Here is a 60,948-nt window from a genome sequence, read left to right on the forward strand (position 1 = left end):
AAATTAATTCAATTTACAAGCATACACCATGAGGCAACTAAGCCACGCGATACTGATGTAGGATGACCAGTTCCTTTCCCCTTCCATGGCATACTCGTACATCGCCGACTAGCTACATATTACAGTAATCAAACTTCAAATTCATACAAACAATTGTTCTTTCTCTGACATATATCGTCAAGTTAGGTGTACTGATAATAGACATACATATCAGCCAGAACCTCAATCAGAGGTATTTTGTAGGTATAATACCTGAACATATCTATGATTGAGGTTCTGGTTGATACATCTATTAATGGCAGTACATCTCACTTGACGAGATGTATCAAAGGAAGAACAATAACTGAAAAGTTTGGTCTCAAAACGCGGTAAGTCCATTTTTATGTAAGCATTGGGCTAGTTTTTTTTAATCCACCAGCCTACGGACTGAGCAAGTTTTCAAGTAAATGCACAAGAACACACAAGTCATAATAAGTCAAAAGATTATTATGATAATGACTGGTGATATGAGAGGACGATGATGAATGTCAAGATAATTGATGATAATGATGATTGATGATAGAGACGACAATGATATTGGTGGTAAAGCTACAATGATTATAATGACTGTGAAATGTGAAGATGATCGTATGATGACAATGACAAAGATAATGTAGGTGATTATTATGTCAGTATCGTGATATTGAAACTTTCGTCTTTCCCCTTCCTTTTCTCTCTTTCATTCTTTATTTCTTTCTTTTTCGACGCTCTTTCTCTCTTCTGCCCCACTTTTACTTTCAATTTTTTCTTCCAGGCACAGAAAGCATAACATTATGAGCAGTCAAGTAGTTCGAACATCGTTGCACAGATAGCAGCACAAAACGTGCAATTATTATGGCCATCTTTGAACAGGAAGCGGAACTTCAGGTTAATAAATAAATTTCCATATTATTTTCATGCCTGTATTTCTCCAGTATTGCAATATCCCCATTTCATTTGTCTCTTAATAACACCCATAGCCTACTTAAAAAAGTCACGTTAAAATATATTTTTTTATTAATTTACTTGTATCTGTACACCAATACTGTATCATAAATTGAAACTTTACACATGAGATTTGAAAAATTTATTTATTACAATCAATATATTACAAACATTAGGTCAATAGCTTGCCAACACTGCCATGAACCCTGAATCTGTAGATACACGTGTGAAGTTTATGGCCATGGTTTGAGTGCACCTTCAGTTCAACAAACAAGAATGGCTTGTTGCTTCTCTCCTGTTGAATTAAGAGATAATGTTAAAACTTTCAGTACTGATTTTTAGAACATCATGATAAGAGATTTCCAAACAACATCTGCATATGTTTCTTATAGTAGTAATTTTTATTTACGAAAGAAATTGATCTTTAATATTTTGTTGCTGTTCAGTCAACTGTCCGAAGACAGGTTGAACCCTTGTGACACCAATAAGACATCACTCAGTAGGCAACTAATTCAGGAGATAATGGGATAGGGTAATCAGAAAAATAAAATTGCTATCGTCCAAAAACAGTATGCAATACACATGTGTTAACAGAATCTCGGAAATAGAAAAAAAAATCGGGCCTAGGCTGTATCGGAGTAAGAGATGTAAGTACATCACTGATAGAATTGCTGTTAAGGTAAACGTCATCAGTGACAATCAACATCTCTTCTTTCCAGATTGCTTAGGCTATACGCCCGCTTCCATTTGAGCTCTATATGCCTCGACATTATGAATTTGATCTCTTCACTCAAATTCACTCGCGAGTTTTTCCAATTAAATTTGTCGAATACTGACTGTTAGCCAATTGGAATTGAAGCCTTGTTCTTTACGAATCGTTTGACACCACTGTGAATGTTCTATTGCTCAGCATTCTCGAGTTACATTGCCAACATTGAACAAGTGTACATATAAATGCACGTTTAACACGAGTTTATCTATAAATGCACGTTTAACTTGAGTTTAGTATAGCAATTCCTTTGTTTTTTAGAACTTTGGACATGTATTTAGTCCACACCTGTGGAGTAACGGTTAGCGCGTCTGGCCGCGAAACCAGGTGGCACGGGTTCGATTCCCAATTGGGTCAAGTTACCTGGTTGAGGTTTTATCCGGGGTTTTCTCTCAACCCAATATGAACAAATGGGTAACTATCGGTGCTGGACCCGGACTCATTTCACCGGCATTATCACCATCTCATTCAGATGCTAAATAACCTAAGATGTCGATAAAGCGTCGTAAAATAACCTACTAAAATAAAAATAAATAAACATGTATAAATTTATATTAGGAGATTGTCAAAATGACCATGACTAGACCATGATAAGATTCCAGTTCGCGCCATAGCCTATCTTTCTCGTTAACCACGTGTATCGCCGTAGCTAACGAGAAAGACAAGCTATGATGCAAATCGGAGTCACATGGTTATCTTGGACTAGTCATGGACATCTTGACAATCGTCTAATAGGGCCTATAAATATTCAAAGTTCTAAAACACAAAAGAATTGCTATATTAAACTCATGTTGAACGTACATTTATATTTGGCCATGTTAAGAATGTGACGTCTTTCTCGTCACTATATGACGTCACCCGCTCCAACTCAAGCAGGGGCGGATGCAAGGGGGGGAGGATTAAGGGAATATATCCCCTCCCGAAATTTTGAGAAAAAAATACGAAACAAGAAACAAAAATAATATTAATTTTAATTCGCGAATGCACGTAGGAATTAGAGAGTTTTCCACGTGAATTATCTTTGCTAAAGTGTTAAATTCCAAGAACTGCAGGAAGACAAACACAGCGTTCTTACTTCAAGACAGAGAGTCATGAAGAGTATTTTAGGCTTTTAATTTTCCTACTCTTCTTAGACTATTTCATTAGTCAGCTCAAGGACAGGTTTTTAAATCATAAGGGAATCCTAAAGTCCATACAAACTTTTCTGCCTAAAAACATAGTGCGAGCATCAAATGAAGATTTAGAAACTGCTGTTTAGGCTATAGTAAATCAGTGGCCCAATGATGATGATGCATCACCAGAGTCTTTCTTCAATGAACTGAAGATGTGGAGAAGAAATTTCCTTGATCAGAAAAATCTTCACCTAATACCTACTGATTTTATATCATCTTTGAACAGGTGCAATGAAATTATTTTTCCCTGCACTTGCAAGGCGCTAAAACTTTTCTGCACGTTGCCTGTAACTACAGCAACACCAGAACGGTCATTCTCAACATTGCGGTATTTGAAGACTTACTTGAGGAGCACGATGAGAGCAGACAGATTAAATGCACTGGCCTTGATGTATATACATAAAAATGTAGAAGTAAAAGCTCATGAAGTACTGGATGAAATGTCTAAGAAGCCTCGTCGCCTTCTTCTGTAAATGTCATTCTGTTATTGTTTTTGTATTGAAGTCATTGTAAATGTTAAAATTAAAAAATTATGGTTTATTTAACCACGCTCGCAATTGCCGAGATTATATCAGCGTCGCCTGTGTGCCGGAATTTTTTTCCCTCAGGACTTCTTTTACATGCCAGTAAATCGACTGATATGAGGCTTGTCGCATTTAAACACACTTAAATGCCATCGAGCTGGGTTGGGGTAGAACCCGCAACTTCGAGCACAGAAGGCTATACCGACTACGCTACTCAGGCCAACTTGTAAATGTTTGTGACTCGGAAACAAATTGTGAGTATATAAACTTATTTCTCATTACTCCATTTTTACTATCTCCTCAAATCCCTCCCCGAAAAAAAATCCTGCGTCCGCCCCTGAACTCAAGGTCACGTTGAATACATTGATCCTTTGTCGACAGCCGTTTACTTCATTGAAATATATCTTGTAGTTTAGAAATTACTGTGCTCCAACCACGAGAAAGTCTCTGCCGGGTGAAACGGAGCGGGGTAATGCTGTGAATGAGTGTTGATGTCATAAGATGTCATAAGGTCACACACGTGGTACTCTTATCTCTATTGGCTAGCTCTCACAGCACAAATCATAACATTGATACAGACATATTGATACTACTCTAGTTACAAAATTAGATCACAGTTAATCTCCTGGTCTTTTAATCTGTTCATAGAGGAAATAACATATGCAGGAGAGCGCATGGTTTTTAAACTGACGTTATAACGGTAATATTGTTTATCTACTTCGCTCCAATAGATGACGCAATAGTAAGCACATTCCTTTCACGGTTGATCTCCTGGTTGGAGAACAGTACAGGCGCCACAAAACTCTCCTGAAAATGTGTCGGTCGATTTTCTGGGATGGCAACCTGGTATTGGATCGAACTTAGAGACGTTCAAGTCAAAACTCGATTTCGTCTCGTTTTTCCAAACTTTTCCTCGATTCTGTAATAACACACTTAGGCTACCACGCTTATCGCAATATAGGCCTCTATTATGAAAAAAAAAATGTAGAACGTTCCTTTCTGAGCAACCTTCGTATATACATACGAAATGATGGCAGGGTATTCGTAGAATATCTATAATTATGTGGAACGAGTAAAGTGAATCTTGATAGTATGATTGTATATGTTTGGATATTTGCAGTGGGTTTTGAGTGTTACGGCATAGGTGCATGAAATAAAGTGAAAATTATTATGCGTGTTGCATCATCAGACTCTAGGAGTTATTTTATTTGTATATTTGATGCTATATTGTGGGTTGTATCGGCCCGTTGCCGCACAGGAAAACTTGATATAAATGCGAGTTGCTTCGGCGCGCTCTCGCTAAGAGGCAAGATACGCGTGGAGTACAGTAAAACCTCTACTATCCGTGGTGATGAAGAGGGTGGACTGAACGGTTAATGGAAAAAATCGGATAATCCATACTATGATATATTTTCATAAATTAAGTGCATAGGCCTAAGACTTAGGTCTATAGTTCCGAAATTTTCTACGTGCTCTTATGTTTAACTTGCTAGTTAGTGGATCAGAAGGTTACTAATATAAGTTTGGTTGTCAGTGACGGGTTTTAAGTGACAAGGAAATCTTTGTGATGGTTATCAGAGGAAAGATAAGAGTAGAGGTATCGTGTTGTAGATTTAAATTCTCGTACTTATCAGATTACCAGGAAACAATTGGCACTCATACAGTCCTCTCTGTAGATTGAAAACTCAAAAAAGTTTCATATCCATGGTTCAAGAATTAAAACAGAAAATCAATATACCGAATTTAAAAGAAAACTTACAAATTAAACCAAACCCTTTAACTCTATTAAATATAGAATATAATCTAAATTTAACAGAAGAAATACTGAAATCAGAAGTAAGCACTGAAATAATGAAACAATTGTCATTAGAGACAATTAATATTATGTACCCTCCACAAAACTGGCTTCATTTATACACCGACGGATCCTTGATCTCCAGAGAACAAGGTGCCGGTGCAGGTGTTACGTGCTGTCCCTTCTCAATGGAACAACAAGTTTTGATGGAGAAATCATTGCAATAAGTGAAAGTCTCAGGAATCTTCTATTTCACAACAATAAATTTAAGAATGCAGTTATATTGTCAGACTCCAAAGCAGCTACTCTATCAATAGTCTCTAAACACACACCTTCATCTCAAACAGCAAAAATAACTAAAATGGTCTCTCAATTAATATCACTCAATAAAAGAATTGTATTCCAATGGATACCATCCCATTGTGGAATCCTGGGAAACGAGAATGCGGATGCTTTAGCAAAGAAGGGCAGCACTGCTACTTACAGACCTGTTAATAAATCTACGTATTACTCTGTAAAAAGATTTATTAAATCTACGTACTTAGACTTCAACAAACAAAATTTGATAACACAATCACAAGGGAAAAAATGGAACTCTCTGCATCATAATCCACAGTTAATTCCCGATTTACTACGAAAATCGTCTGTAGCTGCATTTAGATTGGCAACAGGCCATGATTGTTTGGCCAAACACCTGCATAAAATTGGAATATATCAGTCCCCTAACTACCCATTGTGCAACTCAAACCAAGAAATGGATTCGGAACACCTCAAAATCTGTGCTTCAGTGGCTGACCATCATAATATCTTTGAAAAATATTGGAGTGCAAGAGGTCAAATGACTTTATTGTCAAACGCCTGGCATTAGAAAACAACAACATTCTCGTACTTTATACACTTTATCTTTGTTTTATAATAAATAGCGCACAGTTGTAAATTGTAACTCCAATCTCGTATTGTAATTCGACATGAGTTATAGATTCTACTTGCACTTTTTTTTCGATACTAAGCTGAACACATTTTTTTCGACACTCTTTAAAGACATTTTGCACAGAAGTTAAACAGTACGGCCGCTCGAACAGTTAGAACAAAGACCAAATGATGCACGGGTTTGCAATTGTGTGAAAGATACTGAGGACATTTCTTTGAAAGCAGATAGTGACTATTTTATAAGTTGGGAAAAACACCCCCTCCCACAAGTAACTGCTTTTATTGCCGGAAGTGTGCGGAAGCATTCCTATGACATATCGTGTAATGGTAAGGGCTTATAGAAAAATAGGACGAGAAAAACAGTCGGATAATCCGCCGATCTGTTAATAGGTTACGGAAAATCGGGGTTCTACTGTATTACAGAAACGTAACGGACTTTTTTTTCAGAATAATGTCCACTTAAATGTTCTACGTTAAAAGATTACTCCTCAAACATTTTGAACATGTCTTGCTTCTCAAATGATTGGTTTCATTCAGAAAATACTTACACTTCAGGTACGATACATTACCTTAAAGAAAAATGTCTGCAGTGAATTTCCTTCATTGTCATAAGTGAAATGTCCAAAGAGGAAGCCTTGTTCATCGTCAGCGTGTTCTAAACCCTAAAAAAAGAAAAATAAAATCATTTTACAGTGTTCATTATCAGGTTCAAGGTCAAACCAAGACGAGGGTGATGAAATGCCTGTGCATGGCCTCTTTCCAAACATAAGTACTAAGTAGAGATCTCTGTCGTAAGTTTGTGGCACATAAAAGGACCGTCTTGGAATGAGAGAACTTTAGATACAGTTTACCAAGCATTTTTCACCCACATCAAAATTCAATTTTGCAGTTAAATTTCTCGTTACCCTTTTGTCGAAGAGGAGGTAGCAATGAATTTCTGTCCTTTAGCCGTTCTTACCTCGTAAATAGAAAACATCTCAACCAAACTAATAGAATCCAGTAAGATCTTAGTTTCAGACCATATTTAGATACATTGGGAAACAATCAACCACTTAATGAATAGCAAAATTATAAGTGTTTGATAAATACATTTGAAACTTTTAACTCACATCAGTATAGTATATAATGCAACGAGCCTATAATGATAGTAATTAAGACGCGAGGATGTTTATGAAACTTCCTTTGCGCTCGTTTCATAATTTTCATACGAGCGTCTTAATTACCATTATAGGCAAGTTTCATACGACTTTTTATGCTCGACCATATTTCTAATTTGAAATCTGAAAGTATTCATGTTATGGTTATGTGACTGGGGAGCGAACTGACCTTGTGCAATCTCGTAAATTGTGAGATGTGCGCAGACGCGAAAGCATTGCTTTTTTCTGGGCAACGAATGTCGACGACCTTGATATAATCTAATAAGATAAACGTTAAACTTGATATAACCTTGAAATTGAATTCGACATTGAAAAACGAGATGACAAGTTGAATTTATTTGAATATTATTTACAATTAACGCTAATTATTATAGTAACAGAACATAACCTTCTGCGACAGTATTGGATTTCCAGCCTGCGTGACGTTTTGCTAGTTGTCTTTCGATTGCATATCCGAGAATAATCGAAAACCTGAAATTTAATGAATAGGTGTACTTTAAATGCATTAAAGGACTGCTACCAGGTGTATAATTAGTACATTTCGGCATGGTCGAGCATAAAATATTTTAAATCACATGACAATCAACACAATAGCAACAATAAAATCCATACAAGTCATTCATTTATAACTTTTTCACAAACAGCACGTTACAATTTAAAATTAAATTTAGATACCAGTAATGGATAAAATATTGTAAAGCACACGAGAGTAAACACATTTTATGCGCTAAATTTTTCACTCATGGATGAAATTTAATTTTACTCTCTCATACTACAAATTATTAGGCCTATTTAATTACATGCAAAATGTACATTAAGATTTCACGTATATTACGATCCATTCTGTGGAAAACTGTGATTATCTGATTCAGCAATTCATTGATGAAGTAGTGTTAATGGTAACTTCAAAACACAGTGCTGTAATTTTTCCCCCAAATTTATTATTTTTATTTTTGTAAACAGTAGCAGAAAAGCGAAACTGTTTTCGGCATAGTTAGGGTTGGATTTCTATTTTAATAGTAAACATATATTTTCACGTTGTAACTGAAAAGTATAAATTAAATTTACTTCCAAGAATTGGTTCAACCTAGCCCTGCATCTATAGAAAATGTATGTTCATTTATGAACGTAGCAATGCTTTACTCTGTCCATCGTTAGTTCTAGGCATTGACCGCAGAGAGCGCAAGTTGTCATCCCCAATGTAACGTTATTACTAATAACTTAATTTTTTTATGAGCTAATGTAATTCAGTTCAGTCTATATGCAATATACTGTATGTATAAAGAAATTATAATTAAGTTGAGATAGGTAGTTGGTTAAATGATGAGAAAAGTATAACTTTGTGCCAGTGTGGAATATTGAAGTATGTTACGAATAATAATCATCCGAAACTTGTCAGAAAATTTTGTGGATAAATTCCTGAAACCTCTACTTACAATATTGTTAGTAATGTAGGGACGTTCCACACAGAAAAAGTTTCCCGGTTTTGTTGTTAGGAGAAACCCCTTTCTCGGAAAGTACTGAAGCTGTAAGTTTCTGGGGTACTAGTTCATTTTTTATTGAATTGCCTAGTTGCAAAAGTCCCTATCTGTGAAATTTATATATTTTATGTAAATCACCAAAAAAACTGGTAGCATATGAACAGATCATGGTTTCTTGTAGTTTTTTAGGAAGAAAAATTTTTAATTCACCGTACAAGTTCCATAAAAGTCCTTAAATAGTAGTTAATTTGCAATTTTAGTTTGAAAACTGTTTTAATTCTGTCACATAGGGGCTTTTATAACTGAGTAACTCATTGGCTTTCATATTTTAAATTTTGTTTATGCATATCTAGTTGTATTTCCTTTTATCCCAAGGCAAATAATATAATGGATTAACGAAGTTATTAGAGTCGCGAAAGCAATCAAATTTCTTGGCTTATAAATCGATAATATTTTAAATTTGAAAAATCATATTAAAGAAATTACCTCCAAACTAAATTCATCATATTTTGCTTAGTAAATATCAAGACCTTAATAACAATATACTTTATTCGATAATGAGTTTTGGAATAATATTGTGGGGAAATTCTACTGATAGTAACAGTATATTCCTACTATAAAAAGAGAAATTAGAATAATAGTAAGTACCGAATCTAGGGAATCGTTTAGGACCATTTTCAAAGAACTACAAATAATGCCCATGTCTTGTCAATATATTTTTTCATTAATAAACTTCCTCGTATGTAATCGTGAAAACTTTGTAACTGACTTTCATACTCCATCGGCAAGTCTATCGTGCTATCAAAAAAAAAGTGCATTATTTAGCTGTAAAAAATGTTAATAGCCTCCTTATGGATATAAAAAATCAAACTCAAAACAAAAGATTATTTGGGATCAAATTTAAAAAGTGCCTAATTTCTCATGCCTTCTATTCTGTAGGTGAATTTGTGACATTCCTTCAACAACACTGCATGAATATTTCTGTTTTGTATTAAGTATCGATACTAGCCTCTTCTATTGTACAAGTATATTGTAAAATTCTCCTGTATATATTTCAAATTGAAATACAAACTGCTGAGCCATTTATACCCGAACCCACGCTTTCAGAAGTCGAAATTGCGATAGAAAATCTGAAAAAGTACACGTCTCCGGGTATCGATCAAATTCCAGCGGAATTAATACAAGAGGGTGGAAGTGCATTATATAGCGAAATTTATAAACTTGTACTTGCTATTCGGGAAAAGGAAATTGTACCAGAACAATGGAAGGAGTCCATAATTGTACCTATTTTTAAAAAGGGGGACAAAAAAAACTGTGGTAAATTTCGAGGAATATCACTTTTGTTGACGTCGTACAAAATTTTGTCCAATATTCTTTTGAGAAGATTAACTCCGTACGTAGATGAAATTATTGGGGATCATCAGTGCGGTTTTCGGCGTAATAGATCGACTATTGATCAGATTTTTTGTATTCGACAGATAATGGAGAAAAAATGGGAGTATAAGGGTACAGTACATCAGTTATTCAAAGATTTCAAAAAGGCATATGACTCGGTTAAGAGGGAAGTATTATATTATATTCTTATTGAATTTGGTATTCCCAAGAAACTAGTTCGATTAATTAAAATGTGTCTCAGTGAAACATACAGCAGAGTCCGTATAGGTCAGTTTCTATCTGATGCTTTTCCAATTCACTGCGGGCTAAAGCAGGGAGATGCACTATCACCTTTACTTTTTAACTTCGCTCTAGAATATGCCATTAGGAAAGTTCAGGAAAACAGGCAGGGTTTGGAATTGAACGGGTTACATCAGCTTCTTGTCTATGCAGATGACGTGAATATGTTAGGAGAAAATCCACAAACGATTAGGGAAAACACGGAAATTTTACTTGAAGCAAGTAAAGCGATCGGTTTGGAAGTAAATCCCGAAAATACAAAGTATATGATTATGTCTCGTGACCAGAATATTGTACGAAATGGAAATATAAAAATTGGAGATTTATCCTTCGAAGAGGTGGAAAAATTCAAATATCTTGGAGCAACAGTAACAAATATAAATGACACTCGGGAGGAAATTAAACACAGAATAAATATGGGAAATGCGTGTTATTATTCGGTTGAGAAGCTCTTATCATCCAGTCTGCTGTCCAAAAATCTGAAAGTTAGAATTTATAAAACAGTTATATTACCGGTTGTTCTGTATGGTTTTGAAACTTGGACTCTCACTCTGAAAGAGGAACATAGGTTAAGGGTGTTTGAGAATAAGGTGCATAGGAAAATATTTGGGGCTAAGCGGGATGAAGTTACAGGAGAATGGAGAAAGTTACACAACACAGAACTGCACGCATTGTATTCTTCACCTGACATAATTAGGAACATTAAATCCAGACGTTTGAGATGGGCAGGGCATGTAGCACGTATGGGCGAATCCAGAAATGCATATAGAGTGTTGGTTGGGACACCGGAGGGAAAAAGACCTTTAGGGAGGCCGAGACGTAGATGGGAGAATAATATTAAAATGGATTTGAGGGAGGTGGGGTATGATGATAGAAACTGGATTAATCTTGCACAGGATAGGGACCGATGGCGGGCTTATGTGAGGGCGGCAGTGAACCTTCAGGTTCCTTAAAAGCCATTTGTAAGTAAGTATATATTTCAACTAGACTGTGACTATAATTAAGACTTTGTAGTACTAATAAGATTTTCTTGATATGTTCCATATTCTAGCTGTGAAGCGATCTACGAATGCCATGGAATGTAAATAAATACAATACAATACAATACAATGTAATATTTTCAACACATAATATAAACATAAAACATAAGATCTATATCCACTAGCGACTTCATAGGCCGTTAGGAGCTGACATCTAGCGGCAATTTCTTCCTATTCATGTTACATGTTTCACCATTGAATGAGTAGGCAGTACTGTATAAGCAGCCATCGAATGTATGGATGCGTTATAGCATCCACAGGAATCTCTCAAGGTAATGATTTGGGTACTTGTAGACCAACTACTGTACTCAAACCAGTAGAAAGTCTCAGATGAATGAGACGCAGCTGTGAATGAATGTTGATGTCATAAGATGTCATAAGGACACACACGTGGTACACGCATCTCCATTGGCTAACTCTCAAAGCACGAACGATAACACTGATACACACATACTTATACTACCCTAGTTACAAAATTAGATCACGGTTAATCTCCTGGGGTGGTATTCATAGACATTTCGCAGCACGCGCTACGAGCGTGCTAAACTAGCCCCGGCTATCCACTGGTTACTAGTACAGGATTCAAATCATATCCTATCGCTAACGCTGGTTTATGAATACGAAAAACGCTGATCATCCACCGGAAGCCCGCGCTAAAAATGTCTATGAATACGGCCCTTAGTCTTTTAATCCTTCCATACAGGAAATAACATGCAGGAGAGCGCATGTTTTTTAAACTGACGTTATAACGGTAATATTATCTACCTACTTCGCTCCAATAGATGACGCAATAGTAAGCACATTCCTTTCAAGGTCAATCTCCTGGTTGGAGAACAGTATGGACATTACCCTAAAAGCATTATTTTCTACCCTTAGATGATAAACATGTCGATCACAAAGTAGAACTTTAAACAACCATATACAAACCCAGATAGAGAAGTCTTTGGGTGCACTCTTTGTGTGTCCCACGATGGAAACAGAAGCTGGAATGTGTTCTAGTGATACTCCAGTGACAAATGTCTTTCTTGTGAGTTGAATAACAACAGAACCAGAAGACCCTTCGAAAGCCCAGCATTCTCCGGGTAGAACACCTGGCTGTGACATGTCCGTCACACAACAAAATTAAATAGAATTCACTATCAACTTTAAGCATACAGGGAATATGCACTTCTTTCATAACAGTTGATCCTGCTATGCTGAAAATAATTTGTGATAACTAGCATTGTTAACTTCCAACTTCACTTCTGTAACAAAAGAGGTAGATCATCCCATATTATTTGCAGATGACACAAGTATAGTAATTAGGCCTATAGTCAATAACTCCAACACATTCCAATCTTTAACAAAGGAAATTCTCTTCAAAATATGTGACTGATTCTGAGTCAATAAATTAGTATTAAATTGTAACAAAACTAACATAATTCAACTTAAATCCTGTCCAAATTCTACCTCGCAAATTTCAAGCGCAATAATTAACAATAGGTCCCTATTAGAAACAACAACCAAATTTCTTGGTTTAAAAATCGATAATGTGTTAAATTGGAAAAATCATATTAAAGAAATTACCCCCAAAGTAAATTCAGGATGTTTTGCTATTATATCTATGCAAAAGATAGTAAATATCAGTACCTTAAAAACAGTATACTTTGAATACTTCCACTCGGTAATGAGTTTTGAAATAATATTCTGGGGAAATTCCACAGATAGAACAGTATATTCCTATTACAGAAAAGAGGAATTAGAATAATAGTAAGTGTCAAATCTAGGGAATCGTGTAGGACTATTTAAAAAAAAAAACTACAAATAATGTCCATGGCTTGTCAATATATTTTTTCATTAATAATCTTCCTCGTATGTAATCGTGAAAACTTTGTAACTAATTCAATAGTTCATAGCATAAATACGGGTCAAAAAAATGGCTTTCATACTCCATTGGTAAGTCTATCGTGCTATCAAAAAAGAGTGCGTTATATGGCAGTAAATTTTTTAATAGCCTCCCTATCGATATAAAAAATGAAACTTAAAACATAAGATTATTTAGGGCCAAATTAAATAAGTATCTAATTTCTCACGCCTTCTATTCTGTAGGTGAATTCATGACTCCAACAACGCTTCATGAAATTGATACTAAAACTTTGTGTTGTGCAAGGACATCATCTTATTTTTACTTCAATTTTTATTGCACCTGAGTTTTTTAATGTACTTCACTTCCACCTCTTCTACTAATGAAGTTCAATCGTCCTCCACACAGAACCAAGGCAGCATATTATGTAGTAAACAGTGTTGAGTTAGTGAGTATAGTACGTTCCAGAAATATGGTCGTGTTTTCCAGTGAAGAAAGAACTTTCAATATTGAATCATATTTTCACACAGATATTGTACGTCCGTTTGCTTACGTCACATCCCGGTTTCCCCCACTTGCTTCTGCTCGCCCCTCTGTAAAGGCTAGTGGTTGGGCTGTCTTAGCCCTTTTCTGAAAACATTAATTTCTGTTAGGAATTGGACTTCTACGTAACATTGTACAACTGTTTAAAACAACTTAAATAAAAAGGTCTCGTTAACTAATTAACTGTCACGTGATTTCTCCCCTTTCTACGATCCTGCGTTAAAACCACTTGGACGGACAGTAGATAGCAATCTGAGTAATTTTATCTTTTCGAATCGGACTGAAGTGAAGATTGAATTTACAGTACGTAAGGTATTCTTTTATATAGTAGGTACAGAATTATTTCAACATGAATTACTGGTACGAAGGACGAAACTGGAATTAGGTAGGCTACATTAGTCTAAAGTGACATAATATGCACAAAAGAACTGAAGCTTCTATCGTAATGAACGGCCACAATTTTCAAAAATGTGCTTCAATACCCATATTATGATTATTTTTCAATTTAAATTCACTCTTTATTGTACGCTAATTTACTGTAGACTGTATAATATGCACTGCACAATGAATACGTTCGCATGGATAGCTCAGTTCGTGAGTAAAAACACTTATTGTTAATACTATACTGTAGTTTGATTAAAGAAAACTTAATGAAAATTATCAAACTAAAAATCGTGATATTTCCTAGTTTACGTAAATGAGTGAACTACTTTTCTTCCTTCCTATACCTAGTAAAGTGATCTGTTTGTATTTTACGCCAGTATCATCAAACTTCGGTCGTGGAAAGGGGTAGCAAACATTGTTTCCGGTTCTTAACCGTTAATCCAAAGGTATAGCCAGGTTAATATTAGAAATGTTAGTAAAAATAAAATGATGTCTCTGTACTAGTAGACTATATTGTAAACCTCTCCTGTATATACTTCAACTAGACTCTGACTATAAATTAAGACTTTATAGTAATATTAAGTTTTTTTACTTGTTCCATATTCTAGCTGTGAAGCAATGTGTGAATACCATGGAATGTTAATAAATACAATACAATAAAATACAAAATGATTCAGAAGGAATAGTGAATATATTAGGAGTGGCACTATAAACTATTCTGAGTAAAAAGGTTCATATAAACATGTGTCCTATTTTCATAACAGCTATAAAATTATTACAAATAATTGATTAAATGGCGATCTTATTTGTGTTAATTATGTAAGCATGTGTGGCTTACAGCTGTTTCGGTGCTATTCGACTCCATCCTCAGAGTCTACTAGATCTCGGCGCTATCTCAACTTCGCTGCCTGTTGTGTGGGTGCGTTCGTGTTATGAAGAGTTGTGTCAAATAGTGTGTGTGTTCTGAAATTGATCTGTGTGTTGAGAATTTGACTGGGGTGTGTTTTAGTGTGTCTGTATATTTCATATTGTTCTATTGTGTAGAGTTTTTGGTTTTTGGGTTGTATGTGTAGGATTCCCATTTCTGTATTTATGTTATTGTATGTGTGGTTAGCATTAGTTATGTGTTCGGCATATGTAGATGTATTATGTCCTCTGGTTGTTGCTTTAATGTGTTCTTTGTATCGAGTTTGGAATGATCTGCCTGTCTGTCCAATGTAGAAACTGTCGCAACTATTGCATGTGAGTTTGTATACGCCTGTGTAGTAGTATTTATTTGTTTGTGTTGTTTGTGTGTTGAGATGCCGAACACATAACTAATGCTAACCACACATACAATAACATAAATACAGACATGGAAATCTTACACATACAACCCAAAAACCAAAAACTCAACACACTAGAACAATATGAAATATACAGATACACTAAAACACACCCCAGTCAAATTCTCAACACACAGATCAATTTCAGAACACACACACACACTATTTGATACAACTCTTCATCACAAGAACGCACCCACACAACAGGCAGCGAAGTTGAGATAGCGCCGAGATATAGTAGGCTCTGAGGATGGTGTCGAACAGCATCGAAACAGCTGTAAGTCACACATGCTTACATAATTAACACGAGTAAGATCGCCATTTAATCAATTATTTATATTCAAGTGTTAAAGGTAGTATACGAAAGATTCAACATGGAAAATTATTACATTCAACAGTTGTATGGATGCCCTACTCTTCTTCTAATTTGGAGTCTGTGTCGTGGCTAATTAAAAGGTGCGGGCTCAATTTCATTTTGTAGGCCTATACTTCTGTAAATTCTAGGTTCCTACTAGAAAATTTTAGTATGTTTTGTACCTGTATTATTAAACGTGGTGTGTTGGTTTTATGGCAGTAGTCACTGAAGAATGAAAATATAGAGCAGTCGTTGTAGGACTTGGTATCACGTATGCTGACAATAGAACCACCTGGTGGTTAAAATCAAAATACGTGTTGTTAGACATGTTTATGACTAGGATATCCCGAATAGACACGAAAGTATATTAACTAGGCAGAGCTCGCACTGGGTCTCTGAGACCCAGAGTAAATAGTTTACATGTTCTATGTTACTATGTAAAAATAATTATAGTTAAACTCTCATTTACCAAAAAAAAAAAAAAAAAAAAAAAAAAAAAAAAAAAAAAAAAAAAGAGGCTGTAGCTATAATCGCGATAAGATCATTTTTTTAAATATCTAGATTGGGTTGGGTCTGACAGACCCGGAGAAGCATTTATGTTAGGAAAATATGTGCGAGCTCCATCGGGTTAACGAAAATAAAACACAAATTTAGATTTGAGTATGATTAACAAAAATTTTCTCCATATAGGATTATGTAAATAGTATAATACGTTTTAGAAATAAATATTGTTTTTTGTTAAAACACCCTCACAACTCAAGCTTCGTGACTGTATATACTAGACTGTAAGTAGTACAGGGACTTGTACAGAGCATTGCTGTGCTTGAATCAGAACAGTGTTCGGCATAATCAGATGATTAAAACAAATAAGGAATAACAGGCATTTACGAAAGTGACTTACTTATTCTCTTCTTCGCAGAAAATGGTGACACATTTTAAATAAAAATGATGTACTAGTGTGACTAATTTTGTTGCAATGTACAACTGTGTACACTCGTAAATTGTCAAATATTAGTACATTATGCAACGAGCCTATAATGATAGTAATTAAGACGCGAGTATGTTTATGAAACGAGCGCAAGCGAGTTTCATAATTTTCATACGAGCGTCTTAATTACCATTATAGGCAAGTTCCATACAACGTGTTATGCTCGACCATATTTCTAACTTGAAATTATTCAGAAGTATTCATTTTATTCGTATCTGACTCAAGAGCGGAAGTGACCTTGTGCATAGCTCGTAAATTGTGAGATGTGCGCAGATGCGAAAGTATTGATTTTTTCCGAGGAACAATAATGTCATTGACGTTGATATATTCTAGAGAATAACATGAACTAATTTTGATATAACCTGGAAATTGATTTAGAATTGAAAAACGAGATGACAAATTGAATTTATTTGAATATTATTTACAATTAACGCTAATTATTATAGTAACAGAACATAACCTTCTGCGACAGTATTGGATTTCCAGCCTCCTTGACGTTTCCCTCGTCTTTCGATTGCATATCCGAGAATAATCGAAAACCTGAACTTTAATGAATAGGTGTACTTTAATGACATGCATTAAAGGACTGCTACCAGGTGTATAATTACTACATTTCGGCATGGTCGAGCATAAAAACCTTTTCGATTGTCACTTAAACAAGAAAATGTTCTTTCGACATCACACAATGTTACTGGTGCGAATTTGAAATAGTTTTTATTTATTATAATAATGTTGTGTTTTAACTTGTGCCTGTTCACTATTTAGTTCATATTGTACTTCACAGAATTTCGAATATACAGGAATTTTTTCAAGAACACTCTTCACTTTTGGTTTAACCCTTTTATTGTTACCCACAGCTGATTGTATAGAATTTAAAGTTATTTCATAACACGAGATATAGTCCCGTCGCTCTTATTTCCGGCAGCCAATCACGTTGCAGGCCGGCTACATTTAAACGTGTGCGTCTTGTCATTCGCTGCTAATGACGTTATGCACTTCCTAAGACTCGCTAAAGACTTAATACAAACTCCCGCCATTTCTATTCTTTCGTTTGAGTTCGCAGAAAGCACATGAGGACGTTATTTGCAGCTCAATTATTTGCTCAATTACAGTGGGTTTGATTTATTATCATAGAAGCTACGTCATGATAATGTTTAACGGTGCGGCAAATAGATTCCTCGTCTGGTAGCTCGGCAACGAAAGAAAAAAAATGACGAACGATATTTCCTACCTAGACTTTATAGAGCCTTCACTTTCTAAGGCGTAAGCAAAGAGGAAGAGTCACGCCGGAAATAACAGCGACGCGACTGTAAATGTTTTGTACGCATGATATGCATAGCCGAGTCATTGTTCTTAAAAAGGTACTTCTAAGGCAAAAAAAAAAAAAAAAATCTCGATATTCATTCAACCAACGTACCATCATTACTAAATGGTAGTAACTACTCGGCACATTGTTGTATGCAACAATGTTATATTACGTAGCAGAAGGAAATGTTTCCAACTTTAAATCATATGTTTCTACCGGACCTTGTATGTCTAAGACTTATGTTATGTTAAATGGACGCTCTCCTTACTCCCATACCTTTACTGCAGAGCAAACAGATTAACTAAAATTTCACAAAATAATAATGGTCTTTCAAGAATATTTCCAGCATGGTTCTTTCCGACTAAGTCTGCTCTCTGCTGGTTGGAATGATATCATTTGATATAGTAAATACCGGTAGTGGACTACCGGTATGTAAGTTGAACTTGTATTTTATGGCTGCTTTTCAACAAAGTCAAAGACCTACAGGTTTTAGGGCTATAAAATATTGTTAAAGAATATATTTTACAATGTTCTGACCTGTTGCTTCTAGAGCAAAATCTGGAAGGCCAGTCTTGTCAGCATCGTATTTCTGCAATTCGCTTGACACCAGACTTTGAACTCTGTCGTTCGATAACACCATTTCCTCTATTACTTCATAAATCTTTTCAATTTCTGTATAAAAATATCAAAATCATATATGAGAAAATCATCACTCTATAAACATGTTGTATTTTTACATAGGTGTAACAAAGTACCGTCATTTCCCATAACTATGATCCTGGAATACAACTATGGTCCATTCAAATTTTGTACTCCATAACGTAGTACTTCGCTTTTCTATATTTTTGCTGTACTGTAGTTTGAAATCAAGTCACTGCAGCTATCTACGAATGATCTATGTTACTTCTACAATGTTCTTTGGATAGTTGTATCGTGGGCCACAGTTGTGTTCCAAGACCATAGTTACGGGAAATGACGGTATGCAATATGAAACGCATGTAGTTAGTAAAGGTACCGGTATAGATAATAAAGGAATGAACGGAAATCGAGTAGTATATCTGCAGTTGAGATTGGATTATCTTAATTTGTTCCCCAAAACTATGCGGGTAATTTAAAACCTGTTATAGTGGTAATTCGTTTTCCAAAATAAAACTTCGTCCCATAAAACATATTTCTTTTAGGTTACATCTTTAAACAAAACTGTGTAACGGTATTACAAGAAATATCATCTCTCAGCACTACCACATTGATTTTATGTAATATAAAATATGATTAGATTAAATCCATTAAATATCTTACACAACTTGACCAAAAGAGCTTAATAAATACTGTAGAGTTCAGTAACCTCCGAACCCTGTGTTTCGTTTCAACCGTGTTTTTGTTTAGCGATTCTAACATTTGAAATTAACAGCTGATATGCTCCTACAGTCCGCAGGTCCGCATGGACCTGGCGTAACCAGCGAATAGGGATTATAAAGAATGGACACTTCGCGTCGGTACCTTTGATGTAGCCGGACCGATTTCAATGGCCTTCAAGCCAGCTAGAGCGTCAAATTCTGCTTTCTCCCTACAGTTGGCGCTGACATCACACCAGCTAGCAGTCGACACAGCGGAAATATAACACATATAATTAATACATCTAGGTACATTATGTACTCAAATAAAATAAATTGGATCCATAAAATAATAAATCCTTCATTAACTGTAATGTCTAGACTCTAGAGTTCCTTTATAATGAGAGTTCAGACGTTGATCCCAACAACAATTAAAATATGACGTAATGATTTGATAGCGCTGAAAATGGAAAAACAAAACTCTTACGAGAAGTAAAACCATATACCTATATTATATTATATACAAATATTAAACGAATTCGATACTTAATTTTATAATGTATTATATTATTTTATAATATAATTTATGATATCTGAAATATAAAATATTATTATTACAACTAGTTTGTCACTGAGAAATAAGGAAATGCTGTTAACTTGAATTTATATGAAGCAAAGCGTTACTGGATTATGCAATGAGGTAGGCGATGTTTGGATCCTGTGTCTCAACTCTATTCTCAATTATTATCTTAGCGTATGCTCGATTACACTACCTCTAGCGCTTGAAAGTGGAACTAACCGCTGGCGCACAGAGAAACAAAACACAGAAAAATTCGCTCAGTCTCCATTCTTTATAATCCCTATTCGCTGGCGTAACTATAGGGACCCAGTGAGGGGTAGAACTACAATCCTACAATTCCCTTCCTCCCTTTTATCTTTTCTCCACTTATACGAAGTTAGACATAGATCCAGCTGTTTACCGGTATACTAATAATCTTTGGTAACTAAATGACGATTGAAATATATACCGATGTGTGATGTATTTTACTTCACTCATACGTATATCAGGGATCACACTGCAAGTCGGAAGTTCACGAGTTCGATTCCTGATTTGTCATGGATTTTCTCCATTAATTTAATCGTTTCGGCCGCACTATGCTCCTGGGGTTTACTCAGAAATTAGTATCAGGAGTATTTTGTTGGAGGTAGCAACGGCCAGCATGTGAGTGTGCCGAATGTCTCGTCTCGTGAAGGTAGAGTCTTAATATACCGCCATTCTTAAGAGCCTCTGAAGGCTTGTAATAATGTGGTAGTTTTTTTTTTTTTTTTTCAGAACTTGGTTCAAGTGAACAAACTAATTTTATGCAACAACGTGAATACAATATCAGACTTATTTTGTACTGTTATTTTAGTGTTCTTTTCCTTACCTTGATCTATATCGCTAACTAGTTTATTATTAACTTGTGACAGACGAGGTATCATTGCTGAAATTTCTTTCACTTTCAAGCTGTGATCTTCTTGGATTGCCATGATGTTTTCCTGTGCGTAAAACGTACAACGAAGTTCATGTTAATTTTATACCATTAAACTATATAATAAGAGTTAGGATATAAATTGCTATTTATTTGTAAAATTAAATATAGGTTAGGGGTACAATAATAAATTCCGAAAATAAAACTCTGTTAGCCACCTAAATACAACAAAAGAAACCGCTGTGCATCTTGTCTCTTTTTTATATTGTAATTATTCAAACAGAACAATAATTATTGTTAGATATATCAATAAATCTGATGGTATAAAATGTGAACATTTTTCTACTTTCATGAAATTAACTTTAAAATGGTTCTGTTAGGCCTATATAACGAGATAAGCGTGTACAAATTTTGAATTGTCAGTTACACGCAACGAATTGAAACTAAACAGCTAGGAGGAAAAAATGCTATACGATAGTGTAGCTAGTATTGTACATTTTGTGAACTGAAAGGTTGTAACTTACAGATAAGTCCTCAAAATCTTTTATTAAAGCATTAAATTTCATCTCCATATGTATTACAGTTGTTAATAATTTATGTTCGTAACATAAATACAGCACTGAAAAAAAGAAAAAATGTAATTGATAAAATTTTAGTTATTATTTAGTCACTAGCAAAAGTGGAATCGGAGTTATACTTATGAGTACAAGAGATGTTTCTTACCAGAAAGAGCAAGTAGATTAGTGATAACACACACTTTCGTAACTCTAAGCCAGCCATAGTTCTTCTCTGAAGAAGAGAAAGCTATATCACTTTCCGTACCTACCGGATCTAGATCTGTAAAAGCAGAAGAAAAGAAATGACTGCTATATTTTAAATCAATAATCAATTACTTTCCCTCCTCCTTTGGTGTACAATGTATCATAATAGTGGTGTGTGAATTTCTTGATCACTTGGACGATAGCATAGGATAGAAACACAAACGCTTCGAAACTACATACTGCATCTGTCACCAGGGAAGGATAATCTAATGTTTTAGTAAAAGAAAGAAATAAGTATTTACCAAAACATGGATCTTCAGATTCATATATCACCTTTTTCTTTTCTTTCTTCTTTGGAGAATATGGTTCATTATACAAAGTTCTCATAATACAGTATTCAGTTTTCTCGTCCTACTTTCTACAATTTCTACACGCTTAAAAAAAACTAAGAAATCGATTGCTATAATATCATAATATCATTAAGCAAAAGTAATATTAATCAAAAGTTTAGCAACGACTTAACAATGCTTTTTGTGAAGTGTTTTGTTTTTATTTTCTCACTGCCATTGTTTTAAAAATCAGCAATGCCAACATTCCAAGTTTTCTCCCTATGTTTTAAAAATCATGTGAACCAACTTCAGTCCGTTTCGTAAAATAGCACAGCAGGAAGTGTAAAATAGACTTTCGGAGTACGTTAGCTCGTTGGTTCCCAACCTTTTTTGACTGACGACACACTTTACTGATATCGCAATACACTAATTTTTGTCTTTAATAATAATAATAATAATAATAATAATAATAATAATAATAATAATAATAAACAGAGCTTTTCTTCTGGAGAAAAGGTGGTGGAACTATGTGTAGAATATTTTATAGCGGACAGGAAGATGATTACTGTTCACTGCACGGGAATTTTGTCGTTTTTAATCTCCTTTTCGTCCAACTAAGACTTTCAGGGCCGTATTCATAGACATTTTTAGCGCGGGCTTCTGGTGGATGATCAGCGTTTTTCGTATTCATAAACCAGTGTAAGCGATAGGATATGATTTGAATTCTGTACTAGTAACCAGTGGATATCCAGGGCTAGCTTAGTACGCTCGTAGCGCGTGCTGCGAAATGTCTATGAATAGCACCCTTAAGGTTTAAACGGAATTAAACAAAAAAAAAAAAAAAAAAACATTTATTCACACATATTTCGGTTCCATGATGAAAAATGCAACAAAAAGGTGCCAGAAAGTCGTTCCAGCGTGTTCCTCCAGAAAAAAAGGCACTGATAACTTCCATGTAGTACTAATGTCGGACATCCAGTGTTGTAGATAGGTCAATGTTAACAAGCAATTGGAAATTCTAAAAAGCAAGCAGCAACTTGAGTGGCATTAGAAAAAAACAAAGGTACCTATGTGTCAAAATTCCCAGCCTATCTATGCTGGATGTCCGATAAAAGATTTTTATTACCACTTTTGAAAAGTCACGTATTTAAAAATTTTAATTAATGTGAAGTCTACGCTTGGTGGATTGCACTGTGTTTATCTACACGTGGCCTTATGGTTGACAGGCCAACACGTAAATCATCTTCAAGATAGAACAGACTCTTCCCTTGTTTAGATTTCACTATTTTCATGGTAGAAAATGTTCATTCACACAAGTATGACGTTGAAAACGGCCCTCTTTGCAATTGCGGGATACTGACATCGCGCATAAATCCAAAAAGACTGCACTGAATTGTCTAGAAATTTTGTTTTCATAGTAGAATCGTATGACAAATCTAGCAACTTATTTTTCTCTTTGATAGGTTGATGGTATTTTGAATGTTGAACTCACCAGAAGTACCAAAAGGAGAAATTACTGGTTCTAACTCTGAAACGGACACACTAGGGAAGTACCGGTACTTTGTTACTGAAGTTTGTAACACATTTAGGTGCTTGCTATTAACTTCTTCAAGCATTCTTTTTCACTTTCAGCAAGTCGATTTTCAAAACTCTCAACCAAAAGAAAGGGCAATAATTTACTCGCTATAACCGAAGACTCCCAAAACTTCAGTTTTTTTTTTTTTTTTGTAAAAACCTTGAATTTTGTTTGTGGTTGAAACAATAGTTTCTGTTTGTGTTGCATGCTTGCATTTAAAAAGTTCAGTCTCGACAAGATATGCTAGTTTCGCATACTAAAAATTATCTTCCAAAAGTTTAGCATAGCCTACTCTGGCTTTTCGTTCTCAAAAAAATAAGAAGTAGAAGCTCGTCTTGAAGCTCTACCACTCGCGTCCACACCTGTGGAGTAACAGTAGCATGGCTGGCCGAGAAACCAGGTGGGCCAGGTTCGAATCCCGGTCGAGGCAATTTACCTGGTTGAGGTTTTTTCCGGGGTTTTCCCTCAACCCAATTTGAGCAAATGCTGGGTAACATTCGGTGCTGTACCCCGGACTCATTTCACCGGCATTATCATCTTCATATCATTCAGACGCTAAATAACCTAAGATATTGGTACAGCGTTGTAAAATAACCTACTTAAATTTAAAAAAATCTACCACTCGCATCATTGATTTACCTCTAGAAAGCTACATGAGAATGATTACTTTCTGAATGTCTTTTTAGTTTATTCGGCACCATCGACTGATTTGACAAAACATTTCCGCATATAAGACACTCGGGATTTTGTTTATATTCATCTCCACACCACGTAAAACCATATTGCAAGTATTCATCACTATATTTACGAAACACAGTAGCCTATGCTTTTGTGAACCCTGAAGGAAATTTTCGTTCAAATTAATTGAATTAGTACTTCTGTCATTTAACCCAGAACTTGATTCAGATTGTCTTTTTCTAACTAAAAATTTACCCATGATAAAATCTAAATAAAGCACTTTTGATAAAATAGTCGCAATATCACCCCCTCACACATATACTGAAACTGACGATTCTGAACTATTACTAAGTGGGAAGAGTAAACGAATTACTAAGCATTGTTGCAGATGTTCACTTTTATTATTATCGCGGGGCAGAAAAAATTGAACTGAGCATTGTTGCAGGTGTTCACATTTCATTGGTAAAGTCTGGCTCAAAATAAACTGTAACATATAAAAGACTTCGTTGTAAATGAAAAAAAAAAAAATGCTTTGTTAAGAGACTTTCTAGATGGCATAAAATTTATTTTTCAATTCCAAAATATCGCGATACACTCCATGGAGCTGCGCGACACACCAGTTGGGAACCTCTGTGTTAGCTTGACTTGTTAAAATATAAGAAAGTTCGAAATGTTACCGGTACTTGAACTCTCTGATACGTGACTTAAAACGTTTCATTGCTATATTATCATTCAGATTTTCATACAACAAACTTAACGTTATCAAATAAAGTTGTCTTCAAATTTTCATAACCATAAATCTTTTCAAATTATTAAATAAAACTGCCTTTAAATTTAGCCGTGCAGTTTCTGATTAAACATATTCGCCTACCGATATGTCAGTTTTCTGTGACCTATTATTAGCTATAGTTTGTATAGTTACTTTTCACTCAATGAGGATTACAGCTTTGGAAAATTTATTTATTATTTGAAGTATGTAGATTGATTAGAATAGTGAGCTTCAACTTCTCCATCAAAATTTGTGCAGCCCTTCCCAACTGCTTTATAGAATGAGAAAAATTTACAAGTTTCTCCAGAACCTGCACCATCATAGTCGTTTTGTAAAGATCCATGACTGTAAATGTGTAGCCAGGTTTCACAAGGATATTTGCTATTAATTGTTTCTAATGTTAATTGTTTTGCTACATTTGGATTTATATCATTTTTAACAATTGAATCGGTCGGAGCTAAAAGGAATTAAGTCACTTTTGACAACCTTTCAGGAGAAGCAAAAAATATTCATCTAATAACACAAATATTATATTTTTATGTTATAGAAGACAAAAGAATATTTAAAAATCTTAGTTCCTTCTTCCACCATTCGATTCGCATGACATAAGTTGTTCAAACTGTTGCATAACCCAAAACTTCATATTTTGACTTAATTCCTTTCAGCTCCGACCAATTCAATTGGTTCCAATAAGTTGTTTTCAGTTTGAATATTTATATATTCCAAGGGATTTTGTCGGATGTGTAACATTTCAATGTTAGTTTGGGGAATGAGATGCATTCGTAATCTTTTAATTTTCTGCATAAATCCTTCTTGTGTTTTTAATTTAATAGGCAAAATTTTATATTTTCTCCAATAGTCTATATTAGGCAGTCTGATTAATTTCTCATACAGGATTTCTGCTTCTTCAAACTCGTGTATCAGTGGTTTTTGTTGAATAAGTTGTCTCATTGAATTTATTGGTGTGGAGTTTATTTAATTTTATTTAATTGTTGTGGAGCAGCTGTGATGACTATGGGGTGATGTTGGTCGCCTTCTCGTGGTGACCCCTGAACTATGTTCAATGAACATAGATAAAACGACCATTCAACATGCTCAAATGACAAATTTAGTAAATGTAAAAAGTTTCGTTTACAAACTAAAATATGAAGTTTAAAATTTTTAAGTTATACATATCAAAATTTTCAATCTATACATAAATAACACATTAATTGTTAAATCCATAAAGATTATTTCTCAATTGAAAGAGACCTTTTAATAGTGATAATGGCAAATCTAAGGATGAGTGCTTTATCTAATCCCACTGATGTCCAGAAATCAGCAGAAAATTTTGGAATGGTTCCCCTTGCTTCAGCCATCAACCCTGCTACTGTCAAATTTTCTAGATTATATTTTAGTTTGTAGTAATCTATTATGGGACAATATACAGTTTTTTTTTTTTTTTTTTTCTAAAAATTAACCTCTTCTGGCTGACCACTATGAGATTCAAACTGGACTGAAGGGTCCAGAATTGTTCCAGATTTGGAGTTTGATTTAAATGCCATAATATCTATGTCCTGAGTACTGCCATTTGTGGCCAGACAAGAAACCTCCTCATAGATGGTGTAGCCATGATCCCTCAAAGCTTGAGCCATTGTGCTTTGAATGCGATGGTGCCTACTATTGCGCAGTACTTCCCCATATGGACAGGAACCCAAGACGTGTGTAAGAGTTTTGTGCTCTCTGCAGCATCGTCTACAGAGGACACCATCTTGAGACTTGTCTGGCAGAAAATGCACTGTAGACAAACCTGCTATCATTTTAATCCATTCAGAGCACGATAAGTTCTTATGATTACGAATTCACTTGTTTGCTGGTGTATTCTCCCCATAGTGCGACACCTTTGCTTTTATGAGGAAATTGGTTCCACAGAATTGGTTCTTGTTCTCTTAGTGGTCGTCAAACTCTACTTGCATCAAGTAGAAGGTTGCGAGAATTGAGATTGGAGGTGGTAAATTGAATACCAATTATTGTTATGGTGAAGAACATTACAAAATGTTAATAAGTTGTAGTCTTGTTTCCCATTCTGTATAAAAGAGTTCTAATCCTTTAAGACGGCATTCAGTATACAGCATGTGGTAGGGACATTGGTAGGAAGATTTAAAATTTCTTTCTTTAAGTTCACTCTTCAGAATTTTGTCACTATTTTGTAAAAAGGTGCTACAGCTGTACCAGTTTTCAATTAAAGATTGTGATCTCAAAACGTGCTCAGTCCACTTGGCCATTTTGATGATTTATACATACGTATGATTATGTTTTGGCCCTCTGTCAGTGTATTTTAAGCACGTTTTCTTCCAAAACAACACCAATCCTTGTCTAAAAGATTGTGTCATTGTGCATGTCACTTGGAAACTCGCTCAGTCCATAGACCGGTGGATACAAAAACTAGTCCAGTCCTTTCATAAAAATGGACTAAACGCGTTTTGGAATCACACTCTTCAATTGTTTCTCATAAGATCTGTCAACATAAAGATCATAAACATTTATAGTGAAAATGCATGTAAAATCATTGCATCATTTATTGATAAGATTTAAATTACAGATATATAATATATACTTCCCAAGAACACAATCTGAGAAGGCATAGAAATATTCTCCACAACCATCAGTCTTAAAGTATTCATTTCATTTAATTATGAAAAAATATGGCCAACAAATGTAGTCTACTTCAAATTGAACAGAACATTATCATGTTTAAAATATTTAAGATATGCAATGGTATTTTGTCTCGTTTGTTACATGCGACCCATTCCTATCACAGAAATATTAGCTCATAGTACATCTTCTGACAAGAATATTTAAACCCTAAGTATAATTGCATAAAATCTTTATATACAGTGATGTCTTGTTTGTTCTGTTAACTTATAACAAGTCAGCAATCCGACTGATTAAAAGAGGCACAGAAAGTTCTAAGTTATCCGTAGATAGAATAAAGTCTGGGAATTAGTTTCATGGAATGTTCGTATAATTCTGCTATTAAGACAACATTACTGTGTTGCTTTAACATAGAGGCAGTAGAGCAAGTGGACAGCTTCAAATACTTGGGGTGTACCATAAGCAGTAACATGAGCTGCTGCCAGAAAGTCAAAAGAGGATATCAATGGCCAAGGAAGCTTTTAATAGAAAAAGGAGCATTTTCTGCATACCTCTGGAAAAAGAACTAAGGAAGAGACTAGTGAAGTGCTTTGTATGCAGTGTGGCATTGCACAGGGCAGAAACATGGACATTACGACGAAGTGAAGAGAAGCGACTAGAAGCACTTGAAATGTGGATATGGAGGAGAATGGAACGTGTGAAGTGGACAAACAGAATAAGAAATGAAGCTGTGTTGGAAAGAGTGGGTGAAGAAAGAATGATGCTGAAACTGATCAGGAAGAGGAAAAGGAATTGGTTGGATCACTGGCTGAGAAGAAACTGCCTACTGAAGGATGCACTGAAAGGAATGGTGAACAGGAGAAGAGTTCGGGGTAGAAGAAGATATCAGATCATAGACAGCATTAAGATATATGAATCATATGAGGAAACGAAGAGGAAGGCAGAAAATAGGAATGATTGGAAAATGTTGGGTTTGCAGTGAAAGACCTGCTCTTGGGCAGAACACTAAATGAAAATGAAATTTTAAAAACGAAGTTTTGTCTTCTTCATTCTTGGATACACTTCTTTTAACACTTATATAATCACTGATTAACGTTACTGAACAAGTAATAACTGATTCACTGCATTAATATTGTAAATTTGGTGGTAAATTACCTGATTGACTAGTTTCGACATGGTTTGCGTCATCCTCTGAATCCCAGTCATAACGAAAACCATGTTGAAACTAGACAATCGGATAATTTACAACCAAATTTACAATATTAATACAGGGAATTAGTTATTACTTGTTCCATAACATTCATCAGCCAAGTTTTGTATTTAAATAAATTATACAGTACACTCTTTGTAAACGATTAAATAAATAAGTGAAGCTCTTATTCACGTTCAGTGAATTATAAAAAATTGTAACAGTAGCAGCTCTGGAATGAAAAACAGATAGTTCGCTAAGATGAGAATAATGAGCAAATACAGTATTACATTTCAAGAAATACCTTAACAAACAAATAAAAACATAAGCTTAAAATGGAGTAAACGGAAATGTTTGATACAATAAATATACCGTAATGAAAATGATAAAGCAGCACTCACTCTTGTAGTCACACAAGCCAATGAAGAACCGTCACTGCTTTTGTATTATTCTTAAATACCTTAACCTTACAAAGTAGAGCTACTTGAATGTCTCTTTTATAATAAGCATCGAAGTCTTAAAACACGTATGAGGAATATAGCCCTATAGACTTATGAAAAGTAAATGAAAATATAGACTGTAAAAGTAAAAAAGTAAAACTATCTTTAAAAAATTACCTCATCCTATAAAAGAATAGTAATTCTATAAGAATTCTACCGAGCATTTAAAAAAGCTTAAAAATGTAAGTAGGCCTATTAGGATGCCTAGAACTGGTAACTCTGATGCCAAAGTCCTAGCTACGCTGAATTGTAAAACAATTTTTCATATATTATTTTGGTTTTGCACTTTTTTTTTTTGAAAATATTATGCAAGCTATTATTGACATACTATGATAATGCGTTTATGAGTGACAGTAATGTGTATTTAGGAAACACATGGAAGGAATACAAAATTTGCTCTGTTAAAAAATTACGTGCAGTGATATTATGATTGAATTTCATGTGAAAGGGAATAAAATTGTTTAGCATGCTGTAACAGATGCAGCATCTTATTTGAAATTTATGTGATTAAACTCAAGTTAATGTAATAATTTCTCCACATTTTACAAAACACCAGATAAAATGTAATATGTAATTTATAAAGAAAATGTATACTTCGTTTGTTAAATACAATATATGGAATGAAAGACAGGTTCCTTAATAAGGTTATGTAAAATATATCAAATTAATTTATCTTACAGAGGATTTACATTAATGTAATTTTCATAGTCTTACTTTAAAAAATGTTTGTCATTTCAATATGTTACTGGTACATAAAAAAGTATCACTTTCAAATGAGGGGGTCAGAAGCAAAGGTGCACTTAAATTATTTGTGAGAAAATGTGGTTGAAAGTACTTAAGATTTCATAAATTCTGTTAAATTTTTTATTTCAGTTTTAGTGTGTGATGTGGTTAGAAGATGTATTCCTTTGCCACTAAAATTTAAAATGTTTTAGCTTGCCTTAGATGCACTTAACTCATGTTCTCAGAAATGTCACTTCTACCCCTTTGCTTCTGACCCTCTCAAATGTGTTCATATTAATACGTCAATATTCTTTAACACTGTTACATTAGGTGAGAACCTCGTGAGGATGGGATCAAGAAGGAATTGTTATGACAGACAATAACAGCGAAGGATAGTAGAATTGATAGTAGATGAATACAGCATTTGATTTTAATTCAGCAAGTTTAGTACCAATACTAATCATTCAATTTAGTAACTCAAATAAGGAACTATTAATTCTAATTATTGTTCGTATTTGAGTTATGTCAGCCCTGAATTCAGTTCCAAAGGATCCATTGTGTTTCCGTTTATTAAATTTCTGTTATCTTGATACAAACATCAGAGATTTTTACTATTCACAAGAATTACAGAGATATCTGCCTTCTGACTACAAAGTGCGAAAATCTGGGTGAGGAAATAGTCCATAATTTACTTTGAGCTCTCTTAATCCAGGGACATGGTTCTTTGACTTGTCATACATCTACGAAATAGACATACCGGTGTGATTTTACCCACTTTCCTTCCAAAGGAAACCATACTAAAAATATATCTATTACCCTTAAAAATTCGTCTCCCACGGGCAGATTTGAGTCTGTGAATCTTGTATCTAGTGACAAGTATAGTACTGGTAGCTGTCTGAGACGATTCGTAGTAACAGTAGGGTGGCAGTAGTAAATTAAAAGAGAAGACAAACATGTATTCAGATGCGACTAAGGCTGCAGTCACATTGGAGGCATGCTTAGGCAAGTAAAATGGAAGAACCTGCATACCCAAGAGAGTGCCTAGAAGTTTGCTCTGAAGTGTAGTCACATTGGATGCAAGTAACCGCTTCCACTTCCAGTCTAGTTGTCGAAATGGATTCTTCGGATGAAGAGCATTTAGTGTTATAAAATGGAGTGTTGAAGTTTTTAATGATAGATGAGGATGCATTAAGGGATGAATGGGTGAACGAATATTTTAAGAACAGGGAGGAAGATAGAAAATATAAACTAATTTTTCCCGATCTTCTTAAACAGCCAGAGTTATTCTTTAATTATTTTAGAATGTTCTTACAAGATGTATCCTAGATTGCCCTTTTTTCTTGAATACCGGTACATCATCATCATCATCATCTGTGGTCATACAGCCCTTTTAGTTTAGCCTTGACCTCCTTAAGAATTGCCGCCCAATCTTCCCTCTCTAGGGCTCTCCATCTCCATCCCTTAATTCCTGCTTTAACTAGATCTTCCTGAACATCATCCAACCATCGTAGTTTAGGTCTTCCTGTTCTTCTTTTACCACTTAGCGTGGCATCTAATAATCTTTTAGGAATATTATTATTGTCCATTCTGATAATGTGGCCCAGCCACTCCAGCCATCTAATTTTTATATCAGTGACAATACTTGAATCTTTATATAGTTTTTGTAGTTCAGAATTGGTCCTAATTCTCCACTCTACCTTATCATAAATAGGGTCATAAATTTTTCTTAAAATTTTCCTTTCCCACGTATTTAAGATGATCATTGCTCGTTCAGGTAGAGTCCAGGTTTCGCTTCCAAAAGTCACTGTAGGTTTAATAATTGTTTTATAAATCCTCACATTCATTTTTTTGGAGATATATCTGGTTCTTATAATTTTATCTAATGCTCTGAGGCTTCGATTGCCGATGGCTATTTTATCCTTGATCTCAGTTAATATGTTGTTATCCTCGGTGACTATCGAGCCGAGATATCGGAACCTTGACACTTTCTCAAAAGTAACCTCATTTAAGACAACAGTTTTTACAGTATTGTCTCTCGTGGTTATGTTATTCATATACTTTTGAATACTGGTACATGCTATTAGTATTTCAACATCCATTGTGGAGAAAATCACTCACAAAAATAGGTACAAATATCAAGTCACACAGGCAAGCATGCTAGGAAAAACAAATTTATTTGATCGGCGGAGACGGGTGAACAAGCATGCACAAGCTTGCGCTTGTAACTTGCTTCCAGTGTGAACACCTTCGCTGCACCACCAATAATTTCAAACAGACATTCATTAATTTTGTTTCTTCAGGCACGCTTAGCACGCAGACGCTTCCATTTTACTTTCCAGTGACCGCAGCCTAAATAGGCTTGACAATACTTCGATTTTTTTTATTTGAATCTGTGAATCTCGGATCTAGTGACAAGTACAATCAGGGCCAGCGTTAAGAGTTGTGGAGCCCATTTATGTTGTACGAGGATGGATCGAAAAGTAATGCATAACACTTTTCTGTGGCAACATATTTCATAGGTAAGCAAAATGAAATAATGCACAAGAAAGCCCAGGTTTGACATATTCTTCGACATCGGAACCAAGTCTCTGGACACATTTCTCCCATCGTGACACCATATTCAGTACACCTCTTTCATGAAATTCCGTTTTTTGGGCATATAGCCACCTGCACAAAACTGATTTCACTTCTTCATCTGAACCGAAGCATTGTTCTAGGAATTTCTTCATTGGTTCAAAGAGGTGAAAGTCAGACGGTGCGAGGCCTTGACTGTAAGGTGGATGATTGCCACCTTCATGATGCTTCTGACATTGGGTGGTGTTGCAACGGTCACTGGTCAGCCGGAAAGTGCTTTGTTGGCGGACTTCTTCGAAGAACCTGCACCACCTGGAGATGTTGCTATGGTCCAGACAATTAAGTGCCATACACCTCCAATATTTCCCTGTAGATTTTACTCGAATTATTAGTTTTTCGCAAAAAAAAACGGACTGCACCTCGCTGCCCTTCACAAGTGAATGATGGTAGAAAACTCAGTAGTTACAGCTTGCTCTGCCACGGTGACATCCAATCGAATCATTGCTGTCTGTAGCGCAAGATTCAAATTAACTATCTGCCAACTTTGAACGTCCTAACCAAAATAGTATTCCGTAAAATAATTGTTGTGTGTTACTTTCCGATCTACCCTGGTATTTGGAAATATAAACAATGTTGAACATAAAAATAAAAAAAGTTCAGTATTTATTTAGAAACTGCATGTGATTTAATAAAAAAAAAAAAAAAAGAAGCTCTTAAATTCTTGATAAATTTTTCAAACTCCTATTTATGCAAAATAAGTTTTTTGTCATGACTGCCATCATAACAGAAGCGAAAAATGTCCTTAAAATTGCAAATGATACCAGTGTGTGTGTATTTCAGATTTCAGAAGCTATTTCCTCAAATAGGCATAATTAACTTATCGCATATATTAGATTTGACTTAACTGCTAGAATTCTCTTGCTCTCCAATATAGGAGAGTGACGTAGCAAAAAGTATAACCGTTTTAATGTAGTTAATGTATTTATTGCCAGGAACTCAGCATTAGTTAACAATAAGAATAATTTTATTAAGTATTCAATAATTTTCATTTGTGTCTCTTAAAAAAAATGAATGCCACATGCAATTGAACCTGTATTCCCTGCTCCATAAGCCGAAATGATTATCATTCCCCCATGCAGTTGAACTGAACACTCATTATTGAACAGACATCATCCGACATTTCAATTCTTTATCCTGTGAAAAATACGCAAGAGTGGATATTTATGTAAGCAGAAGAGAGTCTTGATTTTTCGAAAAAGAATCATATGGTGGAGTGTGTGTGTTAATTTTTCTTCACCCTGGTGTACATACAGCATATCCATAGGCATTTTGTTTTCTGCATCATAAACATATCACTTGATAATTAAATTAAATTCAGATATAAAGTTTTATGTAATTTGATAATGTGTTAATAAATTGTTTATATGATGATTAAACTTACTGCTAGTGTGTGATCAATAAAAATTGTTTCTGTAATAGAGGAGCAGTTTATGCTTACTAAAGAAATTATGTAAAACTATTCTTCGTTGTACTCCAGCAAAAATGGTGATTTGATGGATATCTTTTTTAAATTGATATCACTATTTCGGCGATGACATTATTCTCAAACATAATGCTTACATACCAGCGGCCATCTCTAGGCAGAAATAGGCTCTGGAATGAAATTATAGTAGTGCTTGACTAGATGTTATCATGCAACATTGCATTCTCATGCATAGGTTAGAAGAACCCGAGAAGGGGTGAGCAATGGTAATAGGAAGAGAAGCGGTGATGAGGCTCCCACAGTTTCCATCGGGATCTGAAAAAATACGACGAGATGTAAAATACAAAGAATGTACGAATTGTGGGCTCCAACAAGAAATATAGTATGTCGATGTAGGGTTTTATAAAGACTGTATTAATGTTATTCAGAAATAGAGACATTATTCAAGAATTAATATTGAGGAGAAAAATTCTGATTCGGCGGAGCTCAGTGGTCAGAGCGCTTGGTACCTAGAACCAATGACCCGGGTTCGATCCCCAGCACTGGAGCGAATTTTTCTCCTCAAATATTAATTGTCAACATTACAGAGATTATTCTGTAGGGCAAATTAATAAATCCATAATATTCTCATAGCTAGCAGTGCATCATAACTGCGGAATCCCGGCCAAATAAGTCACTCAACTGAGTGCGCTCCTAGTATAATGGCAGTTGACACTAGACATATACGTCAACATATATGCCTAACTTGGAGTCAGGCCACAAAGGGAAACACTGAAGGAGGAAGATTCGATCCGGTGCTGTGGATTGAATTCGGCGTAGCTCAGTGGTCAGAGCGCTTGGTATGTAGAACCAAGGATCCAGGTTCGATCCCCAGCGCCGGAGCGAATTTTTCTCCTCAAATATTAATTGTCAACATTACAGAGATTATTCTGTAAGACAAATTAATAAATCCATAATATTATTCAAGAAGTTCACACATTAAATTTATGTAAACTATTGCAAAATAATAGTAATAATGATGATGATAAGTGAAGTGGGTAGGCATTAGATACACATGATGATGATGATTATAATGGTAAAACACACACTACTGATAAGAAACCTTAGATTAGAATCGTACAATCAGTCCCAGAACTCAACTAGAATCAAGAGAATAAAATAAGTATAGAGATTCTTCGAATAACTGTCTTATTTAACCTAAGGAATAATACAAATAAATTATATTAGGTTATTTATACAATTGAAAAACATGACAAGTGCTTTTGCCAAATTAATCGCATCATCAAGTCAAAAGACATATGATAGTGATACTGATAGCATAAAGACAAGAATAATATTGCAAAAAGATTTGATAAAATGCATTCTTGTATTTATGCTAACAGTATCACTATCATATGTCTTTTGACCTGATGATGCCACTAATTGGCAAAAGCGCTTGTCATGTTTTTCAGTTGTATAAATTACCTAATGTAATTTATTTGTATTATTCCTTAGGTGAAATGAGACAGTTATTCGAAGGATCTCTATACTAATTTTATTTATATGTTAACTTGTGGGACCAATATGTCTCATAAATTAAATAGAATCAATAGGTTTATTTCAGCATGGTTTAGAATCGATTCTGAACTGCCTGCTCGTGCACAGTAGCTCAGTGTGCGTTCCAACAAGACTAGAACTATTCCGAATCGATACTGAACTCGCAGTTCCCTGTTCTAACGCGATTTAGAACTCGTTCAGAATGAGTGAAATTGGTTCTCGATTAAGAGCAGGAACTGGGAATTCTGAACTGTTGACGCATACACAGATGGTTTAATCTGAAGTTATGGTTAAAATGCTTCGAGACTAGGCAGGTTCAAATAAAAAATAGTCCATCATGAGTGATTTGGAAAGTGATAGTGATATATTTTACGAAGAATTAAGTTCCCAAGATGAATATGATTTTAATGTGAGAAGAAACTCTGACGGCCATGAAAGAAGAGTCCAAGAAATGTTCCAACAACGTAAAATCCTGAACTAGTTCTGACACCATATACAACTGCCACATGCATCAAAAGAAGTTCTGTATTAGTTCGGAAAGTGTTCTGATTTGCTTGCTGGAACAAACCTTATATCGCAATTTAAACAGCACTGTTGCTTCACATACTTTTTAAATTATTACATCTGATTTTCATTTTACGAAAATATGTGTCGAATTCCATTGTACCAGTTATACCATATGATTAAAGCACATTTTGTGGAATATAATAATTTTAATCATCTAACTTTACTTAATGAATAATGGCATATCTTGCCTAGATCACTTACGATCAGTATCTTCTACCTTGAGACCTACATATATAAACTTTGACCTATATATTATTTAGAATAGTTTATTATGGAAACAAAAATCATTATAACAATCGTGAAATCTTTTTCTCCGTTTAGTGCTATTTTTTTCATTCTCCATAAATTAACTCTGAAGTAAAGATGTTCGTCTAATTAGTCAAGAGAAAAGGTTGCATCCAGATAGACTAGTGGTATATTATAAACCTCATATATTTGATTTGTTGCAAAAATTGTATTTGTACTGCATACTCTATTTTACCGTAATTTCTTTCTTTCCAGATGCAAGATACTAGAAATAAGCAATTCATAAAATAAATGATGTAGTACGGTACTCTAAATGGGAAGAGGATGCGGGAAGAAGGTAAGCAGAAATGTTTAATACACATGTTTATTAACTCTGTATACTTTATGCCATATGATAAACAATCAGCTCTTTTTATTTTTCTTGAAAAATAAAACACTACAAGAAGAGAGCGCATTAAACTCTTAAAAGTGTTACTCACAATAATGTGTGCCAATCATAAAAATATATTTTAAGACTTTAAAAATAGACTAAAATGCTAATCTTTATTACACGTTTGTTGAGGTTACTGACACCTGGAAAAGAAAATGGTTGTATGTAAGGTCAACGAGTTCTAATGAAAGAAAAGGAAGTGACGTATAGTAAATTTAAATTACATTAGAAAAGAAACAATTTAAGTAAGTACAGTACTTAAAACTCTGCATTTAAAACATCACGATTACAGATAATTTCTGATTGCATAAATACGCAGCAAATTTTTGGTCTACTTGGAAATATTTTTGTACTACATATCACTAAATATAGATAAACACAATACTTACTAGTTATAACTTTCACACGGATGTTCTCTTTCATTTATTCAGCACTGATAAAAAAGTAAATCTATTATGGTAATACCGGTACAAGAGGGATATATATATATATAATAATGTGAGGGGGGAAAGGAGAGAGAGAGAGATATTAATAGTAACAGCCAATGGTAATTTGGCAACCATTTCTGAGAAAGAATGAAATAAAAATATAAATGAAAAATTAAATAATTACATATCATAGAAAATTAGCATATCTCTCTATGTATTCAAACAAGGCACAATCCGCGTAACTTAGGGTTGCCAGGTATTACGTTTTCCCTGTAAGCTTTACGTTTTTTCCTTACATTTTATGGCTTACGTTTTTCTTTAGCCCATAAAACTATTCCTTCCTTTTTCTTTAATCCATGCACATCAAAGGATCTTATTTTGGAAGTTCTGGAATATTGCAATTACAATGACATTACATAGTTATAGAGCTTTTCAGGGAGTCAAGAATTAGATTATTCTATCTTTGAAAATGAAGTTGACATATTGAGACTGCAAGAATTTGTGAACCTTCATGAACTGTGTGAGGAATTTTGTGAGAATGGGTTGTTTTATTAGAACATACCGTAATAATTATCAAGGAAGTGATGTTGGTAAGTGGCTTTATTTATTTCTTTTAAAGTTAAAAAAAAAAAAAGTGTTTCCATCATAAATAAAGACATAATTATGGTTCCTACTAGCATTCCAGCGTCTAATGCCTTTATAGAAAGGATTTTACACTTGAAACTATATTAGTTGAACCGTTAGAAGTGTTATAATTTAAACAGGTTATGGGTACCGGTACATTAGACATCTGTACCATGTACCAGTATGTATCTTTGTCTAAGATACATAACCTGTTTAAATTATATCACTTCTAACGGTTCAACTAATATAGTTTCAAGTTTTAAACAAGTGTTAGCGTGAACAAGAAATAATGATTTTACACTAATGAAGAATAAATGGACAATTGTTACAAACAGGAGTCATTGCGAGCTGATCAAAGCAGAACTACAAATTGTATTGAATTTGTCTTTCATTTGTGAACATTTTCACTTATTTGTAAAGCAGGATGAAAAATTGTTAAGCACAGCAAAACCTCAAGAGAAATACCAGAAGGAGTAGATTAAATATAGATTATGTAAACAACAGTGTTCTGTTCAGTGTGATAAATTAAATAAATCGTGGCAATCTTCCGTTTTTTTCTGACAAAAACCTGGCAATCCTAATAACTATAAGAACCACACAACCACAGCATCAATTTCGGTCATTGATAAAGCTGTTACTAAACTCAGTATAGACTAGAAGTAAAAATAGTATCATCACAGTAGCACGAAAACCACAAAACAAAACAGTAAAATAAAAAGTTGCAACTTCCATAGCCATAGTTATGGTGTAGTTCACAGTTTATAGTAAGTAGTTCATTAACAAAGTTTCTTTTTCTGAGTTCACGACGCTTTATTCTTAACATTTTTCGGAAATAAAACTATCAGTGAAAAAACTCCTACTTTTTGTGTACAATTTTCACGAATATTGTTATTAAGAAATGCATTTATAATGTCTTCATGAAATGGTTTGGTAATTTTTGTGAATGTAGCTTAACTTACAGAAGAATGGAAATACACGTTTTTTTTGCCTACTCTGAAAAATAGCATTGCTATGACAAACACGTTTTGAAAGTTAACTTTTCATATTAAGATGGCAATTTTAATATAATTTCGTACATTTCCGAAATTCGCTCAGAAAAGAAAAATGGTAGGAACAATATTTCATTAAGTTACATGGGTTTCAAGAGCGACAGTAATACTGTTGTTGATTGATATCTTACACTTAGATACAGCTAAGCAAACAGAGTTCTTTATATACCAAACGATTATAAAGAAACACAGATTGTAAACTTAAAGAAAATAGTCTCAGAAAGAGTCCAAGATTTATTTAAGAGACAGGTTATTGAAGCTTATATGTAAGGCATACAAATTATTTTGGATCTTCAAAATAATGTCTTGAGGGGGAAAAAAAATAAGACTCACAATGCCATTGAATTGGCTGGAAGAGGTTGCCACTAAATGTCTGGTTCAAAATTTAGTACATTTAGTACAATGTTTTATATTTTAAAAAGTAGTAACAAATTTTGTAAAAATATCTTTAAGAAGCATGATTTATACCCAGATGACAATGAACTTACTTCGTATTTAAATATTGTTCCCTTTACAAATAAGACATTTACAATATTATTATTCTTTTTTTTGTTCAGGACTTAAGGTAACTTATTCATTGAGCATACCTACAGATAAAATGAACAATGAAAAGCTGCAAATGCATATGTTAAATTCTTCTTTGGACAAAGATATACAGTTATGTTCAGGGCCATGTTTAGGACTCCATACGCAAATAATAAAAATAAAATAAAAATAGTCGTCCCCCTTTCAAATAAAAGATACATAGGATTAATTTTAATTTTGACTTGTTGCACTTGCCTAAAAATAATGCAATTTTTGCATAACTGAAATTATAAACATAAATGAGGAGATCAGAATGACAGTGGAGTAAATACTTTTCAATCAAAATCACTTGAAGGTTTATACTCTATGCCAAAGACACGTTCCATTTTATCCAAGTTTTTGTACATATTTTCAGAAATTTTCCGCCCCCCTAAAACCTCCCGTCCTGGGCACCCCCTAAATACGGCCCTGGTTATGTTTCTTAATTTGGAAATGCTCAAGAAAAATATGGTAACTTACTACCCTTTGGTAATTACATATAAATAGATAAACCAATGGATGAAGAACATAATTCAGAAAACTCAAGAAAAATCATTTGTAATGAAATAGACGAAGAACACGCTATAAAATGATTTTTAACTTATTATAATGATAGGTACAATTAAAGAGATTAAAAATATCGAAATCATTATTAAAATTTAAATTGTATGAAGCTTATTCTTTGTCTTGTCATGAGGTGTTAATTTCATAGTTTCATTTGGTACTGATAGTCATTAGCAGGGCTAGGATTTCATTGAATTTGCATCTTTTCAGTGGTAAACCAGGAACGTGCCTGCTTTAGTATTTATATAAACGTTTTATGAAAATTCATTCTTTTAATATGTACCGGTATTTTTACAACTTTATTTTACATTGTTTTGCCAATATTGGTTTAATAATGCCGTTTTGAAATTTTAGGTAATTTTCAGCTTCCCCCCCCCTCCTCCCTCAAGAACAGTGCCATTTTTATGTCTAAAATTTTTTTCTTTATGACACTGACTAACTGCTACGAACTAAATTCAAGTAACATTGTTTAAATATATTCTTCTTATATCAGTGAAAGTGGGAAGGACTTTTCAAGGTATGTATAAAATCTTTGTTGCCTGATAACAGACAATCAATTTCACTTGAAAATATCCACAAGGTATTCTTGTTCATTGCTACTCAGGCATTGTGTTATGAAATATTCGTAATTTGTGTAATACTTTGGACAGTTTTATACAGAAAGAAGATTAATAGCATTTTTAAATGTAATTTTCTAATATCTGTCAGAAGACAAAATTCACGGGTGATGTCCGTTTTATAAAGATGGAAATGTATTCCTGAAAACCATAATTGAACAACACTATAAATATTAAAATATTAAATAATTTCAACATTTCTGCATTTATGAAAATCAAAGAGTTTAGAGTCTGATTAAATTGCTATATAAAACTTTGTCAGTATAGAAGAACATGTAATATGTAATTGGTCCCTAACACTAATTTGTTATCCACAAGAAGTAAATAAAACATTTATTTTTATTATTAATATATTTTTTTTACTTTTAGATAATTTTTAATTCTTACCGATAGGTTATTTATGGGTATTTTAAGACATTAAAATCCTAGCCCTGGTGACTGGTATACGTTTAGAGAGTAAATTAGCAATTGTTGAATTCAGTCTTGAATATAGTCATTCAGAATAATTAAATGCATTAAAATTGAGTGTTGATATGCATATATTAAGGTAACTAATTCACAAAAACTGCAATTTATCAATATTTGTAACACATTCACACAGAATACTTTTCCAAAACAATGAATATATTTAGCTATATTCTACAAAAAGCTTTGTATTAATATACTGATACGGTATATAATAACTTTAACAGTAATTCTAAGATGGTGTGAACCATTTCATCTTACTGGACTGAGTTCTTTGGCAGTCTTCTAGATAAATAGTGTCAGATTTTTTCTTATCATACCGTACATAATTAATATGTTAAAGAACGTACACTATTCTGATTTGAAGCTGATTTTTAACGTCTTACTGTATTAGGTAAAGTTATTAAAATAATTATGCTCACTGCCCCCCTTTCCTGCACTAATTTAATTTTTAATTTTAATTTAATTTTGAGGATGTTATTTTAACACTTGCCTTGTATATATTCTGCACAAAAAATTCTTACTTTGAATCTACAACCATTAAAATTCATAATTAAAGCTCTTACCATTTACGTTTTTAGCTTTATTATTCCATAGGACGGCATAATACTTTAAACATACAAAATAGTTCAGCACACGATTAATTCCTTATCATATTATGTAGTATGAATAAACTACATAAACAATCTCTCTTAAGTAACAACATAATACAAGAGTAAATAAGCTGTAATGCGCAGGAAACGTATTTTTAATATAAAAATGGCTGCTACGGCCTTTTTTATGCTTGCAGATCTTTAACAGACGAGTACATGCAGCTTTCTCTCACTTTAGCTTTAATGTCTATTTTATATTACACTCTTAAATTCTTTTAAAATACCGCAATGAGAAACCAAGAGTCCATTTTAAATGCTATAAATATCATAACTCAAATAGAAAGTAGTAGAACACGGAACTCAAATATGACATAAAAACTTGACTAAACTACTACCTATATAAAAAATCAAGTAACTTATCTTTCAGTCGTGAAAATTGAGGAAAGATTATTGTTAAAAAAATTGTGTTTTAAAAGTAAACTTTCAGAAGTAATAATTAGAGGTAAATTAAACTAAAATGTGGCGAGATCCTTTATCTGAGAATGTTTTTATTTAACAGTTACAGTGTAATAAAAAAGCAGTGACAAACAGCATAAACTACTTCTCTTACTACATGAGCTGGCTTATTGGTTTTACATGATGGTATTCCTGCACATTTCTACCATCAGACACAAAATTATATCAATGCTGCCTGCACTTTGATTCACCTCTAAAAGTGAATGTTGAGTTGGTATAGACTTTACATTGCCAATCAGCTTCTTCTTCTTTTTTTTTTTTTTGTAAGGAAGTATTAAACCATGTTAATTGGGGATGATCCTTTCTTACATTATACTCATTAATCTTCTATCGACAATCAGAAAGTTTGAGTTTGTTATTCATTGTCAAAATGCTGACCATCAGCTGCCTGTAGTGGTAAGTTACCCATAAATGAACATATATAGGATGTAACTAAACATGTGGGAAACCTCTGGGGAATTGACAAGAGGACAAGCAAAAAAATTCATACAAACATCTGGTCAATTTCGTCTAGTTTCTCAGCTACAGCCTTTGTTTGTGGTGTACATATAAAGGCATAGATAAAGAAGTCACACGTAATTTTCTTCTCCTATTTCAGTTGCTACTCGTTTAGCCACCTGACGACTGTTGCCATAGCAGAAGTTTCTGTTTCGTAAACAAAGAATAATTGTTACTGTATTATTCTCAATTGACAAACCTATAACTCCATTATTAATGAGATGGATGTAAATAAAATGTAAATAGAATTTTCTATAAAGAAAAAAATTCGTGTAATTTGTCAATTAATCTTTATCTGTACGACTTACAAGCAAACATTCTGATGGGGGCAGATAAAAAAGTTAATTTTTTTTCTTCCACCATGTTAATAATGTCAAAAGAAGTGCTTATACAAATTTTGGCCACTCGACCGCAATTACGAGGCCACCAGAAAGTGATTTTCCCTGGGGCTGTTTACAGAGAAAAAAAGCACAATTGCATGGAAAGATTTATTGAAACTTACTTACTTACTTACAAATGGCTTTTAAGGAACCCGTAGGTTCATTGCCGCTCTCACATAAGCCCGCCATTGGTCCCTATCCTGTGCAAGATTAAACCAGTCTCTATCATCATATCCCACCTCCCTCAAATCCATTTTAATATTATCCTCCCATCTACGTCTCTGCCTCTCCAAAGGTCTTTTTCCCTCCGGTCTCCCAACTAAGACACTATATGCATTTCTGGGTTCGCCCATACGTGCTACATGCCCTGCCCATCTCAAATGTCTGGATTTATTGAAACAGATACAGCAATTGTTGCACTATTTATCAACATGTTCCCCACTGGAATTGAGACATATGTCATACCATGGGATCAATTTTTGTATCCTTGTGTAATAGAAGTCAGCCGCCTGGGATCGAAACCAGCATTTGACAGCCATCTGCACCTCTCTGTCGATTCTGTGATATGACAAATGTCTCAATTTCGGTGGGGAATATGTTGAAAATAGCTCAACAATTGCTGTGTCTGTTCCAATAAGTTTTTTCAATGAAATTGTGTTTTCTTTCTGTTAACGACCCCTGACGAATTAATTTTTTTTATGGCACTCGTAATTGCGCTCGAGTTGCCGAAATTTGTATAAACATTTCTTTTGACATTATTAACATGGTGGGAGAAAAAAATTTAACTTTTTTATCTGCCCCTATTAGAATGTTTGCTTGTTAGCTCAGAACGAACTTTTTTGCTTATTTTCATTTCCGCCATCAATTCCCCAGAGGTTTCCCAAATGTTTAGTTACCCACCCTGTTTGAAAAGAATAACTGAATCATTTATTATTGTAGAAATAACTCCAAATTTTGTTTGCTACTGTTTCGTCACAGTGTAACTCTGAAATAAAGTATTCTCATAAGAAGTATAATAGGGCATTTAAAGCGTTTGTTTTGATTCCTATAACAAAAATTTTACACAGATGGAACGTTCTGTGTACTGGTATGCAATCTGCAGAATCATATCATTTATTACGCACAGAAAATCTGTTTCATAATAATACAGCAAGTCTTCAACAAGGAAGCTTCAGTCAATGGAAACTTAAAGTCTAAATTTCTCTTTCCTTATTTATATTGTGGCCAAAGTATGTTGAAAAATCCCTTTGTTTATGGAATTTGATCTTTCACGCTGGTAAAGTTATGTATTGCTTTTAGTTACTTAGTATGCTGATAGACAACATAACAATATATCCAAGCTACTGTTTCTATCGTATTAAATTCATAATATATTTTAGTATAATATAAGTACTACATAATTATCAACAGTTTCAAGAAGTAAAATAAGTTCTAATTACAAAATACTGAGGAAAAAAAAAAGGAATGATGAATCAGAAGGCAATTTTTTATGCTTCCCAAGAATTAAAATAAAACATTTAGGACTGTGTCCTTTATTATTCTTCAACACTCTTTAAATTGAGAACTGTATTTTTTGTTGACCTTACAACAACCTTAACTTTTCCTTTTAACTGGAGGGACCAAGTGATTGAGCAGACAGAATTGATCTACACCTGTAAGTGGAGGTATTCTGCTACAAAGAGCCGTAGAATCTTGTTGAGGTTTTCAACCGTTGCTATGCTTACAGCATTGCGATTGTCTTCTTCTGTGTGCCACACTGATGGGAATGGAATTGGTATCAGATGCAAGATTGGTACACCTAGAAGCATAAAAATAAAGTCACTTCTGTTGCCGATGAAGATAAAAACAGATGAAATCAGGTAAGAAAGAAACAGTGTTCGTATAGGCTTCCGTGGCTGGTGTACATGGTGTGTGGATAAGCTTCAGGGCTTCTACCGTGTTGTCTTGGTGTTAGTGGCTGACGTTTCGACCACTGTGTTGTGATCATCTTCAGAGCAGTTGTTGGATAAGGAAATAGTCTGCGAGCTCGTATATTCATAGTAGTCTCGATGGGAGGAGTACTTGCAGTGATATGTCGTAGGTTCTCCTTCTGGCATCTGATTGGTCCTACGTTGTCCAATCCGGTTGAGATCTGTATGAAGGGGAGTATTCATATTAAATACTCCCCTTCATACAGACCTCAACCGGATTGGACAACGTAGGACCAATCAGATGCCAGAAGGAGAACCTACGACATATCACCGCAAGTACTCCCCCATCGAGACTACTATATATATGTGTATATATATATATATATATATATATATATATATATATACACGAGCTCGCAGACTATTTCCTTATCCAACAACTGCTCTGAAGATGACCACAACACAGCGGTCGAAACGTCAGCCACTAACACCAAGACAACGCGGTAGAAGACCTGAAGCTTAGCCACACACCAAGAAAGAAACAGTGTTTACTACATATCCAAATAATTAAGCCATGGGCTAGTTTTAGTAGTAGTAGTAAAAGAAGAAATAAAAAGTTGTAAGACTTAAGATATCACGGTATTTGCCTGTTTTATAGTGATGAAGGATGGATAGAACAGGGAAAAATTCTCTCCGGCACCAGGACTCGAACCCGAGTTTTCAGCTCTATGTGCTGATGCTTTATCCACTAAGCCACATCGGATTCCAGCTCTGATGCTGGATCGAATCTCCTCAGTTTCAGTTCTATCTCTCAGTTTTCCCTTTTGTGGCCTATCCTCATGTACTGTGTCACAGAATTGTGTGGCAATGGCACAATATCAAACGCACTATGTACATTACGAGTGACTAAGTGGCCAAGATCCGATGGGATGAGCGCTGTCTTGAATCACTAAGTGATTACTTACACATATCATATTATTATGATGTACTTCGGTACATCATAATAATCTTTTTTATAGTGATATTTTCCATCTTTATCTTGGGCAGCTAATGCTTCTTGGTGATCTACATCATGTTATAGTTCGTTCAATGTAGGATCCCCTCTTAATATATTACTCTCTGCATGTGTTTGACCAACTCTACTCCAAGCTGTTGTTATGTTGCAGCTTATTAATTTCAAATATCTATTTCGCATTTATATGCCTCTCTTCGTGATATGGAATTCTACATCCACATAAAAAATTGACGACATGTTATATTAAACCAAATATCTGGGCTTCTAATTCATTTTTACAATTTACAATTTGTTCAACAAACACAATATTATTCGTCACCATATTTGTTATGCATTGTAGAAACGAACTTTCGTTTATCAATTACTTTTATGGACAATTTCACAATGTATGAGGAATTGTAGTGTATTATTTTTAAGAAATAATAAGAATACGCCACGTCTTTGCTATAAATTGTGAAATAACAGTTTTTATACTCAAGAAAAAATTAAAAGTGAAGAACTCTCTTTTGCCTTCCGTCCTGAGTACTTCAAGGGTGGCTCTTATTTTGGATAGACTACAGTTTTAATTTACATTTTCATTTATTCTTATAATGTGAAGATCCTATTCCTTCTTCTCATATCTACCCATTCATTTATTGGTTAAATCTTTTACCAGTTCCTGTTTTACCTCTGACTGAGATTCTGGCTGATACCCCTGATCACATATAACAGATTGAACAGCCTAATGCACTTTCAAGACAACATCTTTTATTAATTTCACTATGCTGCCATCTAGCGACTGCAAAAGAAGTCACATTATAACCCTTACGGAATTGCATGGAGTAATAGCTTGCAGCAATACTTCCATCGACTGGTCGTTACCAAAAAATTCATTTTCGTCAGTCCTGTTGGTTGTTCTCTTTTATAGTATATACTGCCATTCCATAACATGGGAATGGCCAATCTGATATACAGTAGAGCATCAATACCAATCAACCGAAACATTGGTTAACCAAAAGTGTTCCAGTTGGCAAATTCAAATTTGCGCGCATGCCATGTAAAAGTTCCGCTAGCACTGTTTGTGAATTTTACTAAAAAAAAAAAAAGTCTCAGCTCTGAAAAAAAAAAAAAAAAAAAAAAAAATTGGACTTCTTTTCCTAAACTGTAGGCCTACTTTAATGGCCAGTCTGAACTTGTCAAACTAGGCTAGTCAATTCTCTGTTTTATTTATAAGACGTATGATACAAAATATATATGTACAGTTTTGTGTTTAATATCAGCGTTTCTTTGTTTCATACTGCTCCTATGACACCGTTACAATTTGTTTTTGTAAATGATCGGTTATCCGAAAAATCAGTTATCCAAACACCCCCTGTCCCCAATTGTTTTGAATAATCGATGCTCTACATTTGATCAGGGTTAATACATATCGGGCAATACATCTCACTTGACGATATGTGTCAGAGGAAGAGCAATTGTTTGTATACATCTTAAGTCCGGTAGTGAAATATATTACTAGTCAGCAATGTATGCAATGGAGTGGGAAAGGAAGTGGCCACCCTACCCCATTATCTTCTGGCTTAGTTGCCTCATGATTGATGCCATTTGGTATCACTTACGAGGTTCCAACCTGTCTTTGAACAGTTGACTAAACATACAGTTCCTGATACCTTGATTTATTACGTGGTATTACTATAAAATAGTAAATAAAATAATAATTAGTCTAACAAAATGTTTCAACTATCATCATAGAATGTATATAATCATCTAAATAAAGAGATGGAAAAAAACTTGAAAAAAAAAAAAAAAAAACACAAAATCAGGGTGTGAATAACTCACTAAATTGATATCGTAATGCATGGTCATATTTTTACTATATTTCTCTCATTAGATTAATGTGTGGAATTCTAGGAATTGCACACTTTCACTTTCAATCAGCCACTTCAACTAACTGTGCAACTTACCTCGCGTCATGAAAGGAACATGATCGTCTTCAATAAAACTGTGTCTTGAGCGTTGTTGAAAATAATACTGATCAGGCTTGCCTACTGAATACTGTACTAACTGTCCTAGTCTTGCTAGATTTTTTTCTGCTACCATCATCCGTCGATACCATCCTTCTGTTTCTTTAAAGTAACTGTAAAACATTGGATCTGGGGTTCCCAGCAGATCCAACAAAACCAACACATCCTGTAAAATAAAGTTTTCTTTATTAAAAAGTACAACTATTGGAAATATCTGCAGTAACACAGAGTGAATAGTCTATTCGTGTTTTCTAGTCTGACAACCATTGGAACCTCAAATGTAGAAGTGGTTCTTCATAGTGCTATAAAAGACTTAACACAAAACTTGTTCTGTTAGCAGTTAAACAATAAAATAACAAACAAATAATCTTTTGAAATGAATAATATTGAATATATTCTGTACGGTATTTTAACATAATTTTGGTAACTGGAATTAGGTAAATTTTTTGATCAGTTAAAGGATGTTGAAATGGGCACGAGTTTTAATCCACTAGAGTTCAAAGGAATCGTTCTTAAAATTGTCGGTGAAATTATGTTCATCAAATTCATTGGATTCTCTAGCTAATTTTGATGAACTGTAGATGCGTGGTTTCTGTAGTGCTTAGCAGAAGACTGCAGCAAATAAGGTGCGTTAATGAGTTAATAGAAAATAAACAGTGTGCTGAAATGTTAATGATAGTGGAGTATATTCTTGCCAGAAAATTAAATTGGCCACCATAATCAGATATGTCTTCTGAAAGTGAAGACGGTGCATTTTTACTTCATTTAATTAAAAGGATAAAAGTGCGTATCAGAAATCCAGAATTACGGGTATATAAAGAATGTTGTGTCCATAGGCGCCGACTTTGTGGGAGGAGAGGGGTGGGCAAGGCACTCTCTGCCCTAGCAAATTATAGAGCCAGAAGTGTCGTCCTCCTAATAAAATTAATATCCCCACTCCCAAAATAATTCCAAGAGAAATTTCTAGTGTTAAAAATAATTAATTTGTTTGAAAGATGAACTAGGATAGGACATAGCCAAAAATGGTTACTGGTATTTCAAATCCATAGAGATGGTCAGCTGCTGCAATGTACACCCTTTGACACAGAAATTAGTTGCTGTTCAGAGACTAAGTCCCACCTCGAAATAGCTCGGGAATTGTGTGCTGTGTTTACACACTTGCGTTTTAATAGAGAGATTCGAAGCATTCGAGAAGAAAGAGCCATCGCTAAGCTATAAAGGCTTCATAGGGAATATGCCATTTCGTGACATACAGATACGTTGCTGCTATGACTTTACTTCATCCTCGGACCTCGATGTTTAATATTTTCCCGTGTAAATCTCGCATTAATCCGAACGACACTTACAAATTCATGCTACAGAAGAGCGACTATTTGCCATGTCAAAGGGTGTACATGTTATATAGTGATGCAACTCACAATGCCCCCTCCCTTTCTTTCCTCCTGCATTTGAGATACAGTAGGTGAAACACATGATGCAACAGTGACATCACTTCTTTGTCTATGATCCACATTTTTTTCATTTCAGTTCAAAATTTTCAACTATTGTGATCGAACAGTAATGGTCATAAGTATTACCAAGTGGAAATAATAATACGGAATTAACATATTCAATTGTATTTTTTTTCGTAATATCAGTTAAATTATTATCAATGTTCAACATTTTTTTATAAACAATTAAATTTATTTCGAAATTTAAAAGCACAGTAACCATTATCAACATTAAGTTTCAGTAATCTTTTTTGTGATGATCGTCGTCGTAGGTGTGGGCTTGTTAAGAGAGTAGTGATTGCGATGTAACTATTATTGATCACGGATAAATTCTTAATAAAGAAAACTGTCTAAAATAAAACTGCACATGCGTGAGTAGCCATGTCCACAATTGCAAGATTCCACTATTTGCAGATACTACTGTGTAGTGCACATTATTCAGAATGGAGCAAGATGCGAATACATTAGTTGTTTTAGTACAGGAAAGATACGTTCTGTGCAGTCTCATTTTGAAACAATATCACGACAATAATGTGGTTTCTAAAATGTGAGAGGAAATCGCAAATGAGATGAAAGCACCAGGTGAATAATAACTAATACGAGTAATTTCTAGTAGGTTTACTTCTCTGTTTTGCACTAGCAGTCATTATTGATTTAATGTAGTTCATACTCGTCCACCGCTGGTTAGCGTGCCTGACCGTGAAATAAGTGGACCTGGGTTCAAATCCTGGTTGGGGACAAGTTACCTGGTTGAGATTTTTCCGGGGTTTTTCCTCAACCAATAAGAGCAAATGCTGGGTAACTTTCGTTGTTGGACTCTAGATTCATTTCGCCGGGATTATCACCTTCATCTCATTCAGATGCTCTATAACCATAGCAGTTGAAAAAGAGTCGTAAAATAACCAATTAAAAAAGTTCATAATCAGAAGTAGTAGTACTCATTCTGGTGAAATTTTTAAAATGTTTCTCGTCACTTCTCATTTTTTTGCATGAGCCAATTTAGATAACGTATTTTATTTCATTGATCTACCCAGAATCTACGTTTATTCTGCCTTTATTTTTCCAGGGGGAGGAGAGGGGAAGGGGAGAGAGAATTGAAGAGAGAGTCATATATATTCTGAAAATGAATACAGAAAGCAGAATACGCGCAAAACGTGACTCCTGACGTTGCAACTCGCTCAAGTTCCTAATCCAGGAACAAAGAAGATATTTTGCACTCAAAAATATTTGTTCTAAAAGTTATCTCACAATAGAAGTTCAAACATTAGTAGGAAGTTAATTTTTATCATGTAGTTGTTAAAAGGCTTTCCCAGAAACGAATGTTTGTTGGTTGATTGCAGGGGCGTATTTTGCGGGCTACCGGAGGTAGCCCAAGGAAATTACAAAAGAAAAAGTTTATAATATAACATAATGTAATAATTTTGTATTATTAGTTTTACCATAGTAATTAAAATTAAAGTAATTGTTAGATATATTTTGTGTAATAATAGGGTCAGCGGTAGCCCAAACCCTTTAACCAGTATACGCCACTGGTTGATTGGTATTTAAAGCAAATTACTTGTATAATATACTTGACATGAAATTGTAACCATGCGTGTCTTGATGTTCAAAACTTTATTCCTTAGCCATTTAGAAATGATTACTGTACTCATTGTGTTCTAACATAGATACTGTACCTATTAACAACTTTAGGTAACTTGTCTGACCACATCCTGACTAATTCACCACAATGTTTTCCATTTCCCTTATCTAAGACCTTGCTCGTGTGATTAACCAGGTACCTAAAATATAGCATAAAACGTTGCATTACAAGCTACGTCTTTAAAAGCATGTCCGTGTTAAACTGTGTGTTAATAACCACGTGTCTTTGATTCCGAACATAATATAATATTAATTTAATATTACGAATACGGTAATTCTAATTTTCATATTAGGCCTATATAGCGTCGTCCCGATGGATTGGTGGCTAATAAAAGACAATAAAAAGTACAGTTCTAGAAATTCAAAACCAGTCGATCGTCTTGTTATGTATCACACCCAATGCTACCAATTTAAAAACGGGTGAATCAACCAAAAAATGAAAATATAATGAATCATATTTGGCTCTTGAATTTACGTTTACAAGCAATAAAATTGCTCTTGACGTCCTTTGTTTGCGATATAACAAAATGTTAAGTAACCATTCTTTATTGCCCACAAAACTGCGTAGACATTTGGAAACAAACCACCCCGAATGAAAGAACATACATTTTTTTCAACGTAAACTTGAAGGGTTAAAACAGTATCAGAATACCGCGAAAAGTACGAAAACCGACAATGAAAATGCTACAAAGGCGTCATACCACTACTATCGCCTCATTACAGACAATGCGAAATAGTACCGGCACAGTCTATATTGTTCCCAGGGGCGTATTTTGCGGGCTACCGGCGGTAGCCCAAGGAAATTACAAAAGAAAAAGTTTATAATATAACATAATGTAATAATTTTGTATTATTAGTTTTACCATAGTAATTAAAATTAAAGTAATTGTTAGATATATTTTGTGTAGTAATAGGGTCAGCGGTAGCCCAAACCCTTTAACCAGTATAAGCCACTGATTGTTCCTATTGTAGTACCCTCAACAACTCAAGCTTCGTGACTGCAGCCTATAATACTAGACTGTAGTCATACCGTGCGAGTTGTGAGACGAGGATAGAACATCATTCTTAACATTAGCAATTTGAGGGTAATTTGTTTATAATTATGCATGTAATTACTGAAAAAATACACGCATTTTATAAATACTACTGCATGTTTATTAATTATGGCTATGCATGTTGCATGTTGCATGGTAATTAATGTAGTTGTAGACATATTGTCTCTCCATTTTGAATCTTGCGTACACCACTTTTAACACTTGAATATAATTAATTGATGAACTAGTGGACTTACTCGTGTTAAGTATGTAATATTTGTCCGGCTTACAGCTGTTTCAGTGCTTAACGCACCATCATCAGAGCCTACTAGATCGCGGCGTCATCTCGAACTTCTCTGCCTGTTAGGAGGGTGTGTTTTATTGTTGGAAGGTGTTGAAGTGTGGAGTCGAATGGTGTGTGTGTACTGAAATTGATCTGTGTGTTGAGGATTTGATCGGGGTGTGTTTTAGTGTGTTTGTATATTTCGTATTGTTCTAGTGTGTTGAGTTTTTGGTTCTTGGGTTGTGTGTGTAGGATTTCCATGTCCGTATTTATGTTACTGTATGTATGGTTAGTATTGGTTATGTGATCGGCGTATGTAGATGTATTGTGTCCTCTGGTTATAGCTTTAATGTGTTCTTTGTAGCGTGTTTGGAATGATCTGCCTGTCTGTCCTATGTAGAACTTGTCGCAACTGTTACATTTGAGTTTGTATACACCTGTGTGGTCGTATTTATTTGTTTGTGTTTTTTGTGTGTTGAGATGTCTTTGTAGTGTGTTTTCTGTTCTGTATGTTATGTTGTATTTCTGTTTTCTGAATGAAGATGCGATCTTATGTGTGCTTTTGTTTTCATATGTTAGTGTGATGTATTTCTTGTGTTCTTGTGTTTGTGTTGTGTTTTGTGTATTTTTGTGTTTGTTAAGTTTTTGTTTTGTCTTCCTTATGATGTTGTCTATTATGTTTGGATTGTATCTGTTTTCTTGTGCTATGTATTTGATTGTGTTCACTTCTTCATTGTAGTGTTGTTGGTTCATGGGTATGTTGAGTAATCTGTGTACCATTGTCTTGAATGCATTGTGTTGTATGGGGTGGTTAGATGTGTTGTGTATGTGTGTGGTGGTGGTGGTTGGTTTTCTGTATATTTTGAAGGTGTGTTTGTTGTCGATTTTTGTTATGGTGATGTCTAGGAAATTTATGGAGTTGTTGTTTTCAAGTTCTAGTGTGTATTGAAGTTTTGGATGTAATTTGTTTATGTATTGGTGTAGTTTGTGTATTTATCTTTTGTTTCCTTTGTATAGTATGAGTATATCGTCTACATATCTGTGCCAGTATATTATGTTGTCTGCATACTTGTTGTGTTCATTGTTGAGTATGTATGCTTGTTCTATGTTGTGTAAAAATATCTCTGCTAGTATGCTGGATATGGGTGATCCCATTGGCAATCCTTCTGTTTGGGTGTAGTATTTGTTGTTGTGTGTGAAATAGTTTTGCTTTGTTATGAGATCTGTGATTTCGATGATTTCTTCAATGTATTCTTGTGGTGTGTTGTTATCTGTGAGCATTTGTTTTAGTATCTGTAATGTGTCCTGTATTGGTATATTAGTGTATAAGTTGGTGATATCGAATGATGCTAGTGTTGCACTGTGTGGTATGTGTTGTTACATACAATATACAAACACACTAAAACACACCCCGATCAAATCCTCAACACACAGATCAATTTCAGTACACACACACTATTCGACTCCACACTTCAACACCTTCCAACAATAAAACACACCCTCCTAACAGGCACAGAAGTTCAAGATGACGCCGCAATCTAGTAGGCTCTGATGATTGTGCGTTAAGCACTGAAACAGCTGTAAGCCGGACAAATATTACATACTTAACACGAGTAAGTCCACTAGTTCATCAATTAATTATATTGTCTCTGTTAAATACGTACAGAATATGAATACAGAGGCATATTAAAATATATATTTATATTAATCTAGCACAGTGGTTCCCAACATTTTTTGACTGACGAAACACTTTACTTAACGCCCACGATATCGCGACACACTTATTTGATTTTATTATTAATAATAATAATAATAATAATAATAATAATAATAATAATAATAATCACTACGTTCCTTCTGGAGAAAAAGGTAGTCGAACTCTGTGTAAGTAGAATTTTTTATAGAGGACGGGGAGATGGGATGTCAAAATTTTCAAAATTAGTCCTGAACCATGTGAAAAATATTAAACTTCTGCTCTAATTTTAGAATCAAAAGAGGTTACTGTTCACTGCATGGGAATTTTGTCGTTTTTAACCTCCTTTTCGTCAAACTAAGACTTCCAAGATCTAAGCGGAATTCAAAGAAGAATTCTATTGACAACATAGTTATTCACACACATTTCGGTTCCATGATGAAAAATGCAACAAGAAGGTGCCATTCCAGCACGTTTCACCAGGTACTGATAACAACTCCTATGTAGTGTCGGATATCCAGTATTGTAGATAAGTTGATGTTAACACGCAATCGAAAATTCTACAAGAACAAGCAGCAACTTGAGTGGCATTAGAAAAAAACAAAGGTATGTATCAAAAATCCCAACTTATCTAAGCTGGATGTCCGATAAAAAATTTTTTATTATCGTTTTTGAAAACTCTCCTATTTAAATTCTGCAGTGCTCGGGAAAAGTGACATAAGTCAGTTTCTACAAACCTTTTTTGATAATTTATTGACAACTTACAGAACATCTGCTCGCTTGGAAAAAAATACATAAGTATTTCTCCCATTACAATAATTCATACAGAAAAAAATCAAATCGACATAAACCAGTGTAAGTTGTCAATAAGTTTTATCAAAAAAGGTTTGTGGAAACTGACTTATGTCACTTTTCCCAAGCACTGCAGAATTAATGTGAAGTCTGCGCTTGATGGGTTGCACAGAGTTTCTCTCTACGAGGCCTTATGGTTGAAAAACTGAACTGAGCATTGTTGCAGGTGTTCACGTTTCATTGGTAAAGTCTGTCTCAAAATAAAATGTACCATATCAAAGACTTTGTTGCAAATAAAAAATGTGTTGTAAAGAGACATTCTGGATGCAATAAAATTTATTTTTCAATTCCAAAATTTCGCGACACACGGGTTGGGAACCCCTGATCTAGCAATTAAATTAATTTAATTTAATTTGAGGATCCGTGAATCTTTTTTCAAGTCGAAAGGGATCCGCGATCGAAAAAGTTTGGGAACCACTGAGCTAGAGTATACTGCTTTAATGTTGCTCTGTAACACTGATTATAAATAGCCCCTCGCAAACCATATTTCTGGGTGCGCCACTGCTCACAGATAGCAGAAGGAATTTGTTTTCTTCCTATTTTTCAGAAACTCTAACTTGGAATTGTTAGCTATTAAAGATTTCAAGCCTATAAAAAAGTGATATAGAACAAAAAAAAAGTGTCTAAATACACGCTATTGAGGTGCACAGGATCATACTTTTCTATTTCAGCTCTAGGAGGAGGTAATGTGGTCAGCACCACGCTCTGGCCGCATTTTACCTTCGGGAAAGACATGGTACTCAATTTTATTTACCTAGGCTCCGATTCAGAACAGTGAGAAGTGTAAAAATAGAACCAGGAAGCTTTAGTGGAAATGAGAACTTGATTCTAAATATGGGGGTCCCACATCAGACAAGTTCTGGGCCACATTTGTTAATAATGAGTTCACATGACATAGAAACTGTAGTACTTAAGATGGAAGGACGGGAAATTAAAAAGATGGCAAGGTTGAAGAATAATAATATTCGCTTTATTTAAGTACGTTTTTAACTGCAGCTATTATATACATACAATAGAGGTGGTTTTTATTTAATGACTCTCTTAAAGTGTGGCTGTTCAGAATCGAAAGATTTGATAAGGCAGTCATAACGCAATAAAAATTTGAAGTACTGTACACATGTGAAAATGCAATTTCTGATTTTATTTTATTTCAGTCATGAACTGAATTAAACGAAACGGAAGAAAAGTTTAACATAAAGTCGTACAGAAATGAGATCTAAGTTGCTAGGTAGGCCTACTAAAAATATTTTACTTGTATAGTTCTTCTCTTTATATTACAATTTTTATTTTACTTATAACTTTTGCTATTATGATGATTGCAGGTAACCACTGTAGTAGTAGAATGAACTAATAAAGAAGAGTGGAATTACATTAATTCGTTTCTTATTATGTTGCGTCATTTCTGGTGTCATTACCTTGAAGAGAACTTGTCACACAGTTGTTTTATCCACCACGAATCTTACCATATGTCATTTTCGGGGAGAAACCGGCAGGTATATTGCTAGATCTATATCATGTTTGCACCATATTCACGAATGTAAGAATTTTAAAGAAAGCAAAAGTTATTTATCCGGAAGTATATCCCATTATTTCCTTATAAAGTTTGAGAAAAACCATGTACAGAACCAGAAACAAAATTTTGTTTACCTGAATTTTGTTTTTGGATCTGTATAAATTTATTGAGGTCTCGCGCAGTGGCATCATGGTCTAAGTCATCCTGCCTAGGACTCGCGTTATGGAATGCGTGCTGGTTCGAGTCCTCATGAGGGAAGAAATTTTCTCATGAAATTTCGGCCAGTGTATGGGACTGGTGCCCACCCAGCATCGTTAGCTACGATATGTAGCGAAATCCGATTATGCAAATCAGCTATAATGGTTGGGGGGGACTCATCGTGCTAATCACACGATACCGCCATTCTGGTTGGATGATCGTCCATCTCTGCTTCGGCATGTGGTCGTGAGGCCAGCAGCCAGCTGGTCGGTCTTGACCCTTCGTGGGCTGTAGCACCACGGATTATTATTGTTATTATTATTATTATTATTATTATTATTATTATTATTATTATTATTATTATTATTATTATTACTCAATTACCGAATAAGTTAAGCTATATTATGGGCATCCAGAATCGATTTCTGAAATTACCTGAGCATGTAGGCTAGTTCACAAACAGTCTGTTTTCACTCCAGCTTTTTGTTTACGTCTCTATAGAACACTACCATGTTGCCATCATAAAAATTATTATTTACATTGCCATATATAAGTTTTTGATACCGGTAAATTTATATATTGCTAAATTGAACTCACTTACTTTCAGAGTCAAGCAAGAATACACAAAATTCCAAATTTTTCAAGAGCCACTATGTTTTACCCACATGTTCAATGAGAAAACCAATCGAACTAAGCTAAAGGTACTTTAGTAAAATATATGAAACAATATTATACCGATAATAATTTTAAAAAGTACACACTCGAACTTCTTCCCAGGACTGCTTTTGTTAACTTGATGTAGAAGGTAAAGGTTGTAGCGACATAAAAGAAAAAGTCTTAGACAATTTTTGAACTTGGTAAAAAAATTCGGGCACCATGTAACAATTTTTAGGCGCCATGGCGACTGGTGCCCAGGATTTGTCTACCTCTGAAGTCAGACTTAGTGAAATTCCATTACAGTACATTCAGATAATAAAAATATGTCACTGATGAACATTATTGAACAAGTAATAACTACTTCACTGTGTTAATATTATAAGTTTTGGTGGTAAATTACTGATTGACTAGTTTCGACATGGTTTGCATCATCCTTTGAATCTTAGTCGCAAACCACGTCCAAACTATTAGTCAATCAAGTAATTTACCACCAAAACTTATAATTATAATATTAATACAGTGAAATAGTTATTACTTGTTCAATAACGTTCATCAGTGATTATATAAGTGTTAAAAAAATGAAGAATAAAAATATGTGGTGATAATAATAATAATAATAATAATAATAATAATAATAATAATAATAATAATAATAATAATAATAATAATAATAATAATAACAACAACAATAGGGTTTTATATTTAATCACGTATTTTCTTATTATTTTAATTTGTTCAATAACTATAGGCTTATTAAATAGTTAAAAAGTTAATAGAAACATCTTAAAAATAATTTTGTAATTTGTTTTAGAAATGTACTATTATAGATGACTTCCTAGTGCATATAATGTAAATTTACAAGAAAAATATTGCTATTACAGTACAATCTTCGGATTGTGTTTGTCTACAAGGTGTTCAACTGGGAGAAGGAAGCATTGAGTAAAAGCAATGGAATGTGTTAGTGGCCTTCACTACAGACCGACACTAAGAAGCCTTGTTATTGATGAGACCTTCAACACAACTCGTTACTTGATCATTTCTAACAGTAAGAGAAGCCATGACCTTTAGCTACAGCAAGTTCACATTAATTAGTTGTCATTTGTTGAACTAAGAATTAATATTAAAAAGAATTGTGAATACTGAAGCATGATCAAGTACAGATTTTAGTGACCTATTAATATTAAATACATTTAGTACAATGGTAGTTAGTAGTTCATTTGAATTAGGATTTTTCTAACTGAAACGCTCAATTCTCCAAGATAGGCCTATTGTGTTTGTATATTAAAAAAATATACAAGCTAAAATATTTTAAGATGAAACAGGCTAGTAGTGAGAGAATATTATAAGAAACTTTTTTTTACCACACAGACTATATTATGACGTAGCATAGTGGTCACTTACCAGTCTGTCGAGTTGGTTTGTACCATCTCTGTTATCTCTTGGATACGAAGTTTGCTCCATTTTTGCAGCTAAATGCTTTGCTCCATAAATTGAATCTGTTGGACCCCATTCTTTAAATGCTTCTTCTCCATCAAAAAATATAAATTTTAGGCTTAAATCATTCTGAAAAACAAAATATTCTTGTAGTATTCTTTCAGGAAGAATATTGTCACTGCTTCATATATGAATACTAGTACAAAATCAATAATTAGGCATTTAGGGCCTAGTTGAGATAAAAAAAAAAAAAAAAAAAAACAGAATGGAATGGTTTTCTATGGTTGTCAGTGGTCAATGTTGAAAATTACATCTCAACACAATTGATTAAGAAAATAAGTAATTGAAGGTTCTTTCCAGAATAAATTTCAACTTGTAGGCCCTAAAGTGTTATTAAATGACACTTACCGTTGACAATGTTTTCTTCAGCGGCTCATTCATTACATGTGCCAAATTCATCATCATAGCACATGGTACAGCTGAATCGGTGGCACCAACAAAAATATTCTCTCTGTAGTATTTGGAATCATAATGACATGCCAAAACAAGGAATCTTCTTGCATTGGGATTTAATGTTGCAATAACATTTTCGAATTGGAGAGGTCCAAATGTTGGTGTCTCTTCTATAAATGGGTCCGATTCTACCTTCCAATCAAGTCCTTGCATCGTTTTAATGATAAACTAGGTTTTATAAAAGAAAAATATATGTGAAGGAAGTCTTAAATTAAATAAGTTACATGCTAATTATTTTGACATTGTTCATGTATATTTCATATTATACGGTTTATCCATGTGTTTGTTGTCATAGAAATGTATTTGAAAACAACTTACCTGTTTCACAAATTCATGGTTGGGAGTGCCTACTACTCTTGGTATGAGAATTGTGTCCAAAACAATCTCAAAGTGATTGACGTTTGACAGACTTGCTACTTTAAGGATTTGATCATCATTGAGGATACTTGGAGTATGTGATTTCTATAAGAATAAAATATATAACAAATTAAAAATTCTTCTATACACCAACATGACCTAATTTCTAGTTTATAACCTATTGATGAGATGACACAACAATGTATGTCTATGTACTGTACCTTCTCTTTCGCCAATCTTGTTGCCACATTGGAAGCGGCCTCTTCTTCATATATGTTATTTATTAATACCAGTATCGGCAACAGAATTGTTCTAGTCAGCATTTTCTGGTCAATTGAAAATGTTACCTCAGATTCAGGTGTATTGTTGAGCAGCTCAGTATGGAATGGATAACATTAATAGGCGATTGAAATATGTTAAATATCACCAAAGGGAGTGTCAGCAGATCAGGAAGACTTCTATTGCCCGCCCACGACCTTGCGCGTTCGATTTCGATGAAAACTGTACACACATTGCACACGACCCCTGCAAGATCGCCAATAATCTGTCACAATCTCATCGTCGTCGGCCTCTCACTTCCCCCGTTACTTGGCCTTGACGTCACGCGTGACGTAGGCATGCAGGTTGCAGAGTGCAGACGATAATTTTATGGCGGTAGTATATGGATGTATTTATGAGAAGACGAACACCAATCATGACAGGAACTCTGTGCATGCTTTATTTGTTAATTTTACATAATATAACAAATGCTGACTACAGTTTATTTGATATTAGCAATGATGAAAGGTTGGATAGTAATAGATTCGTTTGCTGTATCATTATATTATTTTAAGAGAACATAACCTCACATTCATATCATTATCAATAAGATTAAAGCAAGTTGGATTAAGATAATTATTTTACCATTTTAGATATATGTTTTGTAACGTAAGCGAGTCTTGTGGCTGTGTCACATACAAGAAGCCACATATTGCTTGCTTAATTCTTGCAAGAGGAGGAAGTAAGGG

General features: G+C 34.3%; 2 protein-coding genes across 3 annotated transcripts; both read right to left on the reverse strand.

The window, feature by feature from the left end:
- Positions 1-1,099: 1,099 nt before the first annotated feature.
- On the reverse strand, positions 1,100-22,319 carry LOC138702230 (klaroid protein-like). Its single transcript, XM_069829820.1, has 9 exons — positions 22,119-22,319; positions 21,779-21,892; positions 21,580-21,674; positions 21,011-21,122; positions 18,787-18,921; positions 16,138-16,247; positions 12,433-12,600; positions 6,723-6,815; positions 1,100-1,258 (listed from the first exon to the last, which is right to left on the reverse strand). The coding sequence occupies exons 1-9, from the start codon at positions 22,201-22,203 to the stop codon at positions 1,136-1,138; spliced, it is 1,035 nt and encodes a 344-aa protein (XP_069685921.1). The 5' UTR covers positions 22,204-22,319; the 3' UTR covers positions 1,100-1,135.
- A 5,393-nt stretch (positions 22,320-27,712) lies between these two features.
- Positions 27,713-60,531, reverse strand: LOC138701704 (glutaminyl-peptide cyclotransferase-like). 2 transcript variants are annotated; one of them, XM_069828887.1, is made up of 7 exons: positions 60,163-60,531; positions 59,903-60,046; positions 59,480-59,752; positions 59,039-59,200; positions 48,217-48,442; positions 45,001-45,146; positions 27,713-34,586 (listed from the first exon to the last, which is right to left on the reverse strand). In XM_069828887.1, exons 1-7 carry the CDS (start codon positions 60,262-60,264, stop codon positions 34,497-34,499), a joined length of 1,143 nt encoding a protein of 380 aa, XP_069684988.1. In that variant the 5' UTR covers positions 60,265-60,531; the 3' UTR covers positions 27,713-34,496. The 2 variants fall into 2 exon arrangements, with proteins under 2 accessions (XP_069684988.1, XP_069684989.1); XM_069828888.1 differs by lacking the exon at positions 27,713-34,586 and having other exon boundaries at positions 36,999-45,146; positions 60,163-60,530.
- Positions 60,532-60,948: the final 417 nt, after the last annotated feature.

This window comes from Periplaneta americana, chromosome 6 (genome assembly GCF_040183065.1).
Source record: "Periplaneta americana isolate PAMFEO1 chromosome 6, P.americana_PAMFEO1_priV1, whole genome shotgun sequence".
In the NCBI taxonomy this organism is placed as follows: domain Eukaryota; kingdom Metazoa; phylum Arthropoda; class Insecta; order Blattodea; family Blattidae; genus Periplaneta; species Periplaneta americana.

Bases quoted from the DNA above. Each gene is read 5' to 3' on its own strand.
- LOC138702230 (XM_069829820.1), bottom strand. From the start codon at position 22,203: ATGAGAACTTTGTATAATGAACCATATTCTCCAAAGAAGAAAGAAAAG. The intron at 12,601-16,137 runs GTACAAAACATA...GACATGTCACAG, and splicing joins CACCACGTTTAATAATACAG to CCAGGTGTTCTACCCGGAGA. The intron at 1,259-6,722 runs GTAATGTATCGT...TTAATTCAACAG, and splicing joins TGCAGACATTTTTCTTTAAG to GAGAGAAGCAACAAGCCATT.
- LOC138701704 (XM_069828887.1), bottom strand. From the start codon at position 60,264: ATGCTGACTAGAACAATTCTGTTGCCGATACTGGTATTAATAAATAAC. The intron at 60,047-60,162 runs GTACAGTACATA...TTATTCTTATAG, and splicing joins CAAGATTGGCGAAAGAGAAG to AAATCACATACTCCAAGTAT. The intron at 48,443-59,038 runs GTAAGTGACCAC...TTTATTTTACAG, and splicing joins CAAACCAACTCGACAGACTG to GATGTGTTGGTTTTGTTGGA.